The sequence below is a fragment of the Myripristis murdjan genome, chromosome 1, assembly GCF_902150065.1.
Source record: "Myripristis murdjan chromosome 1, fMyrMur1.1, whole genome shotgun sequence".
In the NCBI taxonomy this organism is placed as follows: domain Eukaryota; kingdom Metazoa; phylum Chordata; class Actinopteri; order Holocentriformes; family Holocentridae; genus Myripristis; species Myripristis murdjan.
This window is the reverse complement of record NC_043980.1, coordinates 10,327,385-10,398,935: the sequence shown is the minus strand read 5'-3', so window position 1 is coordinate 10,398,935 and position 71,551 is coordinate 10,327,385. Positions and strand designations below refer to the sequence as shown.

At 40.6% G+C, this 71,551-nt stretch overlaps 4 protein-coding genes across 7 annotated transcripts in view; 2 read left to right on the top strand and 2 right to left on the bottom strand.

The window, feature by feature from the left end:
* LOC115376319 (uncharacterized) overlaps positions 1-10,804 on the bottom strand; it is a 35,619-nt gene extending 24,815 nt beyond the window's left edge. Inside the window, exon 1 of one of the 2 annotated variants that reach the window (XM_030075937.1) lies at positions 10,469-10,804. In XM_030075937.1, the coding sequence (XP_029931797.1) occupies positions 10,469-10,499 (31 nt within the window). In that variant the 5' untranslated portion in view covers positions 10,500-10,804. The remainder of the gene's footprint in view (positions 1-10,468) is intronic. The other variant, XM_030075853.1, reaches the window with a different exon arrangement.
* A 10,813-nt stretch (positions 10,805-21,617) lies between these two features.
* On the top strand, positions 21,618-36,983 carry LOC115376073 (CD48 antigen-like). 2 transcript variants are annotated; one of them, XM_030075572.1, is made up of 5 exons: positions 21,618-21,640; positions 24,106-24,402; positions 35,355-35,648; positions 36,463-36,741; positions 36,859-36,983. In XM_030075572.1, exons 2-5 carry the CDS (start codon positions 24,108-24,110, stop codon positions 36,972-36,974), a joined length of 984 nt encoding a protein of 327 aa, XP_029931432.1. In that variant the 5' UTR covers positions 21,618-21,640; positions 24,106-24,107; the 3' UTR covers positions 36,975-36,983. The 2 variants fall into 2 exon arrangements, with proteins under 2 accessions (XP_029931432.1, XP_029931499.1); XM_030075639.1 differs by lacking the exons at positions 35,355-35,648; positions 36,463-36,741 and adding an exon at positions 25,210-25,488.
* An 11,680-nt stretch (positions 36,984-48,663) lies between these two features.
* LOC115361772 (uncharacterized) lies at positions 48,664-58,160 on the top strand. Its single transcript, XM_030055398.1, has 6 exons — positions 48,664-48,895; positions 50,373-51,753; positions 52,911-53,009; positions 53,768-53,900; positions 54,119-54,330; positions 56,033-58,160. Exons 2-6 carry the CDS (start codon positions 50,506-50,508, stop codon positions 56,177-56,179), a joined length of 1,839 nt encoding a protein of 612 aa, XP_029911258.1. The 5' UTR covers positions 48,664-48,895; positions 50,373-50,505; the 3' UTR covers positions 56,180-58,160.
* A 2,528-nt stretch (positions 58,161-60,688) lies between these two features.
* Positions 60,689-67,957, bottom strand: LOC115363294 (NACHT, LRR and PYD domains-containing protein 1b allele 2-like). Of its 2 annotated transcripts, XM_030057818.1 has the most exons (9): positions 67,916-67,957; positions 67,516-67,812; positions 66,917-66,990; positions 66,767-66,822; positions 65,525-65,739; positions 65,123-65,379; positions 63,904-64,020; positions 63,114-63,276; positions 60,689-62,769 (listed from the first exon to the last, which is right to left on the bottom strand). In XM_030057818.1, exons 2-9 carry the CDS (start codon positions 67,772-67,774, stop codon positions 62,354-62,356), a joined length of 1,557 nt encoding a protein of 518 aa, XP_029913678.1. In that variant the 5' UTR covers positions 67,775-67,812; positions 67,916-67,957; the 3' UTR covers positions 60,689-62,353. The 2 variants fall into 2 exon arrangements, with proteins under 2 accessions (XP_029913678.1, XP_029914405.1); XM_030058545.1 differs by lacking the exon at positions 67,916-67,957 and having other exon boundaries at positions 66,917-67,061; positions 67,516-67,607.
* Positions 67,958-71,551: the final 3,594 nt, after the last annotated feature.

The window sequence follows — 71,551 nt, the reverse complement described above, 5'->3', positions numbered from 1 at the left end:
GAATGTTGCTCCAGCATTCTTCAGGCCGAATGGCATAGCTTTGAACCTAAACAGTCCAAATGGGGTGACGACGGCTGTCTTGTCCCTGCTGCTCTCCTCCACTTCCACTTGCCAGTAGCCTGACCTGAGGTCCAGGGTGCTGAAACATACAGCCCCATGCAAGGATTCTAGAATATCATGAATATTGGGCATGGGGTAAGCATCTTGGGGAGTTTTGGCATTTAAACCCCTGAAATCCACACAAAATCTAGGTGAACCATCAGACTTATCAGTCAGGACGACTGGAGCTCCCCAGGATGACTGGCAAGGTTCGATGACATCATCCCTTAACATTTTCTCCACATTCTCCTTAATGATTTCCCTCTTCAATGGGGAGATCCTGTAAGCCTTGGAGCGCACTGGGATTTCGTCCACAGTGGATATGGTGTGTTGAATAACAGTGGTTCTACCAATTTTCTCTGAACACACAGATGGCCACCTCTGGATGAGGGGCTGGACCTCGTCAGGCAGGCTCTTGAGTAGTTCTCGGTGTGTGGAGGAGAGTGTCTGTGTCAGGTTGCCGTTTGGTGTTGAGGGCATAGCTACATACAGGTTGACAGTGGACACTAGGCCCTGTCTGCCTCTAATCCATGTCAGCTGGTCAGGAGATCGGTTAAGGAAGGGGAAAAATGTCCACTTTCCATTGAGCTTCAATCCATAAACCCGTTCACACACATTGATCTGTACTCCCGTCTTTTCCATGAAGTCCAGTCCCAGGATGAGGGGAAAAGCCAAATGGTCATCAGCCATTATATATATGTTTCCACGCTCCATATTGCTCCATGCCACACATAGGCCCTCTTAACCATCCCTTCAGCAGTGTGGGATTTCCCATCAGCCAGTACAAACGGCCGTTTGTTCCCCACAACCATCTCCTCGCTAGAGCTGGCTAATTTCCTCCAAAGGCTCTTTTGCATCAAAGTGTATGAAAAACCGGTATCCACCACAGCTTCGCCCATATATCCCCCAGTCTCTATAGGCACCACTAGCAATTTGGGCCGTTCTGTCTCAATCAAAGTCATATGATGGGCAGGTGGGGGGTCATGGCCATTTTTGTTCTTTTGGGTTTGCTTCCTTTTTGTTTTCTCAGGGGCACTTTGACTATTTACTTTAGCCCAGTATTCCCGTTTTGCTGCCCAGTCTCTTTCAACCATTGAGCCAACCTTGACTAACTGCTCAACAGTGTGACAGGTGCCCCTCAGGCTACTAACCAGGGAGGGATTACAGTTATTCATAACCCTTCTCACTAATTCAGACTCTGACATATCTGGTTTCCACTTCAAACATAAAGCTCTATAATCATAAACAAAGTCTCTGAGGCACTGTTCGGGGAGTTGGACCATATTCCTCAACTTTTCTTCCACTTCTGTTAGATAGTCAGTAGGTAAAAAGGCACTAAGAAAGGCCGCTCTGAACTCCTTCCAGTTTCTTATTTTGTGCCGTTCAGCCGACCACCAGCTCCTCGCTGGACCACTCAAAACAGCAGACAGAGATGCCATCAGCTCTCCATCTGACATGGGCCGAAGTGACAGAAAGTTTTCACATTGCTCAATGAACTGTAAAACCTCTGTGGTATCCCTGTTGTCTCCAAAAATTGGAAACTCAACTCGAACTGGGGGTTTGGAATATTTTGTAAGAGAAGCCTCATCAGTAATGGCGCTCACATCTGGTGAAAACTGCCTAAAACCTTGGGATGACCTTGGAGTGCTAGATAATTTCTGTTTATTTAAGTCCCGTTTCCATTTCTCATCTCTCCTCAGCAGGCACTCCACCACAGCTTGCTCCATCTGCCGAAAGGATTTTCTCATGGAGTCGTCCAAGGCTTCCATCCTCTGGTCAACATACTCCCTGAGGCTCTCTTCTCTATTGATTGCACTTTCCAACGATGATTTAAAGTCATTCTCTAACTCATTGACTTTACCCTTTATAAGCTGCACAGTATGGTTAATCTCCTCAACATCAACACCAGTGTTAACAGAATTAGTATGGTCACTATCATCCTGCTCATCAGATTCCTCCTCTATATACAACTCACTCAAGAGAGAAGATATTTCAGCTACTGGCTCCCTAAAAGTGACAAATGGGCCTGGTCTTAAGGGAGGAGTTGAAGATACCTGCCTAGGCTCACTTGGCATAGGCTGTGCTGGGCCTTCCTCAACCTCATCCTGTTCCAAATCTGACATCTCAAAATAAATTCACACCCAAACAACTAACAAAATCTCCAAGTAGGATCCCCGTACGGGCCACCATCTGTAACAATCAGCCTTATAATTAAAAGCCTAGTTACCACAAGTCTTAAGGATCCTACTGTGAATTGATTATCTGTTAGTATCAGGTTAGGAAAACTAAATCAGAGGGGTACTTTCAAACATAAGAACCAAAGATGGTGCTGTCAAACAAAACAATTTTATTTAACAAAGGAGATCTCTATGCACTTAATTGCTTTCTCATTGTCTCTGGCAGAGTCCATAGGTCCATAAAACTGAAATAATCGGGTCCAACTCAAAAATCCTTCCAATTAGGAAAAAATACCCTTCAAAATGCAAAAATGTAACTGAAAACAGCAATGCATTGCAAAAAGGACAAAAAAAAGCCACGATCTCACCAGCAGACATTTCCAGGGAGTGGAGGAAAGGATGAAGTCCCAATAGTTACTGTAAAACACAGCGTTCACTCTTGCTTGGAGGTTTTCAGCACGGGGAACCTATCCCTCAAACCGGACTCTTTCCTCTGCTAAAGAGTAATTTTCTTAATTTAACACAATATAAATTGAATGTCCTCCTATTGTTGCCTGGTCTCTCCTCTCTGCTCCCTCTTTTCCTTTGTTCTCCTCTTTTTTCTTTTCCCCGCCCCAAACATTCCTTCCATTTCAAACCTCCCTCCAAACACACCCACACAGGAAAACCACCAATCACCACTGACATGACCATAAATGAATCCTGAGTCCTACTCCAGTGGGCCAGGCATACACAAGATATGAACATAGGTAGATATAACCCTGTAGGGCCTCAACATTTTAATCTACCACTTTATCTCCTAACCTTGTGCTGGTGGTGATGCCACATATTTGATTTCAAGTTGGCAGCACGCAGCGTTATTAAAATGGTATGAGCCAGTTTTTTTGTTTGCAAATTGTAGTTGCATTTGTTTGCAATTGTATGCAATGTTCATGTTAAAAGAGCACAGGCTTGTGCAATATTTATTTATTTATTTATTTATTTTAGACGTTACGCACTTGAGTCAATTGACGGCACTCATTTTATTTGATATAGCCTACTTTCAATAAAATATTACGCTATAAATTGACATGCCTTGATATTATTCTTATGTAGCCTGCATATAATTTTAAGCTCAATAAATTCAGATAATATTTGACCGGAATTTCAAACATTTGTCCGGTAAATTGAAAACCTGCCAGTCACATTGTCCGGTGCCAATTTTTTTTTCTAGTGGAAACCCTGATTCCACACATATAGAAAATGTAAAATGCATTGGTTCCTTGCCAGACTCTGGGCGTTTAGAACAGCAAATGTAAAAGCTTTCATGAACCAGATTTTGTTTTAATCTCTAGTATGTCGTTGCATGAGTAAGTGACGGGAGTCAAAAGTTGCAAAACAAACATGTATTTATATGAATACGGTGAGGATTATCCTTTGAGGTAAAAACATTCATTAAAATGGGGGCTTCACAGTTAAATTTATATTTGCTTGTAAAAATCAATAACTTTAACAGACGGTGACAGAGCTGGAAAAAAGAGAGATGCGAGGCAGGTAGGTAATGGAAAGACAGGGGACTCAGGAAGACGAATTTAAGGATAGATGCATGGATGGATGGATGGATGGACAGATGGATGGCAGGTAGCTCCAGCGACATTCCAGCAGCCAAGACTGGTCTCTTTGTCCTTAGATGCCACTCACACTGGCAAGTTTGATCCGCGCCCAAGCACGATTGCCCTTAAAATCCGGATTCTTTGACCAGTGTGATCGCTCCGTATCGTGCTTGAATACAGTACACTTCCCCCGCTCTGGCACGGTTGGAAGGGGTGTGCTTCTGCACGGTACGGGCGCGTACATGAGCACATGCACGGTCACGCACGCAGTGCGCGGATGTAAATCATGCAACTTTCCTCCTGCCTCTGCAAAACTGTTTAATGTGCGCAGCTTGATTACCGGCGAATGGCCGCGTTGCGCAATCACTAATCAACCATGTTGTCTGTGTCATTGTCCGTTGTGCTGCTGCAACCGCATATAAACAAAAGTCGGTTTATAATGAAAGTACAGCAGTCTGTGTGCGGCGATCCGGCAGACCTGGTGCTGGCCGGCACCGCGTCGGCACCGGCCGGCACTGGCCGCGGCACCGCGCGGTGTGGGGCAACCCGGTCACCCGGTCTGCCGGATCTGACAGGTGCCGCTCCGTCTGTCAGTTGGACCTTTCTGAAGAAAGAGGAAGTTACCTCCGAAACTGTCAAGGTAAATAAACATCCCATGTCTGATTAAAGGGACCAAAAACGTTTTTTAGTTAAAAGGAAGACATGATGTATTTGAACTACATTGATTTATAATGACGTCGGGCCATGCCTGTTGTTGTCGTATTTCAACGTGATGACGTGCACACCGGGGGCAATCGTGCTTGGGCGCGTTTGGGAAAAAGGTAATGTGAGTGCAGGCCAGCCGGGGACTGGGGAGGGGGGGATTTTGGCTTGAGCACGATACGGGCTCAAACTTGCCAATGTGAGTGGGCCCTTAGTGTGTGTCTCGGCTGCTCTCTTTCTCCATGTCAATTGTGTGAACGTTCATTACGCCTTCGCGCAGCGCATTTTAAAGGCGAGGACAGGGGCGATTCATTAAAGTGAATCGGCTGTGTCAAACCCACTCCACGCCTTCTCTCCTCCCTTGCGCCGGTAGGAGGAACGGCGCAGTAGTTGCGCCAAGGTGCACGGCATGCCAAAATAGCAAAATCCACTTGGCCACACCCAGTTGGCGCAGCGCAGCTGCGCTGCGCCTCTGCCTCACCTGGTCTGTGAAAATAGAGCCCTTTGAGTCTGCCTCCTATTTTGACCGTCTGACTAAGGATATCCTACCTATGGTGGCAGTGGTAGGGCCAGGCCATTAAGGGGCAGCACAGGCCATGCCAAGGAATAAAAAGGGAGCTGTCCCAACAGATGGGGCACTTGAGGACGGTCCTGTCCACCACGGGATGCCAGATGATCCCAAAAGTGCGGCAGAACTTTCCATTTTGCAGCAGCAGGCCAACAGGGACTTCAGATGTGAACAAAAACAGAAGCAGCAGGAGGAGCCCTGAAGGAAAGTCCAGCACCAGTTTGCCCAGATCCAGGAGGAAGTTCGGCAGGAGCGTGAAGACCACCTGCAGGGGAAACCAGCTGAGTCAACTCTACCTCATACTCCAGCAACAGAGCCACTGCCAGCTGATGGCAGCCGACGATGGATTTTGGCCCTTTAGACAGGAGCAGCGGAGGTCACAAGTATATTCTACTAGTATGTGACTATGCAAAAAGATACCCTGCAGCTTTCCCACAAAAGAAAGTTAAGATTCGCCAAAGAGTGAACAACCTCATTCAGTTGTTTTCCAGAGTGGGAATCCCCAGAGAAATTATAACTGACAAGGGTACTAATTTTACATCTAAGTTGCTGAAGGCAGTGTATGCCATGCAGGCTTCTCGCCATTCCAGTTACTATATGGTCATTCGGTAAGGGGTCCACTGGATGTTTTCAAGAAGGCCTGGGAGGGTCCGAAGTCACAGCAGCAGTGCAATGTTCTCTCATATGTGCTTAAAATGAGTGACAGGTTGGATAATTTCAGGGAGCTGGGTAACTGTAATCTGGCACAAGCACAACAGGGCCAGAAAGAGCTCTATGACTGGGCTTCAAAGAGGAGGTCATATACAGAAGGACAGAAAGTTTTCCTACTTCTGCCAACATCGGAGAGCAGTTTGTTAGCCAAGTGGCAGGGACCATGTGAAGTGACAAGGAAAGTGGGTCCAGTGACTTATGCATTATATTTACCTGATCGCCACAGAAAGTATCAAGTCTTCCATGTGAATATGTTGAAGGAGTGGGTGGACCAGCCAGGGGAATCTCTGCTGGGAATCTCGGCTTGCACTGTGTTGGATGAGGAGGAGCTGCAAGAACAGCTTACCAGTGTTTCCAGATTTGACTCATATGACAGTGGTCCAGTGAGCTGAGCTGGAAGCGCACATAGCAGATGAGCTTTTCAGTTGTCATCTGGGGCACACCAATGTTATTCAGAATGACATCCGGCTTCCATCTCCAACTTAGCAACCAATCAGGGAGACAATGGGCAGAATTCCAGTTCATCTCATGCCAGCCCTGAAGCAAGAGGTGGAGGAGATGTTGGCCATGGGGGTAATTGAGCATTCACGTAGTGAGTGGTGCAGCGCTGTGGTATTAGTGCCAAAAAAAAAAGATCAGGCTAAGCTGAGGTTCTGTGTGATCTTTTCTGAGCTCAACGCTGTGTCTGCCCTTGACCCTTACCCAATGCTTAAGGTTGATGAACTTATTGAGTGCCTGGGAAATGCCAAAGTCTTGACAACCCCTGACTTGTGTAAAGGGTATTGGCAGGTGGCCTTGACAGAGAAATCTAAGGACCCCACAACATTCCATGTTCCAGGGGGATTATACAGGTTAACAACAAATGCCATTTGGCCTACAAAGCCCCAACAACCTTTCAGAGGTTGGTGGATCAGATTCTGACAGGAGCAGAGGCCTATCCAGCAGCCTACATTGAAGCCATCATCATCTTCAGTGAGTCATGGGAAGCTCATGTACAGCACCTTTCTGATGTCCTCCACTGCATTCAGAAGGCAGGACTGGTCATTAATGGTAGGAAATGCCATGTGGCTAAGCCTGAAGTTCAGTATTTGGGATATGTGATTGGTGGGGGAAAGATTCAGGCTCAGGTTGGAAAGGTGGAGGCCATTCAAGCCTGCCCGCCTCCGACTAACAAGAGGAGGGTGAGATCATTCCTTGGACTGATTGGATGGTATAGACAATTCATCCTGGACTTTTCTGCCAGATGTGCAGTCCTCAGAGACTTGACAAGAAAGTCGGGCCCTGCTAGAGTGAAATGGACACCAGAGTGTGAGGCTGCTTTTATAGACCTTAAGAACTGTTTGTCAGGAACCTGTGTTGCAAGGTCCAGACTTTAACAAACCTTTCATTGTGCAGACACATCTGGGGTGGTCCTCGGGGCAGTACTGCTGCAGGGTGGAGAGCAAACGCAAGCCTGTGCAGTGCATCAGCCGGAAGTTATTTCTGAGGGAAATGAGGTATTCCACAGTTGAACAAGAGGCCCTGGCAGTAAAATGGGCATTGAACACTTTAAGGTACTATCTCATTGGCAGAAAAATTTATCCTTGAGACGGAACACTGAGCTTTACAGTGGATACATGAAATGAAATTATTTGAGTTACTGTTGCCTAACCCTTCTATCAGCCTCTGACCTCTGGCATCAACAAGGCGTTTTCGCTCAGAGAACTGCTGCTCCCTGGATACTTTCTCTTTATGGCTTTTTGACAAGAATTTACTAAAAAAAAAAGCTCTTTAATGGCAAAGTGAAAACAGATTTCTACAAAGTAATGCCAAATAAAGGTGTAACCATTTTTGTGTAACTTTCGCTGTATGCTTCGGCTCACTGTTTTGCTGGAAAAGACAATGACTCCCAAGTCATAGTTTTCATGCAGACTGAATCAGATTATCCTCAAGGATTTCTCTATATTCTGCTGCGTTCATTTTAATCTCTACCTTTACAAGCCTTCAACAGCCTGCTGCCAAGAGAAATCCCCACAGTATGATGCTGCCACAACCATGCTTCATGGTGGGGATGGTGTGTTTGTGGTGATGTGCACTGTTTGGTGTCCATTTTGGTCTCATTAGACCAAAGAACCTTCTTCCAGTTGACCTCGGAGTTTCCCATATGCCTTGGGCGAACGCTAGTCAAGATTTAATATGAGCTTTCTCTTTGCCATTCTCTCATAAAGCTCAGTGGGGATTTAACAGAATTCAAGGGGATGTTCAGTGACTTGAACAATTTTTTTGTTTTGATCCCGACATATTTTTCAATAACCTTTTCTCAGAGTTACTTGGAGTGTTCTTTTGTCTCCATGGTAATTGTATCCACGGACAATGATTAAACAGTGACCGGGCCTTCCAGGGACAGGCGTCACTTGAAACATTCACTGCACGCAGGTGATCTCCATTTCACCAACTATGAGGCTACAAGCACCAACTAGCTCGACCTTTGTTGAATTAGGTCAATCTCTTTAAAGGGGGTGAATATTTATGCAGTTATTTTACATTATATATGTTTAACTGACTGATATTACTTTGTAGGAATCTGTTTTCACTTTGCCATTTAAAAGTTTCTTTGTAAATTCTTGTCAAAAAAGCCAAACCATATTGATCATGATTCCATTTTTGTGACAATAAGTAAAAACACCAGAGCTCCCAAGAATAATGATTTACTCACTATTCATCAACATGTGCACAGAAAAGGACATTCTACTACTACGTCTCTTGTGGATATGACTGACCAGCGCCTGGGACAGATGGGTAAAATAGTTGGGGCTTTATTTATTGATTTTAGTGCTGCATTTGATCAGGTTGATCATAATATATTGGTTACATTATGGTTTCTAAGAAGCTGTACTAATTTGGGTGAAATCTTACCTAAAGGATAGAACGCAGTCTACATTCATCAACGGTTCATTTTAATGAATGACTAGCACAGTGTGTAAGATTCAACGCACAGCTAGTTATTTGCCAGTGGAAGAACTGAAGCAGCACCCAAGCCTTCATTGGCAGTGAGGTCAGCTATCGCTCAATTTGAGACAGCGCAGTTATTGGTGAGACAGAAAAGGCACCAAATACAGCAGCTAAAATTGTCTTGAGATGTGCACCTGACACCCCAGTGACTTAATTAGACAGTACTCTGGGTTGACTGTAAAAGACACCATTGACAAAAAAAAAAACCTTGTTATAATGTACATCATACCAAGAAACCAAGAAATATTTATGACCGGCACCATTTGGTTAGAGACAGACATTCTGTCAGTTTGAGAACAACCACCGGCATAAATTATGTCTTGTCAAGGCCAAAATTAGAGGTTGGTAAAAGAGCATTCTCTTATCAGGCTTATCAAAGATGGAATATACTTCCTGACGCTACTAGAGTACTGGATATGAATAGGTTTAAAAAATATCTTATCTGTGTGAGACAATAGAAAGATATAGTTAATGACAATATAGTTCACTGTATATAAGGTGGGTTCCTTCCACAGGGCATCAATTGTTTATCATGTGTAACGGCATAAAGGTATTATTTTTGTTTGCGTTGTATACGGCAAAATGTATGGATGTAATTGTGGGTTTTAAGGGTCTTACTTGTACAAATAGTTGTTTCTGTTTGTATCTATTAGTGATGATTTGAGAATAGCCGAGCTGGGCTAAAAGAGATCATTACTGGGAAAAAAAAAAATCAAATCACATGGCATGAACATAGATGAAAATTAAAATGTAACTAGTACTCACTACTCAAAGTAATATTTATTTATTTATGTATTTATTAATTTAACATAATTGTCTTAACTTTGCCCATTTTTGGATGAGCACTCTTACTTGAGCAGAATTATTCTACCCAGCCCTGAAACTGAATTTAATCAAGATTAATGTCAAATATGTGACACGGGTCAACATGTAAAATACTTTTGTGTTTACTTATTACACTGAGGCTCTGTACACTGTACATATGCAACATGTATTTGCTACACTGTTTGTTTTGTGAACCATATGGAGAGCAACACCTCAGAGACACTAATCCAGTTTCAACAGAACTTGGATCTAACCACTGAATTCCTTTCAAATCACCAAGGCAGAGCTACGGGTTTGGCGTAAACAAAGTGGTATTTTAAGTGATTGCCCAAAGCGAACCTTGTTTACCTTTTGAAAATCGCTCTCCATCTTTGGAAAATATGACAACACCCAGAGCCCTGGGAAATGTAATCTGCTTAAAGTAAGATTTGTCATAGATGGTATATTTGCCATACTATGCCTCATGTAAAGTATGGCAAATATGGCAAATTATGGCAAATTATAGGCAACTATGACAAAAAAAAAAGAAAAAAAAAGAACTAATGCCAGGCAAACAAATTAACTAACAAAGACAATATTTTTAGAGTGGATGAAACTTGTTTTCCTTTTTTTAAGCAAGGAGGCAGTCAGTAGTGCAATATTATTTTAAATTTACACCCTTCAACACATTATTCTTTTTTATATATCCTCTGAAACCGCTGGCTACACCAACTTCAACGTCGCCAGTCGTGCAATGCGCCATGCGCCACAAACAAATGAGAAATGAAGAGCAGTCACATCAATGCTGTAGCGAGAAAAGTTACCTATTAAAATGACCAATATCTTCAACTCCATGGTCCATCACAGGGGTGTCTTGCTTGTGGAGTCTTGTTCGATAAAATCGTTGCTATCATCACCATAAAATGCTTCCTTGTTGCTGTAAGTTTCTCAGTTCTGGCCTCGGTGAATTTAAAAAATGTTCTTTTAATCCCAAAAACATCTGGAAAAAGGCTCGTCTCGTGTGCAGGTTTTGGAATTTCTCCATTCGCCTCCGTTATTCACCTTAATGATCTTGTTTGTGATCATTCTTCTTTACGGGAAAACATCGGTTGAGTGTCTGTGTGCGTGTGTGTGGCGAAGAAGACCCTCCCACTCAATAGCGTCTCAGCCATCACCCAAAATCTATATTCACTGACCGCTTTTGACGCAAAAAGCTGTCATTCTTATATTAAAATATCTCCTGTGTAAAAATAATGATTTATGCACAAAAATGAACTTTGCATGGATCATTCATCCCCAAAAATATATTTCCATGTAACAAAACAAGCACATCTCAAACCAAACTGATGAAGAGTGGAAAATGAAACTGTCTTGGGCCAGGAAATGAAATGAGCTCTTCTCTGTAATTTCAGTCTCGATGAAAGCATTTTTTGGTGTTTTCAGAATTGGGAATTAAGAGATGTCATGTTTTGTCTCTTTTTCAAAGGTAATTTGAATGTGTGTGTGTGTGTGTGTGTGTGTGTGTGTGTGTGTGTGTGTGTGTGTGTGTGTGTGTGAGAGAGAGAGAGAGAGAGAGAGAGAGAAATGGTATAATTTTGACCCTGACTCCATTTCTCTGCACTCCTGAATACCCGAATTAAAGGCAAAACTTACAAAAATAAGCTGTACTTTAAAGAAAACTGTAAATTCATTTTCCAAAAGGGACTTGGCATGCAGCAGCTTTTCCCAACATGTAAGCTGTTGATATCATCCACCAACGGTTAGGCTCTTATCATTGTTCTTCATTATCATGGATGACAGTTTGAGGGTTACATTGCACCTGCTGTAAGACAAATATAACAGACAGTAAAATAAAAACGGCTGGTAAGTAAAGGAGATTTACTGACTTGCACAGTATTAGTAGTAGTGTTAGCTGTTCTAACAAAAGCAAAAAACAGGGTTCTTTGAGGTCAAATAACTTGGATCCATGTAACAAAACCTAATTTACTTAACTGAGACGTCATGCAATTGTGTTAGGGGGGAAATGCGGCCCTATATAATTCAATAATAGAGACGAGACAGTAAAGCCAGGAAAAGCCAGAAGGGCATTGAAGTGGTGAGTAAGCCTATTAGCTTTCAGACTAAATGGATCAGAGGCATGAGATACTTGAGTCAGGCATGCAATGTGATAAGGGGAAAAACCCTCTCTTCTGTGACTTGTCTGCCTGTAACAAGGACCCTGTGGGAGGAAAACCAGCCTAAGCTCATGTGACTGTCTGCTCCTCTGAAGCTTCCAGCTGTGCAGCATGAGGGAGGACACATCTGCTTCTTGTCTCCCAGAGGAGGAGACCAACCCATTAGCTGTTTGAATAGAAGTCGATGAAGGAGACGCCTTAGCACCCTGAAAAAAAACTGTACTTTGTGGAGATAGTTTAAGGATAAATTGTCTACCATTATGCTCATCTTAAATAGGATTGTCATTAAATAATTTATTTTTGAGTGAGCTATAGTGCATGCAGTTATAGCAAAAACAAAACAAAACAAAACAAAAAAAACAGATTTATGAGGTAGGCTAAGTGGTCATAGTTGTCCAATATTTGCTGTGATTAGATGAAAATGGTTCATGCCATCTAAGACAGCTGTTACTGGCCGCTATGCTTTCCCCAATGAAGGTAAGCAGTCTCCCATCTCTGGTGATATTTTTATTCTGAAATGATGCAGGAGAGTGACCAAGGCCATTGGCAAGAGGAGCTGCTGCACTGGCCAATCAGAAGAAATATAGAAATATTTATCCCAGGAACCCAATTATAATCAGTGTGGAGGGAGTCATGAGGCATGGCAAGCAGACTGTCCCATGAGAAAGCAAGAGGCGGAAGCATGAGGTTCGGGTTAAAGAGAAGGCTCATCCATGGGGAATGATTCAAGAAGTTAGAGAGAATACATTAGGCTGGCTAGTCAGCCTCCTGTGCTGGTTAGTCATATTCCTGTTTTGGCTGATTATTGTCCTGTGTGTGTCTGCTGTCTCAATCAAGGCGTCCTGCTGTTTCTGTTGTCATATGTGTGTTTTCTTTCGCATTATGACTGTAATGTTTGTAATTTGCTCACTTGATCGACGCCTACTGCCCACCTGTCTAGCTGTGAAGGGGTCTCCTCTCTCTATGGCTCTTCTTCCATTTTTCCTAATTCAGCTGGGTTTTTTGTGAATTTTGTCTTGCCCGCTATGAGGATTAAGTCAGGTGGTGTCATCCTGTTTGTTGTAAACATGTGGGCCCTTTGAGACTGTAAACAGTGATCAGTTGGCTCTAAATAAACCCAAACCCTAAACTTCAGCTTGCAGGAAGCATGATGAATGTTGTTATTGTAAAGAGAAGATTAAGTTTTCAGCAGTTCAGGCCATGGTGATTAGCTGTGCTGCTGAGACAGAAATTTGACAGAATAGAGATAAGTTACTGATGCAGTGTGAAAATTTTTTAATATTATGGTCATGGGAGGAAGTGCAGGGACTCATGAGAGGCTGTCAGACCCTCTCACAGTCTAGACTCAGAGGTTATTTTAGAGGAGTGTGGAAGAGCTTTTTTTTTTTTTAAAGATTAGATAAGAAAGCAGAATTGGGTCTTATTTTTAATCCAGTAGTAGGCGGTAACGCAACATTCTGGATTCCAGTTGCCTCTAAAAAACAACAAAAAAGAAGAAAAAGAGGAAGAAGAAGAAGAAGGAAACAAAGGTATGCAATACTGTTTAGGCTTGTTGTATAATCAAGATCACATCTTACAATGTTTGCTTTCGATACTAATGGACTTCTCCTCCATGGGCAGCTCGCCTCGGCACACCCTGACAGTGATCTCCAGTTGGGCTGATACAGCTGAAGGTAATCACGTTAGTCATTAGCTGCTTTTCCACTGTGGTGCCAAACGCGGGTGTGCTAGTGTTTGCCAAGGTTGCAGCAGCTCGCTTTTGCAGCAGAAAAATAACAGAGAAAGGAGAAAATGGAGAACAACCAGCAGTCCTGGTCAAATGAGGACATTAAGGCTCTGCTCACTATCTGGACAGGGGATAATGTCCAATACCAAATTGAGGACGTTATGCGCTACATAGTGAGAGAGCGGTGGTTATCCATCACACAATAGTACAGGTATGTGAGAAATTGAAAAAAACTGAGGTCTCAGTACAAGGCAGTAAAAGCACACAACTTGCAAAGTGGCATCCAAAGGAAAAACTTCCTGTGGTGCGACCTGATGGACCGACCTGATGGATTTTCTGTTATGATCTCTGGATGTCTCATTATCTCAGCACTGCGTTGTTTGCCTTTTTGATTTTTACCTTATTTTGGAGAATAAAGCCATTCTTTCACAAACAAGTCGGCTATTGCAGCATTGTATGAAATAGAGCAGCTCCCACTCACACACCATGTTCAGCTGTTGTTTTGCTTGATGGGGATGTAAATAATTGGATGTAAACGTCACCCCAACTATAGCCCATCCCCATCTCCCCATATCCCCGTGGGGTATCCCCGTCACCCCAACTATAGTTTCAAATGGGCAGGTCAAAATGCAAGATTGCAGGGCTGTCAGCACGATAATAGAAACATGAATGATATTTGCTGAGCGCCTTGGTGACATCCCTTCAGTGCATGCTGTGAGCTTTTTTTGGTTTGCTGTGACGATGTATGGTGAGTATTTGCACCCCCTGGTGATTTACTTTTGAAGTAGTCAACTCTGTTTGGCGGCCTCAGCCATCATTGCTTCTAATTAGTGGCATTTCAAAAACGCAAATGTTCCAATGCACAAATGAATAACAGACGCTGGTAAAATGGTAAAAATTGGCAAATAATGCACACCATCTGCACTACAACTTTTTATGTATGCAGTTGCATTTCTCTTGTAATAAAATATATCTTTTCCATTCTTTCTTCCATTACCTCTCATCTCATGTAACATTGTTGGTCATCGTTGTGGCTCTGTTACCAGTACCTCTCTGTTGGGTATAATGTTTTCTTGTTTCACTTACTCAGTGTAACATTTCCGGAATGACTGTGCGATTTTACTCTACTTGTTTTTCCATCCCAACTATTGACCCAGTCCAGGAAATAGCTGATGCCCTGATGCTCCTTTTATTGATTTGAGCTCACTAAGTACTCAGTCGAAGCCATCCATCAGGACTGTGCTTGCTGTTTTGCTTGTTGGCGCTGAAAGCAGCAAGGTGTGGATTCCCATTAGTGCTAATGGCATTCTTATATACAAATATATACAAAGGCCTTTTTTGAGAATGTAAAATTTTCTAACCGTTTATTAATTTTGCCTGCAGTCTGTTCATTCATGGTAATTACCTGAGTCAATATCAGTATAAAGTGCCATTGAGACTTCCCAATGACACAAAAAAAAAAAGATGAGATTTTCCACTGAACTCCATATCCATTGTATAAAGTAGACCTTAAGCTGTTAGAAATGCATGTTGGTCAAGCTCCTGCACCTTTTATAAATTGACTGCAAGAATAGAAAGTACAAGTGAATTGCAAAATGTGTCCACCCTGTCATGGGACAATTTCTAAATAGAGTAAATATGTTCTAATCATATTGATTACAAAATGTACATTTTCAGAAAGGTATTTGTCCCTCTTTCAGGAATATATTTTAGTTTCTGGAAAACATCTCTCAAAAATACAGAAATTATGGAAAAATATGTTTGTATATGTAAAATCTGTGAAAGTTGTACTTTCTTTTCTGAATAAACTCTATAAATAAAGGTATCTGGTCAAACTTTGAAATAATACTGTTTGGCCTTAATCTCTTAAGAGCAAAATCACACAAAAGGTTTTGATAACTTGTGAAAATAATTATTTATTCACATAAAACATGAACATGACGGGGTGGACAATGACATGACGGGGTGGACAATGTTATGGTTTTGTCAACAAATGTTTTTTGTCAAAACATGACTTTTTTCACCTACTGTAATTTGAATTGTGCACAGGTAGGCTACATTTGGAAATGACACTCAACAACAGCAAAAATAAATAAATAAAACCTTCAACTAGACGAAAAAACAAGATTGATATAAACAAAACAAAAACCCTTGGTCCCTAAATGTAGGCCTACCACAAAAAGTATAAACATAGGTATCCTTTCAAATGGTTTCTTTCTCTGCATATGTTTTGTCCTCCACTTGACTTCTGGAACACTGAAAAACTTATAAAACTGTTATAAAACTAGACTTGATGACGGGGTGGACAATGACAGGGTGGACGTTTTTGGCTGAAGTTAGCATGAGCACATGGTGGGCCATTAGCTAGCAACATGTATCAGTTAGGAAGGTGACTATGTATACTTTAACAAACATATTTTGAATTTCTGAAAAGCATTTATATAGATTCATGTTTTGCAATCACAGGGTGGACACATTAAGATTGAACACATTCAAGTTCAATCATAAAATGATGAAAATGTCAAAATATAAATGTTGATATGTACTCTCTCTGCATGAGCTATTCTTCACTCCATTTGTAAAAGACAAAGCAGTGGTAGTGATGTCACTGATTACAGCAGGTGGTTTCTTTTAGTGGCAGTAACCACCTAATGACGGGGTGGACAGCAAATCCAGGGACACATGCAAAACGTTTATTATTATTATTACATTAGACCATAAATGATCCAATTGACTCATTTTATTCAAGTACTTGATGAGAGCAACAAGAGCATGTAAAAGGTTTGTACATTGTATATCATTTATCTACTTATTTCACTCAGTGAAGTTAGTAGAGAGGAGTTTGGGACATGGCAAAATCACATGCATCTAATCATAGAAAATTTTTTTAAATATGAAAAACACCCTTTTAAAGATGTATCTCTGTACCAATGTGTGTTTAAATGTTTGGCCATTTATAATAAACCATCAGAGTTTTGTTATTTTGCAAATTTTTCATGAAAAGTGAGTGATTTCTGCCTGGGACACCAAATGGTACCCTATATTGATATTGACTCACCTGGTTGGCAGACAGGCTCACAAACCAGTCTTCTTATAACAAGTATTTTAGGTCAAAAGATGATACGCATAACTACATGGGGCTGGTTCCCTGCTACTTTATTCACATGTCGGCCAGTATGAGCACTCTATCTCTAAGAACAAGTGTGGCTCTGTCCTAGTTATGTGTAAAGATGCAAAAAAAAAAAAAAAAAAAAAAAAAAAAAATACACATTTCCCAGATTCCCCATGGAAAAAGCTATTAGATATGAACAAAGGCTGATCTTCTGGGTAATTTCCCACCCACAGGGCTGGATTGCTGGCAGGGGATTGCCAAAGCATAAATTTGTTTGGGTGATATGAGGGCACTGCCATATCAAGATGTGTATCAACACAGAGTGCATGCAGGTTAGAACAGGAACTCACGTGCAAGTGGACAATGCCGGACGTGCCACAGATGGTGGAAGAGACATGATTGCATTTAATTTTTAATCAGCTTTGCCCATTAATATTTTAGTCAGTAATTTGATGGACTGGTCCATTGTACTATTATGATGTTATACTGAACAGAATGAGATGGTGATGGTTACACTCACCACTTTACCATAAAGTACAAAGCAAAACAGAGTCGGATGCAAATTGTCTGCAAAACAGCACAGAGCAGTTTCTCTTTCACAGTTCAGTCAGAGAGAGAAGCCAGACTCACCAACAAAGGATGGACCTCTTTATCTCAGAGCAAAAGTGAAAGCAAAAGAGTGAATCTGATGTGGAATTACCCAAAATTACTGGTGGTTAGGGAGGCTCCCTCTGGAATTACAACATGGGAGTGGTTTGACTGTGGGGAAAATAACTTAACTTAGCTGAATGTTTATAACACTGAGGACCACCAGCAATAACATGTGTTGATTTAAAATGACAAACAGGAAACGGTGCTGAGAGACATCAGGAAGTGCACTCTGGATGGGGCCCCTTCTGAGAATTTGGTTGAGGATACAATGAATTATTTATCTCTGTGCTGTTACATCTTTATATCCCTGGTTCAAAATGTGATAGGCACAAGATGAGGGTAAGTTGCACATCGAATTGACAGCCTGCAGATGCCAGGATGATTAACAAATGTTTCTATAATGTGCATCCAAAGATCAGCCATACACAGCCACTGTCTCTTTGTCTGAAAATTAAATGTATATAAACCAGAAGCTGCTGTTTTTCCTTTCTCTCCAATGGAATAAAACTTCAAGGTTATGGTTATGGTTTGAATGGGTTGTGCCAATGGCCAGACTTTATTCTCCTCTCACACTCCCTGATGTCCTGATTCAACAGGAAATACATGAAATGGAGGATGTAAGATATTACAATGGGTCTTTCTTCAGTTTGATGAGCAGGAAAGTTCTTTGGTGAGTAATAAAGTAGTGCAGCATCTCCCTTTCATTCGTGGAAAGCACCTTTTATCACACAGTTTCACACACTCAGGGTTTTACCTTTTGTGGTATAGATTTATTTTTCTTCTAACCTGTCTGACCAGGGAAAATCAAATTCTTCAAAAATGTGCTACTGCAGCTACAAGTGAAATAATCACTTTGATTCAATAATAAAATTTACAGTATTAATCAGATATAATATAGCAGTAGACACTAAGTTTGGCTGACAGTGTTTGCATCCTTGGGCTCTATATCAGCTTGTCTGGTGTCAAAATGGGACTGTGGACAAGAGGCTCTTACACTGGATGAGAGAGAACTACCGATCTGCACAATGGCAGTATGCTCACAAGTGATTTAGAGTATTGTACAAAGACACAAGATTTCAACCATGATCAGTTTCCCACTTTGACTGTGCGCTCTTTTGATATTTACTTTCACCTGTGGTAACTGACTTACATATATGGAAGGTTGCTCATGGTAATGAAAAGATGCTCCAAAGCTTCACTGGATGTGATACTCTGCTCAGTTGTTTCAGTAGGCATTCGAATACAAGTTCAAGTGTAAGAGCTCTTGATTACTGTTAGCCCCTCTCCACCAACAAGAACGAAGTGCCAATTCTATGTTGATTCAATTTGTGAACCTTCTGAGAACTGGTTTGCTTGTTCATATTTGACTAGAGAGCCATGTCATCACATCACTGTACACGTCTCCGCTTTCCCAGCATCACATATCACCAGACGCACTTATTCGCTGCTGCTGTCCCGGTGCAGCAAGAAGGACAGGACAGGAAAACGTTCTCCTGACAACCTCCTGCTGTAGCAGTGACAGCAGCAGGAGGCAGCCTCTCTCCTGCAGGCAGAACGGGGGAGAGCGGCCTGCTGCACTCACATGAGAAAAAAAATACTGCAAAAAGTGTCCATTTAAAATTAGATAGTTAAATTGTTAACAACTTTTTTGATGTGATTGACTCAGCTTTTTATTGACTTTTTACAGTATTCAGTGGGGTCTCCACTCGGCTGTTAGAAACACTGATCTGATCTATCATTCCTCCCTCAGCACCAGATGTAAGAGCAGTTCTTTGTTGGTTCTTTGTTGTAGACCAGCAAAGAATTGGTGGAAGCATTAAGACATAAACAAAAATGTCTGTTGTTGCTGAGTTAAACAATGATTTGGTTATAAGTAGCTAGGGAACATTCTTGTATACAACCTATGAGAAAACCCTTCTCTGTGGTTCAGTTAACTGTTTCCACGGAAACAGACGTGGTTTGGGGGGGGTGGATGGAGTCTCTATGTAGCTTCAAGTCATATAGGTCATGTTGTGGTCAGATTGAACACTTATATGCTTCAGTTTTGAGTGTGACAGGAAGACAAAAGACAGACAACGTCACAGTTACTTGGCTCTCAGAAGCCAAATGCAAAAGATGCAATGGAGATGTGAGTCAGGAGGCAACACTTTGTCCCATATAGTGACTTTTTGTCTTTGACTTTCTCTTTGACACTCTGGCTTTCAGTGATGTTGGGGTTTTGCTGGCATCGACTCAAAATGACTCCTACAAAGGCATCTTTTTATAACCAGAGTTTACAAATAAGCAATTATTAACTAGCAAATGTCTCACCTGACAGCAGAACAAGAGGAATAGTGTTGGCTGGTGTTTAATGATCTTCCCACTAACTATAAATTGATGTGGGGAGTCAAACTGGGACTCAATATACCAGTGTCAACAGAGCAGTAAGGTCACTACAGTTTATGGTTAGTAAACACTGGAGCTAGCTTTCAGTATTCAGATGGGAGTCATGTTAGAGAGTTAACCTCTACAGCTGCAACCTATCATCTTTTTGGCTGGATGACACAGACCACATCTTCCCAGTTGTACCTCCAATGATAACACACTGTATATTTACAGTTAATTTAACTATCCTAATAATAATATGGAGGTGCCCTAAATGTTGCAAGCCTCCACTGCAGCCACTCAGTGAATCAATTATTAGGATCAACCTCATTGCGCTGAGTTGCATCCCTTTTTTCAACAAGTTAACTGTCAGCTATAAAACAGGGTTTCAGAGCAACTTTTTCTTCTTTAAACAAAAACTTACATCTGCCTTTCATGACAGACATAGATGTATAAGGGATCAAAGAATCCACCTGGACTCACAGCGTGCCTGAATCCATTAGGTGTGTACACTGCTTCAAACCTCCTGGTTGTCAAGGCTCTCGAACAGGATGCCTCTGTTTGCTTTTGTTGTTTGGTTTTCAAAGCAAAACAGAAACAGAAGATGCCAAAGGATAATAATTTGTCGCCTGAACCTCTCAACTTGCGACCATGACCCCATCCCCACCAGCTTTTTAACATTTTCTTTCCATATTTCTTTTGTCAGACTTTTTTTCCAGACTTTTTTTTTTTTTTTTTTTTTAAAGGGCACCCACAGTTCTGCCAGTCTAAATTAGTTGCTGGGCTGTTTTTACTTCAGTTTTCCCATTTAAGCATTAATGTATTTTTGATAAATTACATTTTTTACAGCACTGGTTAAAATGGTAAATGTTCTCAGAGTTAATCTCGATGGGAAAATGCTCTGTGTTTTAGTGCTCCTGGATGTAAGCACTAAGGTGAGCGTCTGAGGTGTGCCCCAGGGCTCAGTCCTGGGCCCTTACTATTTAGTTTTGGCCACTTAGTGCCATCATCCACAAATATGGTATGAGTTTCTACTGTTTTGCAGATGATACTTAGTTTTATGTATCTGTCACATCAGATGATATAATCCTGTTCATCAACAGCATCTTTGACATAAATGCATGGAACACACACAACTTCCTCCAACTACAGTAAATAATAGGAAGGATAAAAGAAAATTTAGGAGCTATTACTAAATTTGCCATGGCAACAGTTTTTCTCCACTGATTCCACTTTCCAGACAAAACGTTATGTTGAGGCTGTTCGAGTGTCATTGTTTGGACGTGCTCTTGTCCTGCAAATTATGCATTTACTTAACATGCATGTTGTATTAGTCTCTTTTATTTGTATTTTATCATCATCTTATCATCTTACCTCACTTTACCATTTTAATTGTCATACCGGTCTCTCCACTGTTTTTACTCTGCTTTACATGTGCTCTACAAATAAAATTTCTCTCTGTGTTTTCCCTTGCGTCTTCTTCTTCTTCTTCTTCTTCTTCTTCTTCTTCTCATTATTATTATTATTATATGTCGTACTAGTTGGACTGTTTTCAAAAGGATTCTTCTGGATCTCCTCAACACCAAGATATCAAAATAATCCAATGGAGACAATACAGATTAGCAAGACAGAACTTCGCCTTGATTAAATTTGATTTCGAGAGCATTCACGCTCAAGACAACAAAAACCTCCCCAGTTTCTCCTAATTGGTTGACTGAACTCATTTGATGGATAAAATGAGAAGTTTTCTTTTTTATGGCACAAATAAAGGGTAAAGTGAATTAAATGAAAACAGTGAAGAAGGTAAGGAGGGAGGTATGGGGCGTTCCTCTCAATACGCCAGGCAGAGAGAGCTGCTCGAGCTACACGACTATTCAAACCAAAGGAGCCAAAACAGGCGATACAAGATGAGCTCAAGACTGATGGACCACAATGATAACAAAGATGGAGATTTTAATCTTTCTTATCGGTAACTATTTAACTATATGCCATTAATGGATGGGTGGGCGGGTGGTATGGGGTGTGTGTATTATTTATTTATTCACACTCACTGTGTTACCTGAATATGGAAAATCCTGTAACATCCTCTTCCATGTTTAGATGAAAGAAATTAATTTAAAGCCATGAGACATAACCCTGTTCAAAATCCTTTATGGGAACCATGACTGGATGGCAAAATTATTATGGTACAATTTAAGATGAAAACTAGGTGTTAAAGAGCATTATAGTCAACTAAAATTAAAAATAAAGATCAGACTAAAACTGAACAAAAACGGACTCTTTCCTGCTTGTGAAACACGCAAACTAACTAACTAACTGATTAACTAATCAAGTAAATAAATAATTTATTTGGAAAATTTTTATCAATTATTTTTTAGCACAAGCTCCAGTGCCACATGGGGCTTTCCTGTTGACCAGCTCATTACCCACAAATCCCTCCTGCTTCTCATCATCACTGTTTCTTCACCTAATGTTGAGAATTGTTTGCAGAAAATGCATCAGTGAGGATTATTGCTGTTGTATCTGCTTTATGAACTGCTTTCATGCAGTTAATAAATATTTGACAGATTTTTCAATGAATCCTTTTTATTACACAGCACCTGTTGCAAACAAATACCTGTACCTGTATTCAAAAATATATAGAATATTTAATGGCAAATATTCTAGCAGACATGGATAGCAATTAGTATTTTAAAACACCTCAAAAAGTACTAAATACACAGCTAAAACCTCTAAACTGAAACTGAAATTCAACTTTATATAAGTATATAAATACTGAAAGCCATAAACTATGTCCTTGTTTCACAGGAACATGAACAGGAAACTGTCTGGTGTGTGTTCGCTGGCCAGAGGTTTTCTAAGTGAGACAGGAAACAGATGCAGAGACATGAAAAACCGAGTTAGAGGAAAATCTTCTGCCAGGCAGTCACTGGGTCTCATTTTGGTTTTAGTTTGGGGTTACGTCCTGCATCTCTGCAGGACGTCACGTGTCCTGCAGAGATGAAACGACACCAAGAAAAATGTCATACAAGAGAACAGAACACGGGAACCTTGTGAAATGAATGAACAATAAAACATTTAAATATTTACTTTTGTTCTTCACTTGGTCAGTTTAATTCATGGTCATATTTTGTATATTTGGAGTGTTTTCACTTTCAGACATCCTCAGGTGGCAGGTTGTGAGAGATGAGATCAGTTATGGCTAATCTGTCTGAAATTCTTAACTTGAAGACCAAAGAACTCACATGAGGAGGCAGAGATCAAGGCAATTCATAAAGTTACAAGAGCACAGCAAACTCCATCAATCTGAAATGAAACAAAATTAAATCAACTGCCCTGCATGTTGAGCTGGTCGTCCACTTTCAGCAGCGAATGGACTGGGAGGTTTGTAAGACTGGGGAAAACACAGAACAAATCAAATTCCTGTGGAGAAACAGCTTCAGACCAAAGACAGGGACCAGTGTGATGAAGCTAAATCAACAAAATTAAAACTCTGAACATACAGAAAAACATTTCTAACCACCTAATGTTCAGAAGAATAACGCCAGTAGACACCAATAGATCTTGAAGTAAATGAGGCTTTGTCCAATAAGGTTTTTTTCCCTGTGTGTTTATTACTGCATTTACTGAAGTAGAAGCAGTAATTGGTGTAGGATGGGTGTCAGACACAAACCTGTCCAACACCGACCCGTGTCCGACCTAAACCCACACAGCTCAGCACTGCACGCAACTGGTTACTTGCAGTTTTTTCTAAATCAGTTCTCTGCCTGACCCACCCATTGATGCAAGACCCACAACCCAGATTCACTATCAAAAAACATCAGGTTTGGCAAATGACTTTTCAACAGTCTGATGTTCACTGCTTTGTCCACGTTGGTCGATGTGTGGCGCTGTTCACTTTCAGTCCCTGTCAGTCGGGTCAGTGACTTCCACATTCTTTAAAATATTTGTTTGCTTTTTATCTAGCCAATCACAATTTTTAAAAAAATCATAGGCAATAACTTGAGATGTTGCTGGGATAATGTGATTTTATGGATACGGACCTGTTTATACATCTGGAGCTGTTTGTTAAATTATTATTATTGTTGTTGTTGTTGTTTATTTCAAAGACTTTTATTTTTGCACAGTTACAAATTATATATTCTGTGGAGACTGTAATATTCAATTTTTTTTATGGATTTTCTTTGGCCATTTTATGTATTTATTACTATTACTATTATTATTATTTTTAGTAGTAGTAGTAGTAGTAGTAGTCTACTTTTATGGACAATTCGCATTTTTTTACCTACAGCAAAGAGCTTGTGAGAATTTTTTTTTTCTTATGGGTGCTGACACATTACGTTGATGAACAGGTGGGCCTTGGGGAATAAAAGGTGATGATGAAACACTACAGGTTTCTGTCAGGGTTTGACTGTTTCATTCATTGCTTTACAGTAATGAGCTCATCTGCTGCCCAGGAAGTAAAGAACCTGACCAGCACTGAAGGAGGATCCATCACATTACCAGACCCTGTACTGACGTTGGGATTTCTTTTATATGGAAAATCCAATATAGCTGTGGTAATCAACAGTGAAATTAAGTTAACAGAGGAAAGTTTCAGGAACAGAGTTTTCTGGGACAAAAACACTGGACTGTTTACAATCATAGGACTGCAGAGAAATGATTCAGGAAGTTATACAGTTGATTCTAAAACAAAGGGTGTTTTAACATCATATCGGCTCACAGTGTACGGTAAGTCACACCTGGTTCTGTTGAAACTGGCAACAGATTTTGCAGATTTGTTTTTGTGTAAAGTGCACTATGAGCTCAGCTGCAGTCACTCCTGTGTTTCTGTCCGTGTCCCTCTTCCTCACCTCCTCTGCTCTCAGTCTCATGTTGTTTTCTGTGTGACTAACCCGTCCTCCTCTGTCTGTGTGAATGGCTGTGTCTGTGTTATTCTTTATGGATGTGTCCATGTTCAGGTCGGTGGCCTGGCTTTGCCCCGTGCCTTGCTGTCCCTAGCCCTGCTCACCCCCCCCCCACCCTCCTCCACTCATCCATCATCCTCATCCTGGCTGCTGTGGTGGTTTTTGTGGCTGCTCACTGTCTTGTGCTGCTGTGGCTAGTGACACAGATTCTGTTGTAGAGGATATATTTCTTTTTTTATGGAGGAATGAATGTTGGTGTGGTGACTCACTGGACAATCAAGATATGGGAGGAAAGTTTGAGGGACAGACTTGATAATCACAAATTGGTCCACAAATGAGTCAGGAATTTGTACAATTTTTTGTAAAACAACTAACAACAACTTTTAATCACTTCTGTCTGTATCAAATACATCATGATCTTTAAATGTCAGTCTCAGTCACTCCTATACATACTCCTAGTGCTACCTATAAAATAAGAAACTTTATCACAGCTTTAGTAAAAATAATTTTGCACAAATCAGTCAACGGTTTCTTTATTGATATCCAATTAATTAAGAACCAGTTCAAGTAATATTGTAAAAATTGAATTGACACATCTTCACTAAATGCAGTTTTCCTGTACTGTCCTCAGAGTCTGTCCCACAGCCTGGAGTGAACAGGTCCAGTGTGAGCGCTGAGAGCTGCACCTTGCTGTGTTTTGTGAAGAAGAGCGAGGCGACGACACTGTCCTGGTACAGAGGAGAGGAGATACTGAACCAGAGCAGCACCGCTGCCTCTCTGCCTCTCACTGTACACAAGCACCATTTCAGCTCATCTTATAGATGTGAGGCTGCCAACCCTGCTGAGAAAAAATCACTTCCAGTCAACTTCACAGCATTCTGCAGTGAAGATATCAGTGATCGCAGCACAAGTAAGGAGAATTACCTCACTCACATCACATATAAAATCACACATATTTAAGCTTATCTCAATGGCACATCATGTTTCAGTGTGTTTTGCTGATGTTCATTATAAATACTTCTGACAGATGAGAGCAGTAGGCCCACATCCTGGTTATTCATCGTTCCCATGGTGGTGTTTCTAAGTGTCGCTGTCATTTTGATCATTTGGATGTGTTTTAAGAAAGAGGGAGAGAAAGAATGACAAGCAATTACAAGGCAAGTATTTATTATTTATTCATGTAATTGTTTTTATTTCTCCTGTTCATTTGACATCCGCCTATTCATTTTCACACCTTCTTCCTCCTATTCAGGGTCACATGGGGACGCAGCCGAGGGGAGGGAAACATCCCGGAAAGGCGGCCACTCACACACGTTCACATTTACAGACAACTTAGAGCCATCAGCTCACCTGACCTGCCTTTATTTGCTTTGTGGGAAGGAAACACCCAGAGGACATGCAAACGAATTGAGAACATGCAAACTGCACACAGAAAGGAGCAAGCTGAGTTGACTTGTTTCGTTTCTTTCAAGGTCCTGGGTTCAAGGTCTTGAAGGTTTTTTATCCCAGGACCTTCATCATCACCCTCATCACAAATCTTCATCTCCAGATTTGAAGGTGTGTAATAGCATCACTGTCCAAACTTTTAAAGATGCTCAGCAGCCGGAGCTGATGGGGTTAATAACCATGTACTGTAACAGCGTGGCTGCATGTGTGCTCGCCTCTGCTCCCACCTGTTGGAAGGGCAACATAACAAAAAATGGCCACAACAAACTCGCTCCACATCGGACTGTCGGCTGGATGTTATCACCACATCTTCTCCAGGAGATCCACAACATCTTGGAGATTTTCTAGCCGTGTTTTTCATTTTCTTCTGAAGCAACACAACAGCAGTTTTAGTCTGCAGAGAGATTCAGATCTTTTATTCCAAGTGGAATGGGGTTGTTGACTGATGCCTGATGCATTTCTACAATATGTGTATATTTGTTTTATTGTCTGCTTGTCTTGAGTCAGGCCTCTAATATAGATACAGTCTGTGGAGAAGTAATTTCCCTGCCAGGAAAAAATAAAGTTTTGCTTTTACTGCAGTCTTTAAAATGGTTGGGTGACATCGATTTCCTTTTATTTTCGAGTTTCAGTTTCTGTAAGGAAAAAAAAAACAGTAAATATTTAAGCTTTCCTGACCTGGACAGGGGTTGAATCATTAAAGTGATGTAGCAGTTATATTAGAAATTTAATATTAAAAAGTCGTAAACAGCTGAGGCCCTCTGCTGGTTCACAGAGAACAGACTCCTCTTTTTCAAAAACTGATTTCTGCACATGCAAGCCTCAGACAAAGATCAGCTCTTTGCATGAAAAATATCAACAACAATATTATTTTTGATTTATTTTACAGACAAATTCTTGATTTAAGCAACATCACATGAGAGGGAGTGCTATTATACTGCTATTATCTTAAGTCTTAGTTGTCATAATTTCATTTGATCAATTTTACTTTGTTTCATCATTCTTTGTCTTCATAATGATGATGATGATGGTGATGATGATGATGATGATGATGATGATGATGATGATTTTTTATTATTATTATTATTGTTGTATTATTGTATTATTGTTATTATTTACTTGAATTTACAATTCCATATTTATACATGGGATTGATCAGTTCTGTATTTCTCATTACAGTATTTTTCAATAAACACCACGTGCTTCCCCGCGTGCCGAGGAGTGTCATCACATGAAAAAAAGGTGCAGGACTTGCAGACCCTGCAGAAATGGATGTTTTGTTTTCAAAATAAAATCCCTAGACATGTCTTGCTCTGACAGACCTAATAGCAGTGGCGTGCAGAGGGGGGCGACTGCCCCACCTGTTGCCCTCCTGGTTGAAATCGCGCGTTAAAGTGCCCTTTTTTTTTGGTTGAAAACGCGGTGGTAACTGACTTACAAATATGGAAGGTTGCTCCCATTTGAAAAGCCTTCATCCTGTCCTGACGGATGTGCATATAACTTTTTTTGGACCACACCAGATGAAGTATGACAAAATGAGTAACTGAGTCACACACACACTCACACACACACACAGCCGCTCGCTGAAAGCTGTGATCACAGCTGTCTACCAGGTGGTTCATGGTAATTAAAGGACAGCTCCAAAGCTTCACTACATGTGATACTTTGCTCAGTTGTTTCACCAGGCATTCAAAGCTCAACTGTAAGAGCTCTTGATCACAGTTAGCCCCTCTCCACCAACAAGAATGAAGTGCCAGTTCTAAGTTAATTCAATTTGTGAACCTTCTAAGAACTGGTTTGCTTGTCCATATTTGACTAGAGACCCATGTCATCACATCACTGTACACGCCTCTGCTTTCCCAGCATCACATACCACCAGACGCACTTATTCACTGCTGCTTTCCTGGTGCAGCAAGAAGGACAAGACGGGAAAACGATCTCCTGACAACCTCCTGCTGTAGCAGTGACAGCAGCAGGAGGCAGTTTCTCTCCTGCAGGCAGAACGGGGGAGAGCGGCCCACTGCACTCACATGAGAAATAAATACTGTAAAAAGTGTCCATTTAAAATTGGATAGTTAAATTGTCAACAACTGTTTGATGTGATTGACTCAGCTTTCTATCCAATTTTTACAGTATTCAGTGGGGTCTCCACTCGGCTGTTAGAAACACTGATCTGATCTATCATTCCTCCCTCAGCCCCAGATGTAACAGCAGTTCTTTGTTGGTTTTTTGTTGTAAACCAGCAAATAATTGATGGAAGCATTAAGACATAAACAAAAATGTCAGTTGTTGTTGAGTTAAACAATGACTTGGTTATAAGTAGCTAGGAAACATTCTTGTACAACCTGTGAGAAAACCCTTCTCTGTGGTCCAGTTAACTGTTTCCACGGAAACATACGTGGTTTGGGGGGGTGGATGGAGTCTCTATGTAGCTTCGGGTCATATAGGTCATGTTGTGGTCAGATTGAACACTTATATGCTTCAGTTTTGAGCGTGACAGGAAGACAATAGACAAACAATGTCAAGGTTACTTGGCTCTCAGAAGCCAAATGCAAAAGATGTAATGGAGATGTGAGTCAGGAGGCAACACTTTGTCCCATTTAGTGTCTTTTTGTCTTTGACTTTCTCTTTGACACTCTGGCTTTCAGTGATGTTGGGGTTTTGCTGGCACTGACTCAAAACGACTCCTACAAAGGCATCTTATACAAATAAGCAATTATCAACTAGCAAATGTCTCACCTGACTGCAGAACAAGAGGAATAGTGTTGGCTGGGTTGGCTGTCAATCTGCGACTCAATATGCCAGTGTCAACAGAACAGTGAGGTCACTACAATTCACCATTCCGACGCTGGCAGCACGCATAGTTACTGTTGCTATGTCTCACAAGCCACTGCCCTACCTCAATGCAATCACCTGGTCTCACTTCGGCAGTTGCAACTTCAAGATGTCAGATGATTTATCTTTAATCCCCGATAATATAGGGCTACATTATCTAACGACTGACATAACAATGTTCTCCAAGAAGGTTTTAACTAAAGGGCTAAATTATTTTACCTAGCTAACTTAGGCTAGCGACAACAAACAGCTAACGTTATAACGTTATAGCCAGGGGTTAAAGTGGGCCGGAGCCCTCCGGAGCTGAGCTCCGCCACCTTAGTCAAATAAATAAATTATTCAATTCAAACTGGCAGTAGCGCCGCGGACTACAGATCATTTTCGCATGCACAGTCTGCATGGCTCTCTCATAAGCGCCAAGATGCGGCGGGAGGGGCAGGAGTAATGGAAGTTTAGGGCTCCCCCACCGGTCAAATCCCACTTTAACCACTGGTTATAGCTGGAGCTAACGTTGCACTGTTGGACATGTCATTACGTTAGTATATCCCACTGTAGTACTCAAGGCTACGTTACTTCTAAACAAATTCATCTGCTTACCTCTGAAGTGTGAACATGCTCGCAGACTGAACACACATTAACGTTATGTCCGGAGCTAAGACGCCTGGTGAACTCCTTTTGACCTCCTTGGGTGAACTGAATCCTCACCTGAAACAGCCTCTGGTTTGGGACCGGATAGCTGGGCGGTCTTAGAGCGCCTTCTAGTGTCAAGGACTAGTAACGTTACTAATGTATTGTAAATGCACTGAGAATAATTTTCTTCACCGCAAGACTTCAGTCTAGTAGCCTAGTGATACATTGTCGCTAAAGCAGTTTGTTTGTGAGACATTAGTTGGACGTGGAATTATGAGGGGCGTGGTCTTGTGAAATCGGCCAGTCCTATTGGCTATATTTCTCCGGGTCGGAATCGTGAATTTATGGTTAGCACACACTAGAATTTGCTTTCAGTATTCAGATGGGAAGCATTTTATGCAGTCATCATTTGTTTTGATGCAATTATTTCTGTTCTTTTTAGCAGGTGATTGTTATTGATATCTGAAATGCAGTGCAGAAAGTTAACCTCTACAGCTGGAACCTACCATCTGTTCGGCTGGATGACACAGATCACAACTTCCCAGTTGTACCTCCAATGATAACACACTGTATATTTACAGTTAATTTAACTATCATAATAATAATATGGAGGTACCCTAAATGTTGCAAGCCTCCACTGTAGCCCACACTATACTCAGTGAACCAATTATTAGGATCAACTTGATTGTGCTGAGTTGCATCACTTTTTTCAACAAGTTAACTTAACAGGGTTTCAGAGCGACTTTTTCTTCTTTAAACAAAATCTGCCTTTCATGACAGACATAAGGGATCAAAAAATCCACCTGGACTCACATCTTGCCTGAATCCATTAGGTGTGTACACACTGTTTCAAACGTCCTGGTTGTTAAGGCTCTTGAACAGGATGCCTCTTTGTTTGCTTTTGTTGTTTGGTTTTCAAAGCAAAACAGAAACAGAAGATGCCAAAGGATAATAATTTGTCGCCTGAACCCCTCAACTTGTGATCATGACCCCATCCCCACCAGCTTTTTAACATTTTCTTTCCATATTTATATTGTCGAACTTGCTTTTAGCCTATCGGCCCTCGCTCACCCTGAGGTCCTCCGATACCGGTGTTTTAACTGTTCCCAATGTTAGAACAAAAACTCCTGGTGAAGCTTCATTCTATTATTATGGCCCATGTCTGTGGAACAGCCTGCCGGAGAACCTCAGGGCTGTTGAGACTGTTGATGTTTTTAAGGGCAGGCTCAAGGCCCACCTTTTTAATCTGGCTTTTAACTGATTCTCTTTCCACTCTTTTATGCTGCTTCTATTGTTTAATGTCTTTTAGTTGCTTGTTAAATAATTTTTCTTTTTACTCTTTAATACATATTTATGTTGCTTGTATTGTTTGACTGTTTTTAATTTATTAATACTCATTTATGCTGTTATATTGTTTTTTTTAATTCCTTTTAGTATTGATCGTATTTTACTATGATGTCTTTTAGTTTTTAGCTCCAGTGATTTTCTCATGGTGGCCTTCCACACTGGGAGCTGTGTCTGGCCTGCCTGCGGGGGTGCCGTCCTGGGTGCTGTCCTGTCCTGGCCTGGATGGTTGGGGGCCCTGCTCCAGGGCCTTATGGCCGTGGTATGGGCTCCTGTCTGTCTGGGTCAGGGTGGTCTCTGTGGTGGTGCCCTCTGTAGTCGTGGGCTGGGACGCCTCTCGGTGTGGATGGCTCCCAAAGATTGAAGGGTGTTTCCTCATCTGGTCCCTGAGTGCTCAGCCATATTTTATTTTATTTTATCTTTGGGTTGGGTTGAGGTGGGCTGGGCTGGGGTGTGATGGGGTGTATGCCTGGGGTATATGCATGTGTGTAGTATGCTGTATTTGTGTGTGTGTGCATGTGTGAGTGCGTATGAGGGGGTGGGGGATTGGGGGTGTATGTCTTTTAATGTAAAGCACTTTGTGTTGCATTTCTTTTATGTATAAAAGGTGCTATATAAATAAAGTTTGATTTGATTTGATCTCCTTAACACCAAGATATCAAAATAATCCAATGGAGACAATACAGATTAGCGAGACAGAACGTTGCCATGATGAAATTTGGATTCAATTCAATTCAATTCAATTCAATTCAATTCAATTTTATTTATTTATATAGCCCAGAATCACAAATTACAAATTTGTCTCAAAGGGCTTTACAGGAAATACAACATCTTCTGTCCTTAGACCCTCACATCGGATAAGGAACAACTCCCTAAAAACCCCTTTAACAGGGAGAAAAATAGGAAGAAACCTCAGGGGAACAACAGAGGAGGGATCCCTCCCCAGGACGCACAGACATGCAATAGATGTTGTAGACACAGAAAACAAACAATAAAAGATATATATGTATAATGCAAAGGATGTAGTGTAAAAACAGTTGGCGGATGAGGGACGAGGACGCCAAGAGAAGCCAGATGCACCGGAGCAGCAAGGGACCCGAGCCACACAACCACCAACACCATGAAGACCTGGGTCAATAATAGACAGAGCACGCACTCTGACAAACACACATCAACCATTCACACACACTCACACAGAGACAAAGGTGAAACATTAATTATCTGCAGAAGACAGATCGATAATTAGCTCTGTGAGAGCAATAATCTCGTCGGCAGGTGAGTGCTTGGGTTACTTCATTGAGACAGAGAACCAGCCCACCGTACCACTAACTGTCAGCCATAAGCTAGGCTGAAGAGATGAGTTTTTAATCTAGATTTAAAAGAATCAACAGATTCAGATTGCCTCATGTCAGCAGGGAGGTTATTCCATAGCAGCGGGGCTCGATAGGAAAAGGCCCGGCCACCTGCTGACTTCTTCTTAATCGTAGGTAAGCAAAGCAGCCCCGCATTTTGAGAGCAGAGAGCCCGGGATGGAATGTAAGGTTTAAGGAGATCCGAAAGGTAAGATGGAGAAAACCCTTTTAAGATTTTGTAGGTTAACAGAAGTGCCTTAAAGTCAGATCCAATATGCACAGGAAGCCAATGAAGGGAGGCAAGAATTGGAGTAATGTGATCAGATTTTCTTGTTGTAGTTAAGACTCTAGCTGCAGCATTTTGAACCATCTGGAGACTTTTGGTGCTGGCCTGTGGGACACCTGAAAACAGAACATTGCAGTAATCAAGTCTGGCTGAAACAAATGCATGAATTAAGGTCTCTGTGTCAGCCATGGACAGGGAAAACCGAATTTGTGCTATATTATGTAAGTGAAAATAGGCAGTCTTGGTAATATCCTTAATGTGCCCGTCAAAGAATAAGCAGGGATCAAAAGTAACACCGAGATTTTTGGCTGCCACACCTTGTGAAATCACACAGTTGTCAAGGAGTAATGTTAACTGTTCAAAATGGTGTCTATTCGAGAGCATTCACGCTCAAGACAACAAAAACCTCCCCAGTTTCTGCTAACTGGTTGACTGAACTCATTTGATGGATAAAATGAGAAGTTTTCTTTTTTATGGCACAAATAAAGGGTAAATTGAATGAAATGAAAACAGTGAAGAAGGTAAGGAGGGAGGTATGGGGCGTTCCTCTCAATACGCCAGGCAGAGAGAGCTGCTCGAGCTACACGACCGTTCAAACCAAAGGAGCCAAAACAGGCGATACGAGACGAGCTCAAGACTGATGGACCACGATGATAACAAAGATGGAGATTATAATCTTTCTTATTGGTAACTATTTAACTATATGACATTATATGGATGGATGGGCGGGTGGGATGGGGTGTGTTTGTACTATTTATTCACACTGTCACTGTGTTACCTGATTATGAAAAATCCTGTAACATCTTCTTCCATGTTTAGATGAAAGAAATTAATCTAAAGCCATGAGACATAAGCCTGTTCAAAATCCTATATGGGAACCAGCTTTGAGTTTGTGACTGGATGGCAAAATTATTACGGTACACTTTAAGATGAAAACTAGGTGTTAAACAGCATTATAGTAAACTAAAATTAAAAATAAAGATCAGACTAAAACTGAACAAAAATGGACTGTGTTTCCTGCTTGTGAAACAGGCGAACTAAATAACTAACTAACTAATCAAGTAAATAAATAAATTTATTTGGAGAATTTTTATCAATTATTTTTTAACACAAGCTCCAGTGCCACATGGAGCTTTCTTGTTGACCAGCTCATTACCCACAAACCCTCCTGCTCCTCATTATCACTCTTTCCTCATCTGATGTTGAGAATTGTTTGGATAAAATGCCTCAGTGAGGATTATTGCTGTTGTATCTGATGCATTTCATGCAGTTAATAAATATTTGACAGATTTTTCAATGAATCCTTTTTATTTCAAAGCACCTGTTGCAAACAAATACCTGTACCTCCATTAAAAAATGTATATATAATATTTTATGGCAAATATTCCAGCAGACATGTATAACAATTAGTATTTTTAAACACCTCAAAAAGTACTAAATACACAGTGAAAACCTCTAAACTGAAACTGAAATGTAAATTCAACTTTATTTAAGTATATAAATACTGATAGCCATAAACTATGTCCTCGTTTCACAGGAACATGAACAGGAAACTGTCTGGTGTGTGTTCGCTGGCCAGAGGTTTTCTAAGTGAGACAGGAAACAGATGCAGAGACATGAAAAACCGAGTTAGAGGAAAATCATCTGCCAGGCAGTCACTGGGTCTCATTTTGGTTTTAGTTTGGGGTTTCGTCCTGCATCTCTTACGTGTCCTGCAGAGATGAAACAACACCAAGAAAAACGTCATTCGAGAGAACAGAACACTGGAACCTTGTGAAATTAATGAACACTAAAACATTTAATATTAACTTTTGTTCTTCACTTGGTCAGTTTAGTTCGTGGTCATATTTTGTATATTTGTTGTGTTTTCACTTTCAGACATTCTGAAGTGGCAGGTTGTGAGAGATGAGATCATTTATGGCTAATCTGTGTGAAACTCTTAACCTGAAGACCAAAGAACTCACATGAGGAGGCAGAGATCAAGGCAATTCATAAAGTTTGGGATTTCACAAGAGCACAGCAAACTCCATCATCCTGAAATGAAAAAAAAAAAAAAAAAAGAAATCTGCTAAAGCTGGGTCTGTGTGTTGAGCTGGTCGTCCACTTTCAGCAGCAAGGGGACTGGGAGGTTTGTAAGACTGGGGGAAACACAGAACAAAGCAAATTCCTACAGAGAAACAGCTTCAACATTTCTAAACAAACAAACAAAAAAATCCCATTTCTAACCACCTAATATTCAGAAAGATAACGCCAATAGACACCAACAGATATTGAAGTAAATGAGGCTTTGTCCAATAAGGGTTGTTTCCTGTGTGTTAATTTCTGCATTTACTAGACCAGTAGACTGACTTTTCAACAGTCTGATGTTCACTGCTTCGTCCATGTTGGTCGATGTGTGGCGCTGTTTGCTTTTGGTCCCTGTCAGTCGGGTCAGTGAATTCTTCATTCTTTAAAATATTTTTTTGTTTTTTTTCTCTTGCTGGATGGTATTCAAGAAGGGAAGGGAGCCAATCACATTTTTTAAAAGAAATCATAGGCAATAACTTGGGATGTTGCTGGGATAATGTAATTTTATGGATACGGACCTGTTTATGCATCTGGAGCTGGTTGTTAAATTATTATTGATGTTGTTGTTGTTATTGTTGTTGTTTATTTCAAAGAGTTTTTGCACAATTACAAAACACACACACACACATATACATATATACATTTATCTTTTTTTTTTTCTTTTTTTTTTAAATAAAGAGCTTGTGAGAAATTATTTTTTCTTATGGGCCCTGACACATTATGCTGATGATCAGGTGGGCCTTGGGATAGAAAAGGTGATAATGAAACACGGCAGGTTTCTGTCAGGGTTTGACTGTTTCCCTCGTTGTTTTACAGTAATGAGCTCATCTGCTGCCCAGGAAGTAAAGAACCTGACCAGCACTGAAGGAGGATCCATCACATTACCAGACCCTATACTGAAGTTGGGATTTCTTTTATATGGAGGATCCAATATAGCTGTGGTAATGAACAGTGAAATCAGTGTACTGGAGGAAAGTTTCAGGAACAGAGTTTTCTGGGACAAAAACACTGGACTGTTTACAATCAGAGGACTGCAGAGAAACGATTCAGGGATTTATTCAATTGATTCTAAACCGGAGGGTGTTAAAAAATATCAGCTCACAGTGTACGGTAAGTCACACCTGGTTCTGTTGAAACTGGCAACAGATTTTAAAGATTTGTTTTTGTGTAAAGTGCACTATGAGCTTTAAGAGCCAGCTGCAGTCACTCCTGTGTTTCTGTCCGTGTCCTTCTTCCTCACCTCCTCTGCTCTCAGTCTCATGTTGTTTTCTGTGTGACTAACCCGTCCTCCTCTGTCTGTGTGAGTGGCTGTGTCTGTGTTTTGCTTTATGGATGTGTCCATATTCAGGTCGGTGGCCTGGCTCTGCCCCGTGCCTTGCTGTCCCAAGCCCTGCTCCTCCACCCCCCACCCTCCTCCACTCATCCATCATCCTCTTCCTGGCTGCTGTGGTGGTTTTTGTGGCTGGTGACACAGACTCTGTTGTAGAGGATGTATTTCTTTTTTTATGGAGGAATGAATGTTGGTGTGGTGACTCAGTGGAGAATCAAGATATGGGAGGAAAGTTTGAGGGACAGATCATAAAATAGCACACAAATGACTCAGGAATTTATACAGGTGTTTTGTAAATCATATCACTTCACAGTTCATGGTAAGTTACATCTGGCTCTGCTGATAACAACTAACAATTTTTAATCACTTCTGTCTGTATGAAGTGCATCATCATCTTTAAATGTCAGTCTCAGTCACTTCTCTGTACTTACAAAATAAGAAACTTTATCACAGCTTTAGTAAAAAATAATTTTGCACAAATCAATCAACGGTTTCTTTATTGATATCCAATTAATTAAGAACCAGTTCAAGTAATATTGTAAAAATTGAATTGACACATCTTCACTAAATGCAGTTTTCCTGGACTGTCCTCAGAGCCTGTCCCAGAGCCTGGAGTGAACAGGTCCAGTGTGAGCGCTGAGAGCTGCACCTTGCTGTGTTTTGTGAAGAAGAGCGAGGCGACGACACTGTCCTGGTACAGAGGAGAGGAGATACTGAACCAGAGCCGCACTGCTGCCTCTCTGCCTCTCACTGTACACAAGCACAATTTCAGCTCATCTTATAGATGTGAGGCTGCCAACCCTGCTGAGAATAAATCATTTCTAGTCAACCCCACAGTATCCTGCAGTGAAAATATCAGTGATCGCAGCACAAGTAAGGAGAATTACATCACTCACATCAAATATAAAATCACACATATTTAAGCTTATCTCAGTGGCACATGACGTTTAAGTGTGTTTTGCTGATGTTCATTATAAATCCTTCTGACAGGTGAGAGCAGTAGGCCCACATCCTGGTTATTCATCATTCCCATGGTTGTGTTTCTAAGTGTCGCTGTCCTTTTGGTCATTTGGATGTGTTTTAAGAAAGAGGGAGAGAAAGAATGACAAACAATTACAAGGCGAGTATTTATTATTAACTCATGTAATTGTTTTTATTTCTTCAGTTCATTTGACATCCACCTATTCATTTCCACACCTTCTTACTCCTGTTCAGGGTCACATGGGGATGCAGCCGGGGGGAGGGAAACATCCCGGAAAGGCGGCCACTCACACACGTTCACATTTACAGACAACTTAGAGCCATCAGCTCACCTGACCTGCCTTTATTTGCTTTGTGGGAAGGAAACGCCCAGAGGACATGCAAACGAATGGAGAACATGCAAACTGCACACAGAAAGGAGCAAGCTGAGTTGACTTGTTTCGTTTCTTTCAAGGTCCTGGGTTCAAGGTCTTGAAGGTTTTTTATCCCAGGACCTTCATCATCACCCTCATCACAAATCTTCATCTCCAGATTTGAAGGTGTGTAATATCATCACTGTCCAAACTTTTAAAGATGCTCAGCAGCCGGAGCTGACGGGGTTAATAACCATGTTCTGTAACAGTGTGGCTGCATGTGTGCTCGCCTCTGCCCCCACCTGTTGGAAGGGCAACATAACAAAAAATGGCCACAACAAACTCGCTCCACATCGGACTGTCGGCTGGATGTTATCACCACATCTTCTCCAGGAGATCCACAACATCTTGGAGATTTTCTAGCCGTGCTTTTCATTTTCTTCTGAAGCAACACAACAGCAGTTTTAGTCTGCAGAGAGATTCAGATCTTTTATTCCAAGTGGAATGGGGTTGTTGACTGATGCCTGATGCATTTCTACAATATGTGTATATTTGTTTTATTGTCTGCTTGTCTTGAGTCAGGCCTGTAAAATAGATACAGTCTGTGGAGAAGTAATTTCCCTTCCAGGAAAAAATAAAGTTTTGCTTTTACTGCAGTCTTTAAAATGGTTGGGTGACATCGATTTCCTTTTATTTTCGAGTTTCAGTTTCTGTAAGGAAAAAAAAAAAAAACAGTAAATATTTAAGCTTTCCTGACCTTGACAGGGGTTGAATCATTAAAGTGATGTAGCAGTTATATTAGAAATTTAATATTAGAAAGTAGTAAACAGCTGAGGCCCTCTGCTAGTTCACAGAGAGCAGACTCCTCTTTTTCAAAAACTGATTTCTGCACATGCAAGCCTCAGACAAAGATGAGCTCTTTGCATGCAAAATATCAACAATATTATTTTTGATTTATTTTACAGACAAATTCTTGATTTAAGCAATATCACATGAGAGGGAGTGCTATTATACTGCTATTATCTTAAGTCTTAGTTGTCATAATTTCATTTGATCAATTTTACTTTGTTTCATCATTCTTTGTCTTCATAATAATGATGACGATGATGATGGTGATGATGATGATGATGATGATGATTATTATTTTTATTATTATTATTATTATTGGTGTATTATTGTATTATTGTTATTATTTACTTCAATTTACAGTATTTTTCAATAAACACCACGAGCTTACCCATGTGGCGAGGAGTGTCATCACATGAAAAAAAGATGCAGGACTTGCAGACCCTGCAGAAATGGATGTTTTGTTTTCAAAATAAAATCCCTAGACATGTCTTGCTCTGACAGACCTAATAGCAGTGGCGTGCAGAGGGGGGCGACTGCCCCACCTGTTGCCCTCCTGGTTGAAAATCGCGCGTTAAAGTGCCCTTTTTTTTTGGTTGAAAATGCGGTGGTAACTGACTTACAAATATGGAAGGTTGCTCCCATTTGAAAAGCCTTCATCCTGTCCTGGCGGATGTGCATATAACTTTTTTTGGACCACACAGATGAAGTATGACAAAATGAGTAACTGAGTCACACACACACTCACACACACACAGCCGCTCGCTGAAAGCTGTGATCACAGCTGTCTACCAGGTGGTTCATGGTAATTAAAGGACAGCTCCAAAGCTTCACTACATGTGATACTCTGCTCAGTTGTTTCAAGTGTAAGAGCTCTTGATTACTGTTAGCCCCTCTCCACCAACAAGAATGAAGTGCCAGTTCTAAGTTAATTCAATTTGTGAACCTTCTAAGAACTGGTTTGCTTGTCCATATTTGACTAGAGACCCATGTCATCACATCACTGTACACGCCTCTGCTTTCCCAACATCACATACCACCAGATGCACTTATTCACTGCTGCTTTCCTGGTGCAGCAAGAAGGACAGGACGGGAAAACGTTCTCCTGACAACCTCCTGTTGTAGCAGTGACAGCAGCAGGAGGCAGCTTCTCTCCTGCAGGCAGAACGGGCGAGAGCGGCCCACTGCACTCACATGAGAAAAAAATACTGTAAAAAGTGTCCATTTAAAATTGGATAGTTAAATTGTCAACAACTGTTTGATGTGATTGACTCAGCTTTTTATTGACTTTTTACAGTATTCAGTGGGGTCTCCACTCGACTGTTAGAAACACTGATCTGATCTATAACTTCCCCCCCAGCCCCAGATGTAACAGCAGTTCTTTGTTGGTTTTTTGTTGTAAACCAGCAAATAATTGGTGGAAGCATTAAGATATAAACAAAAATGTCAGTTGTTGTTGAGTTAAACAATGATTTGGTTATAAGTAGCTAGGAAAGATTCTTGTACAGCCTGTGAGAAAACCCTTCTCTGTGGTTCAGTTAACTGTTTCCACGGAAACAGACATGGTTTGGGGGGGTGGATGGAGTCTCTATGTAGCTTCGGGTCATATAGGTCATGTTGTGGTCAGATTGAACACTTATATGCTTCAGTTTTGAGCGTGACAGGAAGACAATAGACAAACAATGTCACAGTTACTTGGCTCTCAGAAGCCAAATGCAAATCTCTTTGACACTCTGGCTTTCAGTAATGTTGGGGTTTTGCTGGCATTGACTCAAAACGACTCCTACAAAGGCATCTTATACAAATAAGCAATTATCAACTAGCAAATGTCTCACCTGTCAGCAGAACAAGAGGAATAGTGTTGGCTTGGTTGGCTGTCAAACTGCGACTCAATATGCCAGTGTCAACAGAGCAGTGAGGTCACTACAATTTATGGTTCGCACACACTAGAACTTGCTTTCAGTATTCAGATGGGAGGCATTTTATGCAGTCGTCATTTGTTTTGATGCAACTATTTCTATTTAAATATTTTGTGTTGATGAACTGTTCTTTTTAGCAGGTGATTGTTATTGATATCTGAAATGCAGTGCAGAAAGTTAACCTCTACAGCTGGAACCTACCATCTGTTTGGCTGGATGACACAGATCACAACTTCCCAGTTGTACCTCCAATGATAATATACTGTATATTTACTGTTAATTTAACTATCCTAATAATAATATGGAGGTACCCTAAATGTTGCAAGCCTCCACTGCAGCCCACACTATACTCAATGAACCAGTTATTAGGATCAACCTCATTGCGCTGAGTTGCATCACTTTTTTCAACAAGTTAACTGTCAGCTATAAAACAGGGTTTCAGAGCAACTTTTTCTTCTTTAAACAAAAACTTACATCTGCCTTTCATGACAGACATAGATGTATAAGGGATCAAAGAATTCACCTGGACTCACATCTTGCCTGAATCCATTAGGTGTGTACACTGCTTCAAACCTCCTGGTTGTTAAGGCTCTCGAACAGGATGCCTCTTTTTTGCTTTTGTTGTTTGGTTTTCAAAGCACACTGGGTTATGAATGTCTCTCGCTCTGTCACTGAAACAGAAGATGCCAAAGGATAATAATTTGTGGCCTGAACCCCTCAACTTGTGATCATGACCCAATCCCCACCAGCTTTTTAACATTTTCTTTCCATATTTATATTGTCGAACTTGCTTTTAGCCTATCGGCCCTCGCTCACCCTGAGGTCCTCCGGTACCGGTGTTTTAACTGTTCCCAATGTTAGAACAAAAACTCCTGGTGAAGCTTCATTCTATTATTATGGCCCATGTCTGTGGAACAGCCTGCCGGAGAACCTCAGGGCTGCTGAGACTGTTGATGTTTTTAAGGGCAGGCTCAAGACCCACCTTTTTAATCTGGCTTTTAACTGATTCTCTTTCCTCTCTTTTATGCTGCCTCTATTGTTTAATGTCTTTTAGTTGCTTGTTAAATAATTTTTCTTTTTACTCTTTAATACATATTTATGTTGCTTGTATTGTTTTACTGTTTTTAATTTATTAATACTCATTAATGTTGTTATATTGTTTTTTATTCCTTTTAGTATTGATCGTATTTTACTATGATGTCTTTTAGTTTTTAGCTTAGCTGAGGGGGTGGGGGATTTGGGGGTTGGGGGTGTATGTCTTTTAATGTAAAGTACTTTGTGTTGCATTTCTTTTATGTATGAAAGGTGCTATATAAATAAAGTTTGATTTGATTTGATCTCCTCAACACCAAGATATCAAAATAATCCAATGGAGACAATACAGATTAGCAAGACAGAACGTTGCCATGATGAAATTTGGATTCGATTCAATTCAGTTCAATTCAATTCAATTCAATTTTATTCATTTATATAGCCCAGAATCACAAATTACAAAGGGTAAAGGGCTTTACAGGAAGTACAACATCTTCTGTCCTTAGACCCTCACATCGGATGAGGAACAACTCCCTAAAAAAACCCTTTAACAGGGAGAAAAATAGGAAGAAACCTCAGGGGAGCAACAGAGGAGGGATCCCTCCCTAGGACGGACAGACGTGCAATAGATGTTGTAGACACAGAAAACAAACAATAAAAGATATATATGTATAATACAAAGGATGTAGTGTAAAAACAGTTGGCGGATGAGGGACGAGGACGCCAAGAGAAGCCAGATCCACCGGAGCAGCAAGGGACCTGAGCCACACAACCACCAACACCATGAAGACCTGGGTCAATGATAGACAGAGCACGCACTCGGACAAACACACATCAACCATTCACACACACTCACACAGAGACAAAGGTGAAACATTAATTATCTGCAGAAGACAGATAGATAATTAGCTCTGTGAGAGCAATAATCTCGTCGGCAGGTGAGTGCTTGGGTTACTTCATTGAGACAGAGAACCAGCCCACCGTACCACTGTCAGCCATAAGTTAGGCTGAAGAGATGAGTTTTTAACGTAGATTTGAAAGAATCAACAGATTCAGACTGCCTGACGTCAGCAGGGAGGTTATTCCATAGCAGCAGGGCACGATAGGAAAAGGCTGCTGACTTCTTCTTAACCCTAGGTAAGCAAAGCAGCCCCACATTTTGAGAGCGGAGAGCCCGTGATGGAATGTAAGGTTTAAGGAGATCTGAAAGATAAGATGGAGAAAACCCATTTAAGATTTTGTAGGTTAACAGAAGCACCTTAAAGTCAGATCCAATATGCACAGGAAGCCAATGAAGGGAGGCAAGAATTGGGGTAATGTGACCTGAAAACAGAACATTGCAGTAATCAAGTCTGGCTGAAACAAATGCATGAATTAAGGTCTCTGCGTCAGCCATGGACAGGGAAGACCGAATTTGTGCTATATTATGTAAGTGAAAATAGGCAGTCTTGGTAATATCCTTAATGTGCCTGTCAAAGGATAAGCAGGGATCAAAAGTAACACCGAGATTTTTGGCTGCCACACCTTGTGAAATCACACAGTTGTCAAGGAGTAATGTTAACTGTTCAGAATGGTGTCTATTCGAGATTATTCACGCTCAAGACAACAAAAACCTCCCCAGTTTCTGCTAACTGGTTGACTGAACTCATTTGACGGATAAAATGAGAAGTTTTCTTTTTTATGGAACAAATAAAGGGTAAAGTGAATGAAATAAAAAAAAGTGAATAAGGTAAGGGGGGGAAGTATGGGGCGTTCCTCTCAATACGCCAGGCAGAGAGAGCTGCTCGAGCTACACGACTGTTCAAACCAAAGGAGGCAAAACAGGCGATACGAGACGAGCTCAAGACTGATGGACCACGATGATAACAAAGATGGAGATTATAATCTTTCTTATCGGTAACTATTTAACTATATGGCATTATATGGATGGATGGGCGGGTGGGATGGGGTGTGTGTTTTATTTATTTATTCACACTGTCACTGTGTTACTTGAATATGGAAAATCTGTAACATCCTCTCCCATCTTTAGATGAAAGAAATTAATCTAAAGCCATGAGACATAACCCTGTTCAAAATCCTTTATGGGAACCAGCTTTGAGTTTGTGACTGGATGGCAAAATTATTATGGTACACTTTAAGATGAAAACTAGGTGTTAAACAGTATTATAGTAAACTAAAATTAAAAATAAAGATCAGACTAAAACTGAAAAAAAATGGACTGTGTTTCCTGCTTGTGAAACAGGCGAGCTAACTAACTAACTAACTAATCAAGTAAATAAATAAAGAATTTATTTGGAGAATTTTTATCAATTATTTTTGAACACAAGCTCCAGTGCCACATGGAGCTTTCTTGTTGACCAGCTCATTACCCACAAACCCCTCCTGCTTCTCATCATCGCTGTTTCTTCATCTGATGTTGAGAATTGTTTGGAGAAAATGCCTCAGTGAGGATTATTGCTGTTCTATCTGCTGCATTTCATGTAGTTAATAAATATTTGACAAATTTTTCAATGAATCCTTTTTATTACACAGCACCTGTTGAAAACAAATACCTGTACATGTATTAAAAATATATATATAATATTTAATGGCAAATATTCTAGCAGACATGAATAGCAATTAGCATTTTAAAACACCTCAAAACGTACTTAAACCTCTAAACTGAGACTGAAATGTAAATTCAACTTTATATAAGCATATAAATACTGATAGCCATAAACTCTGTCCTCGTTTTACAGGAACATGAACAGGAAACTGTCTGGTGTGTGTTCGCTGGCCAGAGGTTTTCTAAGTGAGACAGGAAACAGATGCAGAGACATGAAAAACCGAGTTAGAGGAAAATCATCTGCCAGGCAGTCACTGGGTCTCATTTTGGTTTTAGTTTGGGGTTACGTCCTGCATCTCTTACGTGTCCTGCAGAGATGAAACAACACCAAGAAAAATGTCATACAAGAGAACAGAACACTGGAACCTGTATTTATTATTATAATTATAATTTATTTATTTATTTTTTATTATTTTATTTTTTTTAGTAGGAGTAGTAGTTTACTTTTATGGACAATTCACATTTTTTGACCTACAGTAAAGAGCTTGTGAGAATTTTTTTTTTTCTTATGGGTGCTGACACATTACGCTGATGATCAGGTGGGCCTTGGGGAATAAAAGGTGATAATGAAACACTGCAGGTTTCTGTCAGGGTTTGACTGTTTCCTTCATTGTTTTACAGTAATGAGCTCATCTGCTGCCCAGGAAGTAAAGAACCTGACCAGCACTGAAGGAGGATGCATCACATTACCAGACCCTATACTGAAGTTTGGATTTCTTTCATATGGAAGATCCATTATAGCTGCAGTAATAAACAGTGAAATTACTTTACCGGAGGAAAGTTTCAGGAACAGAGTTTTCTGGGACAAAAACACTGGACTGTTTACAATCAGAAGACTGCAGAGAAACGATTCAGGAATTTATACAGTTGATTCTAAACCGGAGGGTGCTCAAAAATCATATCGGCTCACAGTGTACGGTAAGTCACACCTGGTTCTGTTGAAACTGGCAACAGTTTTTAAAGATTTGTTTTTGTGTAAAGTGAATTATGAGCTTTAAGAGCCAGCTGCAGTCACTCCTGTGTTTCTGTCCGTGTCCTTCTTCCTCACCTCCTCTGCTCTCAGTCTCATGTTGTTTTCTGTGTGACTAACCCGTCCTCCTCTGTCTGTGTGAGTGGCTGTGTCTGTGTTTTGCTTTATTGATGTGTCCATGTTCAGGTTGGTGGCCCAGCTCTGCCCCGTGCCTTGCTGTCCTTAGCCCTGCTTCCCCACCCTCCTCCACTCATCCATCGTCCTCGTGCTGGCTGCTGTGGTGGTTTTTGTGGCTACTCACTGTCTTGTGCTGCTGTGGCTGGTGACACAGATTCTGTTGTAGAGGATGTATTTCTTTTTTATGGAGGAATGAATGTTGGTGTGGTGACTCAGTGGAGAATCAAGATATGGGAGGAAAGTTTGAGGGACAGACTTGATAATCACAAAATGGTCCACAAATGACTCAGGAATTTATACAATTGATTGTAAAACAGGAGGTGTTTTGTAAATCATATCACTTCACAGTTCATGGTAAGTTACATCTGGCTCTGCTGATAACAACTAACAATTTTTAATCACTTCTGTCTGTATGAAGTGCATCATCATCTTTAAATCAGTCTCAGTCACTGCTCTGTACTTACAAAATAAGAAACTTTATCACAGCTTTAGTAAAAAAAAATAATTTTGCACAAATCAATCAATGGTTTATTTATTGATATCCAATTAATTAAGAACCAGTTCAAGTAACATTGTGATTGAATTGAATTGACATATCTTCATTGACTAACTGCAGTTTTCCTGGACTGTCCTCAGAGTCTGTCCCAGAGCCTGGAGTGAACAGGTCCAGTGTGAGCGCTGAGAGCTGCACCTTGCTGTGTTTTGTGAAGAAGAGCGAGGCGACAACACTGTCCTGGTACAGAGGAGAGGAGATACTGAACCAGAGCCGCACCGCTCCCTCTCTGCCTCTCACTGTACACAAGCACAATTTCAGCTCATCTTATAGATGTGAGGCTGCCAACCCTGCTGAGAATAAATCTCTTCCAGTCAACGTCACAGTATCCTGCAGTGAAGATATCAGTGACCACAGCACAAGTAAGGAGAATTACATCACCCACATCACATATAAAATCACACATTTAGGCTTATCTCAATGGCACGTGATGTTTCAGTGTGTTTTGCTGATGTTCATTATAAATCCTTCTGACAGATGAGAGCAGTAGGCCCACATCCTGGTTATTCATCATTCCCATGGTTGTGTTTCTAAGTGTCGCTGTCCTTTTGGTCATTTGGATGTGTTTTAAGAAAGAGGGAGAGAAAGAATGACAAGCAATTACAAGGTGAGTATTTATTATTAACTCATGTAATTGTTTTTATTTCTTCTGTTCATTTGACATCCACCTTTTAATTTCCACACCTTCTTACTCCTATTCAGGGTCACATGGGGATGCAGCCGAGGGGAGGGAAACATCTTGGACAGGCTGCCACTCACACACGTTCACATTTACAGACAAGTTCGAGCCATCAGCTCACCTGACCTGCCTTTATTTGCACTGTGGAAAGGAAACACCCAGAGGACATGCAAACGAATTGAGAACATGCAAACTGCACACAGACAGGAGCAAGCTGAGTTGAGTTGTTTCGTTTTTCTGAAGATCCTGGGTTCAAGGTCTTGAAGGTTTTTAACCCAGGAGCTTCATCATCACCCTCATCACAAATCTTCATCTCCAGATTTGAAGGTGTGTAATAGCATCACTGTCCAAACTCTTAAAGATGCTCAGCAGCCGGAGCTGACAGGGTTAATAACCATGTTCTGTAACAGCGTGGCTGCATGTGTGCTCACCTCTGCCCCCACCTGTTGGAAGGGGAGCATAACAAAAAATGGCCACAACAAACTCGCTCCACATCGGACTGTCGGCTGGATGTTATCACCACATCTTCTCCAGGAGATCCACAACATCTTGGACATTTTCCAGCCGTGTTTTTCATTTTCTTCTGAAGCAACACAACAGCAGTTTTAGTCTGCAGAGAGATTCAGATCTTTTATTCCAAGTGGAATGGGGTTGTTGACTGATACCTGATGGATTTCTATAATATGTGTATATTTGTTTTATTGTCTGCTTGTCTTGTGTCAGTCCTGTAATAGAGATACAGTCTGTGGAGAAGTAATATAATAAAGTTAATAAAGTTTTGCTTTTACTGCAGTCTTTAAAATGGTTGGATGACATCTATTTCCTTTTATTTCCGAGTTTCAGTTTCTGTAAGAAAAATTACAGTAAATATTGAAGCTTTCCTGACCTAGGGGTTGAATGATTAAAGTGATGTAGCAGTTGTTATAAATACTGCTATAAATTTAGTAGCAAACAGCTGAGGCCCTCTGCTGGTTCACAGAGAGCAGACTCCTCTTTTTCAAAAACTGATTTCTACAAATGCAATCCTCAGACAAAGATCAGTTCTTTGCATGCAAAATATGGACAATAATATTGTTTTTTTGATTTATTTTACAGCCAAATTCTTGATTTAAGCAATATCACATGAGAGGGAGTGCTGTTATACTGAATATTTGCACACAGCTTCAGCTGCAATATAATCAAGAATATAAATTCCTAATACTTTACCCTTTTTAAAGAGACTTGTCATTTTATTTTTCTTTAAAACTAATTATAAAAAAACATGCCCTTAAGTCTTAGTTCTCATAATTTCATTTGATCCATTTTACTGTTTTTGTTTCATAATTCAGTGTCTTTATTATTATTATTATTGTTGTTGTTGTTGTTGTTGTTGTTGTTTTGTTACTTGTATTTACAATTTCATATTTATACGTGGAATTGTTCTGTATTTGTCATTGTTTACGTCATTGATTTTTCTTCTTGTGGTATTGTTGAGATTTTTCAATAACCACACCACGAGCTCCACCATGTGGCGAGGAGTTTCATCACATGAAAAAAAAGGTGCAGGACTTGCAGACCCTGCAGAAATGTATGTTTTGTCTTCAAAATAAAAGCCCTAAACGTGCCTTGTATAAGGTTTCCAGCACATTTTGTGCTTTGAATCTCTGATAGACCAAATCACACCTAAAAATGTATTTCCATACACTCTTTCTGTATTAACTCATCTTTATAAATCATTTGTGTGAATCTGAGGATGTGATGTCAACGCACAGAAACACGTGGCGGTGGTTGTGTTGGAGTCTAAAGGAGAGCCAGCAGCCGCCCGAGTCTTTCGCCTCATTGTCACTGAAGTAACTTCTGCCCCAAACAGCCTGACACTAAAATGACACTTTGCAGGAAAAAATCGCAGTCTCACAAGATGTGGCAACACAGATTTTTCTTCAGTGTGTTGATGCTGTCCATATGTAAAGCTTTATTTATATAACCTGGTACTATAAAACACACATTTACACAGTTCATCACACACGTGGGAAAAAAGTCAAATAAAATTATGCACAGAAAAACAAATAGATATAAAAATATACATAAAAGACAGATGGAGCAGACATATAGATCCTCAGAAATCTCAAAGATCTTCGATAGAGATTTAGCCTACTATTAAAACCTTGCCTATTAAAATCAGTCTTGAGAAAAGTTTGTTATGAAAAAAAAAAACAAAAAAAAACTGTCAGCCAAAATCCGGAGGCGGCAGAGGACGGGATAATATGCAGAGGGAAATAAATACAAATTTATGAGGAAAAAATCTCGGAAACTCTGAGCTGCTGGGGATATTAACCCCCATCCCTGCTCCATATTTTTCCCTCAATGCGCCAACTTAGGAGACCGGAAGTTTTTTAATCATTTCATAAAACTGGAGCAGTCTGTTTAGAGTATTTTTGGCTGGCCAGCAGACAAGCATGACCCTTAAAAATAAAACCAGCCGCAGAAGAAACAGACTTTTATTGCCCTTCACAGACCAAACAGTCCGATCAGCTCTACTGTAGCATCTACCTGTGTCTGCCTGTCCCGGGACGTCTGAGGAGGGTGTCGCGGTGAATCACGTGACACACTAGAAACTTCTTAGCGCTTCCCGGGAAATGAAAACGAAACTGTCCATTCAGGTCCATGTCGCTGTCTTCACATGAGCCAGGCTGTGTAAAATAACCTCCAATCGCATTTATTTCCTTCAGCACAGCCGGATATCAGAGTCTTTTGTCGTCTGTGTGCATTTGTGTATTTGTTCAGGAAGCCGCGGAAATCACGGACCTTGTTCATCGAAAAGAGGAAGACTCTCACCTACTCCCCCTCTCTCTGTCTGAGGTTTCATGATTTTTGATTACCGCGAAGCCACAGGATCGCAAACCCACTTTTTCATCGCTGTTCCCTCACACAAGGTCAGATGTGTAGAGTTATTATGGTCTGATAAATAGAAATATGGAGGACATGTAGGGTTATCAGCCAGGTTTCATTTGTTTTCTGAGCGCTGTGTGGTTGACAGAGGGGAGTGGATAGACTCCAAAGAGCTGCATCTTGACACGACAGCATTAAACGACACAAAACAGTCGATTCATCTCTTGTCAAAAAAGCTCGTCTTGTGCGATGCGACATCAAAATGTATGCCTCCTCGACCTGAACTCATCTGCTCGGTTAAAAGTCACTTTCACTTCTTTTGTAGTAGGCTAGTAACATTTCAGTTTTATAGTATGCCTATAGAAAGTAAAAATCTGATCTGTACACTAAATGGATTATAAAACTGTATACAGATGTTGGACATGTGTTATTTCTAGTTTATAGACATTGGAATCAGCTATATTTTGATATGAGATGGGAAAGCGATGAGTCATCACACGTCATACATGTTTTTATTTTGTTGGGGTATTTTGAAAGATTGAATGGTCAGTGGCAAAAGTAATTAGACATTCCCACTGATGAATTCCGTAAAAATGTTGTTTGGTTGTTGTTCAATTAAATGTTCATTTTTTTTAATGGTTCTTGTTTGAATTAAATGTTCAAGTCGTTTTTATTGGTTGCTTCAGCGTTAGTTAGTTTGTTTTTAACTATAGCATTTTAATATTGTGTCAGCTAACCCTGTGATGGGGCTGGCTGGCACAAATGCACAACATGACTTTAATCACGAATCACTGAATTTATTTATATGTAGGCCTACTGTGCGGGCCAGACTTTACCATAGAAATTATTTAGTTTTGGCAGATATGACCACAGAGATTGATCAGGAGTGACCACTTTCATTCAGTTTCTATGGACATGACAGTCTGAATTGATGTTTGTTGTTCCAGAGGTGGGTTTATTGGGGATTTTGGATTGCATCTGTGCTGTCTGGGTTCTACGTTTTTGGTTGCTAATAATAAGCATTTCAGTGTGTGAGGTGTTGGAGGGAGGGTTAATGTTGCTCTGTGAAAGATTTGCTGTGAAGTCAGGATTGTCCTAGAGCCAGCAATTATTTTTAAGACCAGAGATAAAACAGAATAGTCACAAGAAGGTCTGAATTATCTAACACAGTTTGAGTTTGACAGGATCATCCGGGCTAGGTTTTAATCTGAAGATATGCATAACAGCATTTACTAGCTAGCATACCTCACACAGGTTATCCTCTGCACTTCCAGCTTTTATTTTGATAATACTAATGTCATAGTTTATTGATCCCTGTAGGGCAAAGTCTTTTTTTGCCGCTGCCATTCAGGAAGGTCTGAGTGTCGGGTCAGAATAAGAACAGAATAGGACAACTCTCGGCTGCTGCCTGTTTTTCCACCATCCGTCCATTTTAGAATTTGAACTGGTGTATTTTCATCATTGTTTTGCTATATGGTTAATTTCTGCTCCTTTGACCTCATCCCTCTGTTTGCATTTCAGGTGCTGTCAGTGTGCAGTTTGTGGCCTGCCTTCCCTTTTTACAACGCTCTGCCATTTGTGCAAAAAGACATACACCCGTACAGACGCTGCATAGCCAGCCCCGCCAGCCCCCTCCCACCGCGACCCCTGCGCTATGAGCAAAGATAGAGCAGAGCCTTCAAAAGAGAAGTATGACCAATCTCCGTCGCCCCACATGCAGGCCATGCAGAGGAACTACAGGCGTGGTCCAGCTTCCCTCGACCCCACAGCTGGAACACAGCAGATCTCAAATCCAAGTGACTGCTCTGGCTCTAACCTCCTTACACATCTCTTCCAGTCAGCAGCTCGTCGTCTTGTTGCCCCACCCCAACCAGGCCACGGTGAGGTGGCAGCCCCTAAACCTGTAGAGCGGGGTAGAGCGGTCTGCAACCTTAACCAGCTCTCAGATACAGAGTCGTCCTCCCAAACAGACTCTCTGTGTGAAAGTATTCAGAGTTTGTCCATTCATACAAACAGGCCCTACAGAGGACGAGAAAGTTTGGACCGAGCCACTGAGTCCAGTTGCACAACAAATGGGAGTTTAATTAAAGGCCAGCTCACTCCCACATCTGACATCGAGGAACAGGTTCACAAGGCCTTGGCTGCGTTGAGTCCAGGTGAGAGTATCTCTGCAAAAGCACTGGCTAAAAAGCTGCTTCAGGACAAAAAGACAGTCACCAAGGCCCTCTACTCTCTGGAACGGTCCCAAAAAGCCTCTAAGCAAGGACTTTCCCCTCCTGAGTGGAGTCCATACAGAGACCCCAACGTAAATCAAAATTCCAAACTGGAAAATTCTCCCTCCCAGCTGCAGGGCAGTCCAGAATCCTCTCAGAAACTCAGAGCCGTGCTTGAACTAAAAGTAGAAACAGAAGAAAACAGGAGACAGCTTGGAGAGGAGGACTCTGACACTGCATCCAGCTGTTCTTCCTCCTCTCTCTTAGAGCCATTTGATTCTGACCAAAAGGAATATGAATCACTTGCAAAACCTAAGCCCACCACTGAGGCAGACCTGAAGGAGCAAATCCTGCAGTTACTCCTGAAGTTAGGGAGGACTGCTCCTCTTGTCATAGCCAAAAACCTGGGCCTTAAGACTGCTAAACAAGTCAATCGATTTCTCTACTCCCTGGAGAAGCAGGGTGAAGTTACTAAGAAGGGGGGTGTAGCGCCCACCTGGGAGCTGACCCCCCACTGCAGGAAGAGGATGGAAAGGAGGCTCAGAGCCTCACTGGGCACCACAGCTGAGGGGAGCCAGACGGAGGGGGAAGCCAGTGGCGAGGAGAACAGAGGAGCATCTGCAGTTCTGCCACTACAAGGGACCAAGCCACTCCTGTCGCAGCTGTTACGTTGGCACCACAATGAAGAGGTAGGTGGACTTTTTGGATATTTTATTATGGACAGAAAAATACTTTGAGTAAACAGGCACAGAATGGGAAAAAAATAAAGCAAAGATGGGGTTGCTCAGAATAGTGATAACAAAAAAAGAAAGAAAAAGGTAAAATATTACAGAGCTATAGTTCAAAAGCATTCAAAATACAGTGCTGGAAAGTTTTCGGACACCCTTAAAATTTTACACAATCTCAAATATTATCATGAAATATTTGTGGAAATTTTTTTTGTGTGTTTCAAAAGGTGTGGCTGCATTATACAGATACAAACAAATACAAATTATATTATTTTGTTTATTGTTTACAAGAAAAACTAACAAAACTAAATTCTTGACGACGCCGGGCTAGCCTCTGTCTCTCATTGATCAGGGGCTTCTTGATAGCCTTGTAGGACCTTAAGCCATGATCTAAAAGTCGGCCACGTACAGTGCAGGTGGAACACTGGACACCAGTTTGGTTTGACCACTGCTGCTGAAGCTCCTGTGATGTCATTCAGCGTTTTTTTTTCCTGCACATGCGGATCAGGATGCGGTCATTTCTTGCTGAAGAAACCCTTGGACGCCCAGATCTTGGTTTGTCTTCCAAGCTGTTGGTTCGTCTGTATTTCTGCAGAGTGGATCCAACTGCTGAAGAACTGCATCTGCACTTCCTGGCTATCTGGTGGCAGCTGTACCCTTCCTGGCTGAGAATCTTTATCTTCAGGCGTGTTTCCTGCGTTAGGTTCCTTGTTTTAGCCATTTTTGTGTCTGAAGAACTTTCAAATGTGCTGCTTTATATAGACACCAAGCTTGGCAACAAAAATTGTGTCTTTTAATAAAAAGAATGACCTTCATCACTGGTACCAAAATGACCCAATACTCAAAATTTCTTATGTATTTTTATGGAACCAATCAATTTTAAGTTTTTAATGGCTTTTTTATGATTTGTTTAGTATTTTGGCTGTGACTGTACTAAAAGAAATTGCACTTGAAGACCTAAGAGTGATTCTTAATGCAATATTTCACAAATGCATGGGTTGTCCGAAAACTTTTTTCCACCACTGTACTTCTACTCAGGTGAAAAAGCGTTGTTGTTGTTGTTGTTTTTCCAAAAATTTTAAATTGAATTTGAAAAAAATGCTCTGATGTCACTGAAGGTGAAAGTCCAACAACAAGGCAGTGAGTGCATCCAGATCCCGACCAGTCGCCGAAGTTTCACTCTGCACCGTGAACCTGAGAACAGAATAGAGCCTCGGGTGAGTTTCTCGAGTACTCAACTTCCATCCATCACAACATGCAGGCAGGAACTTTCCTGCCTGCATTCCTGCTTTCTAATACAAAATAAAGGTCTGCTGTGGTGGTGGGTTGTGGCAATTCGATTAAACTTCATCTAATAAACAAGCCACACAATAATCTTGATATGCAACATTCAGAAGATATTGTATACATCTGGTACACACCATGTCTGTTGATCCTTTGTCTTGCAAATCTATTTTTTACATTTGAATTTGGTCAGATCCACAGTGAGCGACACAACCTGTACAGTATCCTATAGTCTGCATCATATAATATGTATTATATTTCTACATAGGCTAGACTACATAGGCTCACATTGTATTTCTACAAGGCCTAGAACTAGAAGCATGCCAAAACCAAGTGGGACAAACCAAAACTACTGAGGTAATGATCCAGCAAGCGCTGAGAGCAGGAACAGGGTGCATGAAGGGTGTGATGACGAGCTGAGCAGGGCCTGGGATGAGAGAGAGGACAGACTCAAGACAGACAAAAACCAGATCCCACTAAGCACTCATTCACATCAAAAGGAAAAACAAATCAAGCAGTGAATTTTCTTTTTTACTGGCCCACGATGGGAAAACAGTTTTACAGCTGTTTGTTTTATTCTTGTTAAATAGAAAAATGACTGATCAGAAGGTGCATACCTTTACTGACACAAACATTGTAATAATAATAACCATTACAACAACTTACTTGTCACATTGCTCCTTGTTTCCAGCGTGCATCATTTGATCTGAAATACAGATCAAATAATGATCTGACATTTGAGGATTCGAGCACAGAGGAAGTGACGCGGTTGGCCCGAGATCAAAACAAGACGGCAGGCGGGGGCTGCCAGGCCGATCACATCGGTAAAGGCTTAATCCTCCTACAACATTGCATGAATAGAATAGAATAGAATAGAAAATGGAATTAACATTAACATTAATATATGTTAATTCCTTTAAAGGAGAGACTTGATGTTCTCTAATTAGGTGGAAAAGAAACACTGGCAAACAATCCAGTATCATGCATCACTAGGTCTCCATTGTTGTGGCTGCTCATTACTGAATACAAATCTCCTTTTTAGATGTTTTTGCTGATTTTGAGCAACAAAGGAAAAGCCTGCCATGTCTTCAGATTCCCTCAGCAGAGAAGAAGAAGCTCCATGACATCCAAAGTATCTTCAGTGGGCGAGAGTCCGAACCTGTTCTAGTAAAGTACAATGTGTGCATCCAGACCCCCACCAGTCGCCAAAGTTACACTCTCCAGTGTAAATCTGAGAGTAGATTACAGCCTCCGGTGAGTATCTCAAGTACAGAAGTGCATCAACCCTCAGATCACTCCTTTCTCTATTCGACAACAGCAGAACAAAAAACTCTAAAACCATTTTTCTACTGTCAGATGGTAAAACAGAAAAACATCTCATTGCTTTTTTCTTTTTTCTTTCAACGACTGAAGTGCCATCCCTCACAACATGCAGGCAGGAAGTTCCTGCTCTCTAATTCAAAATAAAAGTCTGCTGTGGTGGTGGCAATTCAAAAAACCTTAATCCAGCAAACAAGTCATACAGTAATCTTAATATGCAACATTCAGAAGATATTGTATACATCCGGCAGATATCATGTCCGGTCATCCTTCCCTTTATTTATTTATTTTTTTTAACATTTGCATTTTATTTTACAAGGCAATTTTTTTTCTTTAGGCTATTTCACAGGATGTATTTACCATACTGTATCTGTGGGTGGTGGAGCTGGGAGGTTTGGTGCCCAGACAGGAGCAGACAGAGGAGTGCAGGGGTCCAGGGATCTGGGGTGGAGGGCTGGAGCTGAGCACAGAGAAACACCAGGCTGAACTTGAATAAAGAGGCAAACAGGCAGAGAGGGCTCGAAGCATACCAAAACCGACTGGGACAAACCAACCAACAGGACGACTGAGGCCAGACAAAAAAAAAAACAAATCCCTCCAAGCACTCGCTCATTCATGCCAAAACTGGAATATTGAAAATAAAAGATAACACACTGTCCCAGCTGTGACCAAAAAAAAAAAAGAGCAAAAAGGAAAAACAAACCAACCAATTTATTTGCTCTTCAGTTTTACTGGCCCACAGTAGAAACAACTTTTTTTTTTACAGCTGTTTGTTTTACTGTTGACTGATCAGAAGGTGCATGCATTTACAGAATCTACAAAAATGTCTCCGACACAAACATTGCAATAATTATGTCCATTACAACAACTTACTTGTCACATTGCTCCTTGTTTCCAGCGTGGATTATTTGATAAATACAGATCAAATAATGATCTGACATTTGACGATTCAAGCACAGAGGAAATGCTGTGGATGGCCCGAGATCAAAACAAGACGCCAGGCCGGGGCTGCCAGGCTGATCTGACTGGTAAAGGCTTAATCCTCCTACAGCATTGCATGGATAGAATAAAATAGAATAGAATAGAATAGAATGCCCTCAGCCAGGCTGCACTGGAGCTGCAGTTTTCACCAGTTTCTCACCACGTCAGCTGCTCTGTGAAATGAACTGAGACTCCCTCAGTTGATGGAATTTGACAAATGGGTCGCTTTACAGGAACATAACACAATGTAACTGCGATAACATTAAATATTAGGAAGGAGGAACCTTTTCTGCCCTGGTTGTGGCTGTAGTCAGGACCGTCTCAGGCAGAGCAAAAGGATCAATCTTACTGTTTAGTTTTAAAGAAAATGTTTGCTAAAAAGAAATATGGCTTGTTTTACATAACCCAAGTTGAAGTAGTTTTTTTTATTTTGCCCAGTGAATGTGTACATTGTGAAAAACATTGTGTTTTATGTTTGCATCTGCCTGTGGGCCTTCACAATAAGAGTAGCCATAATAATATGTTAATTCAGCCACAGTTGAGATTTAATGTTCTCTGCAATTAGGTGGAAAAAATACGTATGATGCATCCCTAGTGTAAATCTATATTGTCTCTATTGTGGCTGCTCATTACTGAATGCAAATCTGCTTTTTAGATCCTGATGCTGATCTTCAGCAACAAAATCTGCAGCGTCCTCAGATTCCCTCAGCAGAGGACACCCTGTTTGACATTCGAGCCGAATTTATTAAGCGAGTGTCTGATGCTGTTCTGGAAGGTCTGCTGGATGAGCTTCAGCAACTGAAGGTAATCAGCGACAGAGAAAGGGAGTCTGCTAGTGGATATGCTGCCAGGGCAAAGAAAGCACAAGTACTGATTGACATGGTGAGAGGCAAAGGACCAGACGCCAGTTTGCATATGATCACCGCCTTACGTAAGGAGGACCGTTGGCTCTTCAAACAGCTGAACTTAAACTGACACATAAAGGAGAAAGTGGAGGACAGCGCTGACACATCACTCACTACGTTTACATCCACCGCTGTCATTCATTCAACCACCTCGTTGAAGAAGTCGGTGTTGTGATATTTGCACTAGTCCAAAAAAACAGCTGACATCCAAGTCTTTCATGATGTTTAAAAGTTGTTGCGTTTCTACTTCGGACCAGAAATGTGGGCTTTTCTTTTGTGGATGCATCTCTAGCCCAGCTTTGCAAACTGTTGGCTTGTTGATTTGTTTACAACACACAGAGCTGACTGTAAACAGGCAGCCGTGTGCAGTAAAAAGCTACAAATCCCAACCCTAACTTGGGCTTTTATTTTCTAATAAAGGGGGAAATGTAATAATGAAATGTAGCGATGGCTCAGGGTTCATTCTCAATAACCTTTGACATAAAAAGCCTGGATAGCAAATTTTTATACATACAAATGAACTTGAAGCTATGCAATATTTCTACATTGAAGTATTCAAATCTGTTTATGGTACTCCGGGAAGAGATTTACTTTTTACAGTGGTGCACTTTTCTGTGGCATTTTCTTCAGAAAGATTGATATTGAGATTTAATCAGGTCTTTTGATATTTGTCTTCTGATAATTAATCAGGTTGTTATTCTGGAAAATAAACCTGAATGTTGAGGAGAAAAGTGACCTTATGCACTCAGTGACCATCCAAAAACACTGATAGACAACGTTCCTTATAGAGAATGTGAATGACTAAAGAAAAAAGTGGAAGATTTTGAACTTGAAGTGAAATTTCCAGCCAGAGAGCATAATGAGAAATTAAAATTTCTCAGATTAAATATTGGACGATAACCCCTACATCATGCTCAGACGAAGACGAGGGTTTCTGTGTAATTTATTGCTGTTTTGCATCAAATGAAAACATATCTATTAATTTTTGTAATGGTTTAACCGTTAAAGCGAGGCCATAAAGGGCTCAGCTGTACTGTGTCTGCTGTGGGTACATGGTCTTATTTACTTTCATGCTCATATAATATAAACTTGAACATTTTTGGGATTGTATTTTATTGATTTTTTTTCTACATATTTTTGTTGTTGTTTTAAGATGTAAATGTATATTTTGATGTATAATATGATCGTTTTTACAATGTTAAACTCATGGTCCCTTCAGCTGCTAGAAAATCCAAAAACAAGATTTGGAATAAAGACAAATGCTGAACTAAAGGACATTCCCGGAGCGTTTACTTTGAATGAGCGTCCCCTGCAAGCTGACGTAGTCTGGATCGACTCCAATAGTAATGGTTCTTCATCGTTGATTTGATTTTTAGATGTAAAGACACAACATGATTGGTATTTTTGCAAATGGCCTCCAAGTCGTGACCCGACAACGAGTTCAATCCCTGTCGCATGTTAGCTGCAAGGCACTGGAAAACACCACAAAACAAAGGAATATTATTAAACTGAAGCCTCATGTCCCATGTCCATTAGGCTTGTAGTTCTGGAAAATAAATCTGAATGTTGAGGAGGGTGGGGGAGGGGTAATCTCACCCTAAATTAGCACCTATATAATAAACGCCTCACCTGGAAATACTGCTGCTTTTTAAATGAAACTCTACTAATTTGGAGAAGGTTTTCAACCCTCCTCCCTTGTAAAGAAGCCCTTTAGATTTAGGATTCCTAAATCTCCAATTTCTCTCCAAAAAAAAGGAGCTTTGGCTAAACGTTTGTAATTTAGATTTCCTCCGAACTGTTCCTGAGGAACTTTTTCAGGAGGCAGAGATCCAACATTTGCTTCTTGTTGCAACCATAAAACTATTGCGTGGTCGATCCTGTCCGTCCTTGACTGTGGAAGTATTTGGTATTCTGACGTTAAATCCTGTGTATCATAGCACTTTACACTTTATCACAAATGCCAAATTTCAAACTCTTCATTTGCAGTTTGTTTTACACGTTTGGATGGAAATAGCCATCTAATGTTGTTCATGTGTAAAGCTCTTAAATCTAGTCTCTGCAAACACACGAGCCAGCCGGGTTCAGGTACTGTGCACATTTTAAATGGAATGACACTTGAGCCTTACACTCCCCTTGGAGATTTTCAAACTTTATTATCTGGTGGTTCTTAAGATTCTTGTAACTTTTTTTTTTTTTTTTTAAATTCCTTGTTTGTGTTGTGCCTGTTTCTTGATTGTATGTGTGTCTGTTGTATAGTTGTGTTGTTTCTGTTTGTTTATTCTTATGAATGTCCCTTGTTCTCAGGAATGTCTTGGAAAAGAGATCTTCTTAATCTCAATGAGACTGACTAAATAAAGATTAAATAAAGAAAATTTAAAAATGGCATTTGTCTCATTGAGAAAGCATATTGATAACACAATAATTTCTGAAGACACTGACCTCTTTTGTCAGCTGAGATCTGTCATTTCTAGTTTCAGATTACAGTACAGAGTACTTTATTAGTCTCAGAAGGGCAATTCATTTGTCAACCTGTCCAAACTGTAAAGTAGGATGATATGACACTGTTGGTATGAGCTGCTGCATCTGGCCTGTTATCGTAATCCACCATAATTAAGTGCGACTAAATCCAAATGCCTTAAATTATCTACAGACAGATGCCGGCCATCAGGGAATCTGAATCTCAAATTTTATCAAGGAACTTTTGCAGAGATTTTAGAGTTTTATTGATATTTATGTTGTGCTAATTTTCTTAAATTGTCTGAGGAGACATTCCTTTTCATATTATCATCAGCTATTTTATATCTCTGTCAAACCTCAAAAGTTGTGCAGAGTTAAACTTTTTTATAAGAGGCATATTAATGAATACTCTCAAAGGTGCCTTCATGGCTTTCCAGGCAATGCCTGCAGATGGCGCTGTGGGGATGTTAAAATTTTCTTTGCTAAGGAACCATCTTTGAAAGTACATGCTATTATTTGCTAAACTCTGCACACAAACCACAAAACCTTTCACCAAAGCAGCAAAATCTTAAACATCTCTTGCCAAAACAAAACAATTCTTGCAAAACCCTTTTAAAAAATTGTGTTTTTGCATCAGCACACAAACCATCATTTGGATAAACAGACAAAGCACCAACTACACACCGATAGTAAAAATGAAAAACACTTTTGGCTTTTGCTTTTCTGTCTGCAGGGCAGCAGGTTGCAATAAAGTTTTGTCATACATGTAGCAAACACACACACACACACACACACACACACACACACACACACACAGGTATCCAAAGTAAAGTATGGATGTGCAAATAAGGGGAAAAGTTTTTTTTCCCTTGATATATTTTGCTGTAACACTCAGCACATAAACATTTGTGCTATAGAAAAGAACAGCAAAAAACAAACACAAAAATTAACTAAAAAAAACAAAAAAAAAAATAGGCAAAATCTTGCCTTCTGTGCAGGTCTGGACGTAGGACTTCATCTTACAGTTTTTTCCTGAATACTTAAACACTGACAGCGATTCCTGAAACTCTGTTTCTGAAACCACCAGCACTTGTAGACAGTGCATTGACCAAGTGAGTCAGACTGAATGCACTTTCTCTGCCTTACACTCAGTTTGTGGTTTTACAGCACACTTCCAGTAAAACTGTAAAGTAAACACTGGAAAACACTTAAATGTTGGGTTTACTTACTGAATTAGAGCACTATAAAAGGCCACAGTTCATGGAATTCTACAACAAAAATGAACAGTCAGATGGTCCTCAGGCCTTTAATGCTGTGACAGCAGGAGAATCATACACACCAAAGCTTGGAGGTAGATTGTCAATATGACGGAGGTGACAGGAAGCTTTTAAGGTCTTCAGATTTTACACTTTGCATGCGTTACATAGTTAATCAGGTAATAAAGCAATAAAAACTTTCCAGAAACAGACCTAGCTAATGAACCGGCCTAGTCATAAATTCCAGAAAAGTAACTGACCACTTCTAAATGAGATAAGCTGGTAGAGGGTCTGCTCCATTGCACATACCACTAGCTTAACTCTGAGGTCATACAAAAGCTAACGTAGTACATGATTTTAATGGTAAATTCCTTCACGGGGGTTCCTGGTTTGATCCCCGGCTCCTCCAGAGAGTGCATCGACGTGTCCTTGAGCAAGACACTGAACCCCCCAAACTGCTCCTGATGGGCGACTTGACACCTTGCACAGTAGCCAGTGTGTGTGTGTGTGTTTGTGAGGGAGATATTGTAAAGCACTTTGATAAGACAATTATGGTTAAGAAACTAAAGAAAACTGAAATATGAATCTAAAATTAAAACAATCCTTTACAAAAAAACAATAATTTACTTAAACTGTATTGTCTTAAGAAAACAAAACAAACTGAAATGACAGAGAATTCAACTTGTTTTCATCTTTTGTCAGTTTATTTGGTTGTTCATCTGTATAAAGTGGATACATTTTCAAAATCGTATGTTTTGAGCTTTTATTACACAACACTTTTCTGACTTTTTTTAAATCTCACCCAACAAATACCCCATATTACAAAAAGACTAAAACTAACACTGAAACTACTAAGCTAAAAAATCAAAATGAAATAAAAGTAAAATAAAAATGTAAAATTATAATAACTTTGGTCAATAGACAGTGTACACAATGCAGTCCATTTCCTTTTTTTAATTTTTTTTTTTTTTTTTTTTTTTAACTCTTTAGCATATTTCATGACATTGTATAAAATGTGCATTATAATTAAAGTTTCCTTCAGTTTTAGCCACCAAAGACAAAAGCAAGAGAAGATGGTCATCACTGGTCACAATGGACATAGCAGCAACTCGGTGCATTTAGGCATGTCGACAAGCATCAGAGCGGGGCAGAGAGGTGATTTAAGGGTTTAAGACGGGCTGCCCTGAGTATTTCAGAAACTGCGGATCTGCTGGGATTTTCACACAAAACCATCTCTGGGGTTTACAGAGGATGGTCCGAAAAAGAGAAAATCCAGTGAGCGGTATTTCTCTGGGAGAAAATGCTTTGTTGATGCCACAGCTCAAAGGAAAATGGAGAGCATGGTTTAAGCTGATAGAAAGGCAACAGTAACTCAAATAACCACTCGTTGCAATCGAGGTCTGCAGAGGAGCATCTCTGAACACGCAATACGTCGAACCCTTGAAGCAGATGGGCTGAAGCAGCAGCAAACCTCACCGGCTGCCACTCCTGTCAGCTGAGAGCAGGAAGCTGAGGCTACGATTCACACAGCCTCACCAAAACTGGACAAGAAGATTGGAAAAACGCAACCTGGTCTGATGAGTCTTGATTTCTGCTGCGACATAGATAGTCGGGTCTGAATTTGGCATAAACAACATGAAAGCATGGATCCATCCTGCCTTGTTTCAACAGTTCAGGCTGCTGGTGGTGTAATGGCATGGGGGAGATTTTCTTGTCACACTTTGGGCCCCTTAGTACTGACTGAGCATTGTTTAAACACCACGACCTACCTGAGTATTTTTGCTGACCATGTCTGTCTCTTTATGACCTGAGTGTACCCATCCTCTAATAGCTACTTCCAGCAGGATAACGCACCATGTCACAAAGCTCAAATCATCTCAAACTTTTTTCTTGAACATGACAGTGAGCTCACTGGACTCAAATGGCCTCCACAGTCACCACATCTCAATCCAATAGAGCACCTTTGGGATGTGGTGGAACGGCAGATTGGCATCATGGATGTGCTGACAGCAAATCTGCAGCAAGTGCGTGATGCCATCATGTCAATATATACCAAAATCTCTGAGGTATGTTTCCAGCACCTTCTTGCATCTGTGACACAAAGAATTAAGGCAATTCTGAAGGCAAAAGGGGGTCCAACCTGGTACTTGCAAGGTGGACCTAGCAATTACAATTACAACTTACAATTCCTTTACAATTTCTTGTGGGGAAATTGTCTTCGCAATATCTTTAAAGAATTTATCAGAAAACTGATACAGTGTAGTTCAGACAGAGAACTGTTGCTATATTTGTGTGTCTTGAAAGACTTACAAAAGTCATATTCAGCCTTTTTTATCCGTTTCATCAGTAAAACCCAAATTACGGTAGGGATCTCATCTCTCCCCGCTCTCTTCTCTCCCGTTTAGAGACTGATGTTCCAGGTTCGTCGTCAAGTCTCTCCTCTCTGCTTTGGTTCAGCTGCAGCAGTCTGGAGAGGAAAGGGTCCTGCTCACAGAAGATCCTGATCATAGCTGAACTGGCCTCTGGTCCTTTGCCTCTCACCATGTCAATCAGTACTTCTGCTTTCCTTGCCCTGGCATATTTACTGGCGGACTCCTTTTCTCTGCTGTTAATTACCTTCAGTTGCAGCAGCTCATCCAGCAGAACGTCTAGAACAGGTCCAGACACTCGCCCAATAAAGTTGGTTCGAATGTCAAGGAGCTTCTTCTCCTCTGGTGAGGGAATCTGAGGACATGGCAGACTTCTTCTTCGTTGCTCAAAGTCAACAAAAGCATCTAAAAAGGAGATTTGTATTCAGTAATGAGCAGCCACAACAACGGAGACCTAGTGATGCACGATATTGGATTCTTTGCCGATACCAATATGTGCACTTTTTTCCCACCTAATCACAGAGAACATCAAGTCTGTAATGGAATTAACATATGTTAATATGTTAACTACCATATGTTAATGTTAATGTTAGTGATAATGATAATGTTAATGTTAATAAAGTGGTGAACAAACCGACAAAAAATGTGACTCCAGCACAGCCTGGCTGAGGAATGAGCTAAGTCAGGATGAAGATCTCACATGTACTCTACTCTATTCACAGGATGCTGTAGGAAGATTAAGCCTTTACCTCTCATATCAACCTGGTACTCCCAGACTGTCCTCTCTTCATCCTGGACCATCAGCTTCAATTCGGAAGCTGATGGTCGGAATTGGTCCGTTGTTCTCCTATCCACAGTAACCACAAACGTTGGGTGGTAATTTGGTCCGTAATTTAGATCAAACGTTGCATTCTGAAAGCAAGTAGCAACATGACAATTACATTATAATAATAACTATCATAGTGTTTGTCTTTCATTTACTACGACTGAATCTATATTTAATGTGCAGGTCTTAAAGGCAGAAGGAGTGGGTTTTTCAAAAGAACAATGTGTAGATTAGAAAAATGTATAGACTAAAAAATAATCCCTGTCAATCATCATCTATGAGCCACTGGAGGTGTGTGTTGGTATGTGTGTGTCTGCAGAGACTCTGCCCTCTGCCTGGATTTTCTTGTTTTGCTGAGCTCCGGACTCTTCAGGACATCAACCTTTGGGCAGTGTGTGTGTAGCTCCCAGCCAATAATGGCGCATGGTGCAATAGCATGGCATCCAATAGGAAGCTGCAAAAATTGCGGCTTGTGGAAAAAAAGGAAATCTACAGAGGCGAAACCCCAAGTGTATCTGGGAGTGGATGAGGATGAGGAGTGTCGCAGTGTTGTTGAAGTTGAAGTAGATGTTACAAGAATAATTATTACCACTCTTGCATTTTTGCTGCAGCTGAGTCTTTTCAATGTGCAGGTGATGACAGTTTCTAGTTAAATGATTTCATGAACGGTGTCAGAGACATTTTGCATCAGAGGTTGTTCTTGAGATACTCACCCGAGGCTGTATTCTGTACGGTTCAGGATCACCACCAAGAGTGTAACTTTGGCCGGTGGTGAGACGACAATGGCAAGCAGTCTGGATGTACACAGCGTCTTCTTGTTGGGCTTTCACCTTCAATGACATCACAACATTTTCTCGAGAGGGTTTATGCTCAGAGAGGAAGGCAGTGACATTACAGTCACTCACCACAAGAGGGAGTGAGGGGATAACAAGTATATATACTGGACAGTCTCACAATACAATACTGCAGGGGACACATTACATTTTTTTAAATGCTGAGTTAAAAAATATCATGCATTATTCCTAAAATAATTTGCCTATACCATAATAAGTTCAACAAAATGTAAGTGTAAGGTTGATAAAGCACATTTCATATTCAATATTCTCTCTCTGTCAAATGTGTGTGTCTGGTGTGCTTGTGATTTAAATCTGCTGCCGTGGTCATTGAGTGAGGACGTGTTTTCACTATGAGCAAGAACCCCAGACAAAAATCGAGAAAATGGATTTGTGGTGGAAATGTAGCAGGGACACAACTAAAATCAAGGAAAAAGAAATGAAAAAGATGCAAAAACAGATCAAACCAAATATCATATGTATCAGGTTGCTGTTGTTTCCAATGTCGCTGCATTGTACTTCTTTATTTAGACTTCTTTTTCTATCAAATGTTTTACTTTTGTATTGTTCAGGGGGTACCTGACTGAAAAAAAAAAAAAACATTTAAAAGGGGGAAAATTATTGAAAAAAAGTTCTGAGAACCACTGGTGTAGGTTATTTTGATATTATTACAGCTACACACACTGTATATACAACCATGGGTGAATAGCAGTCATAACATTACAGAGTACTTTATCATAAAGGGATTTATATCTTTAAGGGTTACTGTGCATGTACCACCATACATCAGTGTCTGGCAACAGTCTAAAAACTAAACTAAAAGAACCTAATACAAAAAAAAAAGTACTTTCTCCCACCATGTGACATCATCCTGATTAATTTGCACAGGAGCAGGAGGATTTAGAGGGAAAAATCACTAAAATCACAGTGAATTTATAAAGAATGAAAGAGGAGTGAAGAATGCACTCACTCATCAATCTTAAATTGACTCTTGACACACTTGACTCTGAAAATACAATACAGTCGAATGAATGAATGAATGAATGAGTGTGCGTATTATGGTTGAGATGCTGAATGGCAGGAAGACAGGAAACTTTACCTCATGCAGAGGGACGTTTGTTGGCAGTAGAAGCACATCTAAAAATTGTCTCGGCCCTCTGACTGAGCGCTGGAACAGAAGAATTTGGGCACTGATCGACAGAGTCAGAACGCTCCTAAGATAATTCCACACTATGCCGAAGGTCGAGAGGTGGGTGATTTGCACAATCACATGAATTTCTGTGATTTCCACCGGCTTCAGGAAGCTCACGCCGTCAGAAGTGATGTGGGCGACAGACAGGCTGTCAGTCTTACCACCTGAGAATACACAGAGCCAGAACAAATCAACCCCACGACTATTTCATGGTATTTACGCAATGTTGTGGACTTCAACAAAATGTGACAAAGGACATAACTCAAGTCAATACATAATCAATACGTAATCACTGAGAAATGTGCCAACCAGCATTGAGGTCATAGTGTGGGAAGTGGAGCTGACGGATCACGTTCTCAGCGCACTCGATGCTGAACAGCGGCCCTGCAGGTGTCTTGCGAGCCGTGTGGAGGAGGAGCTCATCCCACTGGACAGTCCTGTACTGCACCTCCCCTTCCCCAACCACAATAAACACCAGTCTAGTCAAAGCACAGCGGAAAATACCGGAACCAGGGAACTTGAACCTGTAGGACACAGGATGGATAAAGGAATAGCCTACCATACCCCCAACCTGCAGTAACATGCAGGGTGACCATGCAGTTCACCCGGCAGGTTAACAACATGGACATCAGTGTGATCCATGTGTGCCTGGGAGCAGGCATGGTTCCTGCCCCAGCTCCACACGCACACTCCAAGTTTTGAATTATAGGTTTTCAGCATAGGCTACTATCTGTTTGAAACACCATTAGCTTAAACAGGATTTACTCTGACAGGCTACAGCCAGCGTTCAACAACACCTGTAGCTGTCCTCTATCATACACCACATGACTGCAGCACAACAATATCAATGGTTACAATACAATACAAGGTTATTGTAGTAGCCAATTAGAGCTCACTTCAATAAACAGGAACCAATCTTTACTGGTTCAGTTGCTCCGCCTACAGTTTTTGACCATTGAGGTAATTGATTGCAGCAGTTTGTTTGTATGCTTTGTTTGGTATTGTAAAAATGTTTGAGTTGAATGAACATGAAAAAGTTAGTGGAAAATAAATGGACTGACTGACTGACTGGAAAGTTTGTCTCAGACTCTGATTCAGCAAACATGTTAATCAGGGTGTCAATCAGGTCAGCCGCGGTGTAGCACCTCAGTGGCTTCAGGTGTTGGCTTAGCTTCTGAAATACAGTTATTGTAGTTAACTAAAACTAAACTAACAACTAAAAGTAGGTATAAAAAAGAATTTTAGCTCGCTGAAATCAAAATAAAAACTAGACTTTAGAAGAAACACAAAAACCTACTTAAACAATATTGTTTACAAAACTAAGTAAACAAAATAAATATAGAGAAAATGTCTTTAGTTTTTGTCTTTTGTCAATTTGGTCAAATCTGTCAACAAAACCAGCATGACCAGGCGCTGGTGCTGATGTTTATTGGAACTGATGCTCATCACCATCCCAGTCAATTAAATGTAAATGTAAATCCTTAATTAAAATGATCGCTTGATAAAAGTCCTCAAAACAAGAGAAATGTTTTGTCATTTCAAGATAGTTACCTGTATAAAGTGCTTCCACGGTCAACTGACATGGCAGGCGTGAAGTATAATTGGTCCTAGAATGCAGAAAAACACAAAATTAGTTGAATTCTGCAGTGAAAGCAGCTTGGACTTGTGGCGGTATGTTATGAAGCAATCAAGAATACTCACACAATCATCTTTCAGCCCAAATTGTTTGAGCATTGTTGAGGAGAATCCATGGCCAACAAATGGCTTGATGTCACCTACAGAAAAAAGTCCAGATTTGACAGGTCTCAGTAGAGTGGTTTTTAATCAGGACCTGGTCTGATGTGATCTGGATGGAGAAATATCAATGAAACCCCCTTTTTTCATTTTTACACATTGAATAAATCTTGTACCTACTCAGTATTTTTTTTTTAAATACTGAGTAGGTAGGACCACAGCAAATAGACAGGAATAGCAATAAGGGCAATTATAAAATGATACTCAGAATCTATGATTGTAAATCAATAAAAGACCATGTCATTTTATTATTCACTCTCATTTCGTCTCCCCTTTATTTATTACCTTCCCAGTTCATTAATTATCTTGAAAATGACTGAACAACGCCATCTAGAGGTCAGTTTTTAAGGTGGACGGAGCAGTTGAAGCAGCTCAAAAGTGAAAGTAAAGAGAATCAGGTAGCTGTAATGCTTTCGCGGTTGTCTGAACATGTGTCGATGATAGGAAAAACGAGCTAAATAATGATATGCTGCAGTTATAATGCTAACATGCAGTTTTAAACTCACTCAGTGTGTCTGCCTCCTTGTCACAGCCGGTGCGCCGCAGAGCCCTTGCAATCACTTGAACGGCGCCGTCCACGTCAAGGATTGAAACCAGGCTTTCCACCAGGAACTTGGCATCTCTGCTGTGCTTATGTTTTATTAGATGGTACGTGTAGCGCAACTTTTCCTGGTTCTCCAGCTCGTCGTAAAATATCAACATCTGGGACTGCGTCAAACCCGACATAATGTCTCTTAAAAGATCTATCGCTTTTTTGACGGACATTTCTCATTGATCTGTGAGGAGAGGGGTGACCCGCCGTCCTGCAAAAAAAAAAAAAAAAAAAAAAGCAGAACTAAAGCAGAACAGAGTTAAAGTCAGCAATAAAATGATATAAACAGAGGGGAAACGTGTCTGCTCACTTACGGCTACCGCGCGAGGAGCTGTAGGAAACCCCACCTTTTTTTCTACCCACACTGCCTCTGAAATTATGATTATCTGCTGCCACACTCTGGTGAGGAGAGCCTCGGCTTTGTTCATTAATAAAACAAAACAAAAAAAAAAAAAAAATCAATGTCTGTCATTTTCAAAACTGAATTGGAAAGATGGGGTGTGACGGTAAACTTATCAATCCTAAAAAAAATACCACTCAAATATTTTAGAGGATTTTGTAAATGGTGGATTAAATTATTAGAGGTCAAAAGGGTGTACTTTGTAATTATATGACAACAATAATACCTTGTAGGCTTTTGTCCAATATTTGGTGTGTTATTTTGTAGAAACTGCATAATGTTTTTTCCTGCTTTGGACCAAGTGGTAATGCAATATCAAAGAGTGAATGAGCAAATAACCTGTTTTTCAAAGGTTAGGTGTGAATCAGTAGTTATCCTAAAGCACTTAAATGTGAAAGTAAATTGGGAGTATTTAAGCCACTCCTACTCTGCATGACAAGAACTCCCTCCACTCAGTGCTGTCAGTTCTAGTTTTATTCTGCTGCAGGTCTCAGTCCAAGGTAAGAACAAACTGCATGAAATAACTTGGCAGTTACTTTAGCTGTTTTTATTTTATTTTATCTTATTTTTATTTTTATTTTTATTGTGATTCTTGCTTGTGTTTCATCCATTAGTTCAAGTTATGTCACATTTTTGTTCTTTTCGGTAAAAAATATATGGTGCGCTGCTTCAAAACGACTGGTGTATTCACAGTGTTCAGTATTCATCTGGAAGATTTGACGAGCTGGGTGTTGCTTTGGTTTGTGAGGCTGAAGGATAAAACACAAGAATACCGAGGTGCAAAAGGCAGATATTCATGAACTGTTCATTCACGCTTGTGGTTTTCCACACTCACAAGTTATTTGTGTGAGTTCACAAATAATGCAAAAGATGCATGTTTGTCTCAAAAGCCTCATGTCTTAACGTTCTCGACATTTTAGACATGTTTCAGTTTTGTTTAAGTCTCTTATAAGTAAAACTTTTGATTTTTATTTCAGGCTTCCGCTACGTGTTTACTTTTATTTTACTTCTTTATGACCGAGGTAGGCTACATTGCATATCACAGATCAACGCAACTCTCACTGGTTGCAGGTTTGTTGCTCAACCAGTCCAACCTGGTCACGTAACTGATATGTGATTGTAAATCCAACGAGAACAAACAAGTTGAAAAGACAACAAAACCAAGTCTGACAGCTCCAGTCTGCAGTGGGAGAGGCAGAGCAGGGATTTCTGCTGGGAAAGCAGAAATCACATTAGGTAATGGAGCATTACCTAATAATGATGTAGGGTTCCTCTCCCCACTTCTCCTTTTTCACTTCCTCTGTTGTTGTCTGTCCATTGTTTGTTGATTACATAGCAAAACTGTTTGTTTGTTTTTTTCTTTCAATTTTGCAAGTCGCGATGTTGTTCTCTGTCTTCACACCTCCTCCTCTGCTGCCAAAGTGAGGATCATGTGTCTGCAGACCCGGAGGCTGCAGATTCAGACCCGCAGTTCTGGACCCCCAGTTCTAGACCCCTTTTTTTCCGCGACAGCGCCCTCTATTTCATTGGAGACAAACAATTAAACAGTGAAACACTATATTGCAAACATTCCTAATCAATATTCCAACGACCCTCAAAGGTCCAACTCTATTCAAACACCGGTCACATGATGTTTGGACCTGACTGTAACCTTGGCAATAAGTCATGGTGCATTTGAGCCTCTAGCTGCCAGCAGAGGTCACCCTCAGGCCCCTCATGTGTAGCAGGGCTTCTCTTCCTGCCGTGAACACCCAGCTGCATCTGATTCATCTTTAGCTCTAATCTTTAAGTTTCTGTGTCTTTGCTTGGTCATTTGATTGATGATTTTGGGTTTGTTTGGTTTTTCTGTCACCCGGTTTTTTAGGCTACTTAACTGTATTTTTGTTCTTTGGTTGAAGCCAGTTTCTGTGCTCAGTTTTTCCAGGTGGATTGTTGTTTTGTCTCCAGTCTCCAACAGTATCTCTCTCCAGTGATGACATAATAAAATTTGTTCTACTGATTTTTTTTATCTATGTGTGTAAGAATATTTTCTCGTACATTTGAAAGAAATATTTCCTTGTAGATGGAATCGAGTTCTGAACAGTTTTGGCCCTAAATGGCAGTGAAAACTAAAGCTGTTGTGAACTACTCTGAAAATTTTGAACTTAGATACCCAGAAACTCTACAACATGACGTCAGTAAAATGAACATCCAGTGCGCGTGTTTACCAGGCTGGCCTCATTTATAACAATGTGCGTGCATTCCACACTGGAAGTTTATGTAAAGACCAAACAGGAAGAGTACATAAGACAAAAGATAGGCTACTCAGAATCATAAAATCGATCAAACCCTTTAATAGATCACAGATCTAATTGAAATGATGCGCACGTGCACGGGCCTCAACTTCCACCCTGAACGCCCACAATTAGCCATATTTGGTCAAGAAACGCCCTTCATAAATGCCGCCATGCATAATGAAGTGTTTTATACGCAGGCAATCCAAACTGCTTTACATAATAAAGATACTGTAAAATTGAGAAACTTGAAAGATCGACTTAAATTGTAATGTTTAATATTTACAGATCAGTATCCGTTTTCTTCTCTGAACTTATTTAAAATTTCTTCTGCTTTAACTAGGTGCAGCATTAAGTGCAGCACTAAGTTACTTATTGCTGTAAGCTCAGATATAAAGGTCTGACATTAAAACAAAGATGCAAAGAAGTGAAGCCTCGCTGGGCATCGTCACAGTATCGGGCAATAATAACCCTAACCTTAAACCCGGGAGTAGTGGCATGGAAGGGCGCAAGGGAATAATTTCGCCTAGGCGCCGACATAGGCAGAGCCGCCACTGGGTGCCAAGTAGAGAGGGAGACGCGGATTTGGCTGATAATAGCGCTGAAGGTGAAGCAGGTCGGCTACAGGTCACTGGCTTCACCTGTTTATGGAAATAGTGCTCTCTCACGCTTACCCATTCAAGTCGTCCTTCAGCTGTACCAGTACACCTGTGCCAGTGCACCTGTCATGCGTTATTACGCACCATTGTCACCGCATGCAATGTTGGTTTACAGCAATCAGTGGTAACCCCCACCCTGGGATATCACTGGAAAATGGAAGTTTGATTGGTGAGCAAATTATTTATTTAACTCAGTTTTGTTCTGGTGAACCTGGCCTACATTATGATCTGGACTAATTATGAGGTTATGGGGAGTGATGATTGTTCATGGGCTGCATGTCACTTACTTTATTTCCATATTTAGACTAAAATAGACTTTAAATTAGATGTGCAGCTAAATTACACCATCCATATGTGAGGTGTTGAGGTTGTGCCGGGTCCAGAATAATGAAATTGTTTCAGGATCTGCAGGGCATCGAGACGGGGAGACCTGTGTGGTCACAGGAAAACACTGGAAATAAATGAAATGTTAAACAAAAAAAAAAATATTTAAATGTCAGGTTTTCCAGGCAGTTTACAATAGCTCTGGTCAGACGGGAACTTCCATCATAACAGAGGATATTTAATGAAAGTCCAACATGGGCAATCTGATAAACTTCATGGGTCTAATTCTCTCTC

Excerpts from the sequence above, each read along its gene's own strand:
- LOC115361772 (XM_030055398.1), top strand. The coding sequence starts at position 50,506 with ATGAGCAAAGATAGAGCAGAGCCTTCAAAAGAGAAGTATGACCAATCT. Across the intron at positions 51,754-52,910 it reads GTTGGCACCACAATGAAGAG|GTGAAAGTCCAACAACAAGG; the intron begins GTAGGTGGACTT and ends ATGTCACTGAAG. Across the intron at positions 54,331-56,032 it reads AGAGTAGATTACAGCCTCCG|ATCCTGATGCTGATCTTCAG; the intron begins GTGAGTATCTCA and ends TCTGCTTTTTAG.
- LOC115376073 (XM_030075572.1), top strand. The coding sequence starts at position 24,108 with ATGAGCTCATCTGCTGCCCAGGAAGTAAAGAACCTGACCAGCACTGAA. Across the intron at positions 24,403-35,354 it reads ATATCGGCTCACAGTGTACG|TAATGAGCTCATCTGCTGCC; the intron begins GTAAGTCACACC and ends GTTGTTTTACAG. Across the intron at positions 35,649-36,462 it reads ATATCAGCTCACAGTGTACG|AGCCTGTCCCAGAGCCTGGA; the intron begins GTAAGTCACACC and ends GACTGTCCTCAG.
- LOC115363294 (XM_030057818.1), bottom strand. The coding sequence starts at position 67,774 with ATGTCCGTCAAAAAAGCGATAGATCTTTTAAGAGACATTATGTCGGGT. Across the intron at positions 66,991-67,515 it reads CAAGGAGGCAGACACACTGA|GTGACATCAAGCCATTTGTT; the intron begins GTGAGTTTAAAA and ends TTTTTTCTGTAG. Across the intron at positions 64,021-65,122 it reads CAAACGTCCCTCTGCATGAG|GTGAAAGCCCAACAAGAAGA; the intron begins GTAAAGTTTCCT and ends ATGTCATTGAAG.